Raw genomic sequence first — 72089 nt, 5'->3', positions numbered from 1 at the left:
CACTGGGTGAATTTCTGAAGATCTGTGAGCCTTATCAATGAAATTAAAGTATTAATTCTTATTTCTTGTGATATAAAAGATAACTATGAAAAATTAACAATAAGAATTAAATAATTACATATTCCAAGCACTCTCGATCCCAGGACCCTGAGATCATGACCTGAGCCGAAGGCAGCGGCTTAACCCACTGAGCCACCCAGGTGCCCCTCCAAGCACTCTCATAAGTATTTTACACATATGAATGTCCCAACAACTCTATGACTATCATGTTTTTATTATTCCCATATTATATAGAATTAGCTAGTCATGAAATTAAATGATCCATGTAAAACACTGTGTATAATTCCTGATTTATGTTGAATAAGAAGTTTAAATTACCACCTCATGATCACCATCATTATCTTCATTGTCCTAGTTATTATTCTTATTTTATTAATATTATTTTGATAATTATATAGTAGACATTTTCATCCATTTCCACACTCACACCATATCTGACCCTGGGCACTAGAGCAGAATATTGTAAATTTGGAGAGGAATTCTCCATTTACATTAAAGTTTCCACTATACCAAGTACAACACCTACTAATTATTAAATAAACCTTGGTTTAAAATTAGTCATCTCCTCAAAATTGGTCATAGATTTTTTTAATTTGTAGAGCTTATTTTATAAAACAAGGTGTTAATCAAGGTATCTCCTGATGCTTGGTTTCATATACACACACATTTTCCTTTCGCTTCAAATTATAGTTGTTTCTTACAGAGTAGGTCATATTGATGACACTGCACAAAGGAATGGCTTAATGAAGATTTGTTCTGGTTCTCTTGAGATACACATGTTCTCGGTGAACATAGGACTGTGCTGAATCCTATGTTTTCAAATCCTTTTTGCAGATCTCTTCCCTGTTAATCATCTATAATTGATCAAAGATCAAGATCTTTTGGTAGAGAAGAGGAGGAAAAATACATTAACTAGTCATTCTTATTTATTAATTTGGTATTCATTAATTAATTTATTCATTAATAAAGCAGAGAAAATTAAAAAAAATCTTTCATTCTCACTTTTCTGATAAATACAGAGACATGTACACTTCAGGCATGATAGTTGTCATTTTCTAGGGCCATTAAAAGTAGACAGAGTGATCACAACAAAAAAGAAAACATATTGATGAAATGCTTTAACTTCCAAGCAACACATCTATCTGAAATGTGAATAAAGCTGTATTTCACACATGATTTTAAATCTGCTGTTGTTAGTCTCATATTTCAATTATGCCTCATTTTCCTAAAAGGATACATTTGGCTTATAAGTCTCACAAGCTAACAGCTGTTGGATACAGTGTTTTAATTAAAACCTTTGCCTCAATACATTTTATAAGGCAATTAGAATGTTCACAAGAAATGTTTGAGAAAAGTTCATCTGACTCTATTTAAGAAATGGGACATTGTATTTAACTTTGAGCAATGTGAGGCCCTGGTAGGGACCATGGTAATTTGACCAAAATAACCCTAATTATTAGATTAAAAAATCAAGAAAAATACAAAAAAGCCATAAAGCTACATTTTGATAATTTATACTTAAAGTGGAGTAAAATCATGTTAATTACATGAAGTTATTTGTCTCTAAAAAGGAAAGGGTATCAAAACTGAAAAGGGACCTAACATTAAATTCACCCATAATATACAGGAGAAGAAACTGGAAAATCTTTCTGTGCATGCCTGGATGTGATCTTCTTAGTTCTAAAGATATGTTGAAGTAAGAAGGAAAATAGGATGCAGAAAAATAAGCCTATATTTTGGCTCTGACATTTTACAACTGTGTTAGGTTGGATTCTAAGTCTCAGTTTGCTCATCAATAAATTGGAAAAATAGCACATACCTTATAAATATTTGCAAAGCCAAAAATCCTATATATTCCATAAATTTACTGGAGACTCTGTGCAAAATAAACAGTAAACATATTGCTGCTGATTATCACTTTTGTTACAGTCATAATCATTATTAATGTTTGGGTTGTGTAACACATGGCTTGATTTAGTCAATCAAAGAAACAACGTATGTGTTCAATGATGTGGGGGATGATAAAGTCTATTGATGTATTTTTATAATATAGAGAAGTTTCAGTTTAAACCAAGGAAAGAGTAACTGATTTGGCAGACTAGTTCTTTGGAAACTTTTGTAAGACCCTGCCCCTTGTTGTGAGGGGAGGTCCTCACCCCAATACCATTTATAGCACTTTGTTGTCAGAAAGAAAAAGGAAATTCTGCCATAAACCGAACAGGCTATAACTTGATAGTCTTTTAAGATTTTGTTGGTGTTTCTTGGGTCCCCGTTGGGCTTAAGAGCCCTCAGTGCATATGGCTGGGATAACCCTCATGGATTCCTCTGCAGCCTTGGTTGTGTTTGTATTGGTTTTACTATCTTGAACTATGAAGACAGAGCAAGTTTGATTGATTAAAGCCCATGGTCGTTCTTGAGCCACAAGCAAAGGGTTGTTTGATTTTGTGTGTTTTCTCTAATCGGTACTTAAATTCCTATTTCCCCCAAGGTATCTGTAATAAAATTTGCCAGCTATTTAATAGTAACTAGGATGCCTTGTACAGATTTCTCTGTTCATTTATTTTAATCCTGGTATTAGAATTCTCAGGTCTTTTGAAACCCAAATTGCTATCTTTTGAGGCATGGTAGGTCCTTACACTATAATATTTTAGGTAATTCTAAGGAGGACAGACGAAGTCTTAAGAAAATCTTCAGCTGTCATTTCCTTAGCTAGACTTCTTGTATTATTATCAATAAGGCGAATTCATCATTATGTATACATAAGACTGACATTGTAACTTTTTAAAGAATTTACATAACATTGGAACTTATCAATATTAACACTTTACCAAGTTTTATTACACTTAATAGAATTTTTTCAAATGATCTAATAATTCTTAGACCTCCCTTAAAAAGGTCAAAGTACAATACTGCTTTGGGATTACACTTTTCATCAATAATTTACTGTTTATAAGCCTAGAATGGCCTTGATAATGGAGTTGGATGAACTTCCAAAGTTAAGAAAACACATATATGACATATACGCAAGAGAAGAAACATAAAAATAGAAAGCCCTTGCAGAGATCAAAACTCATAATTATTTCCCTACAGACAGTTTTGGATAACATGCTGCTAATAGATTAAAGAAAGAAGTTAGGTGAAAGAATTCTGAAATATCTTAAAAAGACTCCAGCCAAATATCTCAGGCTGTGAATTCATCAGATTGGAGCCAGCTAGGGAAGACTGAAATAATAAAAAAGAACCCTGAAAAAAAAAAAAAAATCTTTTGCCAAAGGTGACTTCGCATGTTTTTCCTTTCTCTAATTCAGGTATCAATAATCACCTGAAAATTCAAATATGGTCTATTTAAAGAAAAATAAAATTAAAAATAAAATAAAAATTCTAGGTTTAATTATCAAAGTGCTTTTAATAGCAATACATGGTTTGTTGCCTTCAAAATGAGCAATAATAAATGAAATGTTAGAATCTCCCTACAATATCTTTGTCAATTCTTTTTTTTAAAGATCTCATTAATTTATTTGACAGAGAGATTGAGATCACAAGTAGGGAGAAAGGTAGCCGGGCGAGGGGGAACCAGGCGCCCCACTGAGCAGAGAGCCCGATGCAGGGCTAGATCCCAGGACCCTGAGATCATGACGTGAGCCGAAGGCAGAGGTTCAACTCACTAAGCCACCCAGGTGCCCCCTTTGTCAATTCTTGATCTCAAGCATATTTTTTTGTGAGCTATTCAATAAATTGTTATGCTATAAGATGGTTAGCTTTTGATGTTTTCAGAAACATGAAAATTCACACTTGACCAAAAGCAATCTGTTGAGTCTTGGAATCCTTCAAGAAAGATATTAAATGGCAAAAGTTTTATCTCTTATTCTTGATTTGTGGTGAGTGTTTTAATATCAATATTTCGTAACACTGGATATCAAATACAAAGTCTTTAAAATGTGTTTTCCCATAATTCATCTTATAAAGTAGTGTTATTCAATTATATTTCACATTTTCATTTAATTTTCTTATTTCCCATTTTTCCATTATTATAAAATAAAACTAGGTACAAACATTTCCAGATTATTATGAAGTAATGAAACAAAGTAGAGATAAAAGAAATGAAAACTTACATTTCCCTCTCCTACCATCTATGAAATGTAATTATTTTCATCTATTTTCATTTAGTTCTCTAAATAGCTTATAATAACCAATTTTATTTTCATTTTTTCTATGTTAATAGTGGGACTCAAAGCAGGGTAAAAGTAGTTAAGGGATTGTCCATTTTTACAATATTGTAAAGTGGAGAACCTTTGAGTCAAGATCAAGATAGTGACAGGGATGCCTGGGTGGCTCAGTTGGTTAAACAGCTGCCTCTGGCTCAGGTCATGATCCCAGGGCCCTGGGATTGAGTCCCACATCAGGCTCCTTGCTCGGCAGGGAGCCTGCTTCTCCCTCTGCCTCTGCCTGCCACTCTGTCTGCCTGTGCTCCCACGTTCTCTTTCTAACAAATAAATAAATAAAATCGTAAAAACAAAAAAAAAAAAAAGAAAAGATTGCATGACAGCAAATTCTTATACATTCCAAAGCTTCACAGTCTATATTTTCTGAAATAAATTTTGGTAAATATTTGTTTGTTTGCTCCAAAACAAACAGACAAACAAAAATATAATAAAATTTCCTCTGCTACATTTCTGAGAAATAAGCATTATTTTTCCCCCCTTGGCAATAAAACAAAGAGGATGAAATTCCTGCCTAAGTGGATTGTGGTCCCTTGGAAGAAAGAAATTTAGAGAAAATATGGCAAAAAAGTTAATTTATTTTAGGATTTATTGGGGGTTAACAGAGATGAATTCACATAATCTTTTACATTTGACATTAAAAATGGAAGGGTAGAGGATGTCCATACTTAGTGTCTTGAATGCTGAGAGTATGAGGCATACGACCCATGAAGGCTGTAGGAGATGGTCAGGTAATAGAAAGAAGAAAATTTTATTTAAAAAAGAAAAAAGTAAACACTATTAGAAGCTGGTTCAGGATATTTCTGGTAGAATTTGTAACAGCTAAAGTACTGGTTTTAATTTGTCTATAACACACCATTCAACGGAATGACTGAAGACTCATTTAGTATCCAAGCATAATAGTAAGATATCAGAATTATACAGGATGACTAAATCCATCAAACCTTTAGAGACTAGGTAGGAAAACTAAGGAATAATACATGCCTAAAAAATATATAATGGATTTTAACCTGAAGGTGCAGTCACAAAGCTAATGTCCTTATAGAAAGATGGCAATCTTTTTGAGATCCAAAAATGCAAAATCTATCCAAAGAGAGAAAATCCATGAGGAATGTTGTTTTCAGAGGTGATTTTGAGAAATAAGGATGGGCAAGGGAAAATGAATAGAAGAAGAAAAGAGGCTATGGCATCCTAAGGTTTCTTCTTTACCTAGAATGCTTATATCACTGCCTGGAAAAAAAAAAAAAAAGTGATTTACCATTATCTATATTATCAATCTAGAAACAGGTTAACTTTCAGATGACCATTATAAAAATGGTATTACAAATCATGGGTACTTGTTACTATAAAGATAGTAGATAACAAGCATCTGTAATAAAAATAAGACATTGTCTTTTTTAAAAAGTCTGCTATAATTACCTATGTATTAGAGCAGAAGTGTTATCAAAGTATGCCTGAGATAAGCAAAGAAAGGAAAGACAATATAAGCCAAAAAAAAGAGAGAGAGAGAGAGAGAGAGAGAAATTTTTAGAGGAGTAGATTGAAGAAATTTAGAGCAATTATGGTACAGTTTCAGGTTTTACCAACTGACAAAAATAAATGAGCCAAACATACAATGAGAGAATGCTACATGAATGAATTGGTTGAAACTGGAATTCAGTTTCAAAGAATAACTTTTGGCAGAGTAGAAAGTGCAAGGTTGGCTTAGGAATAGGAGTATGATGGAGTGGGATGTTTGGAGAGGCTTTCTTTTATAATTTCTTATTTTCAAATATATGGGAGTAGATAAATGACATTTACATTAAAAAAAATGTCAAAATGGCATCCAGCCCTAGGATAAGAAAATAGTAATTTCTCCTCTAGCAAAGAAGCCAAAATTGACAAGAAAAGACATTTCACAGATACCAAGTGCAGCCTGGTTACACACTGGGCATATTAAGTGAACAAAATGAGACTTTTATAGGAAAGATGTAGTGTATTAGACACAGACAATTTCATTCAAATGGTTTAAATCCTTTGCTTTTGCTTAAAACAGTGTTAGATTAAACAAAAAATATCTCCTTCAAATTTTAAATATTTCATATATTACATCCCTGGAAAACCCTAGTCACAAGGAGATCATACTGAAGAGAGGAATCTTTCTTTTCTCCCCCTACCCCACTATTCTTAGAGTGTTTCCCCTTAAAAATGTGAAAGAATAAGGATATTATTGCTGCATGGAATGGATAAGAAGGTAGTAAATCTTTCTTCATACATAATGTATTTTTTTTACAAAATAATTTAAATAGTAACATGGGGATATTTGCATATTCCACTCCATAGTTATCTTAATAATTTTCTGAAAGTAAATGATTAGATGCAATTATATATATATTTCAAATTTCTTGATTTCTCCTTTTTTTTTTTTTAAACACACAGTCAAATAGAAACTACAACCAATTGGAATCCATACAAGCAGAATGACTTACAAATCTAGCTGCTCCAAATGTAAATCCCTTCCTACTCATTGCTCTTAGACCTTTCTTGTCTTTTGGCCACATGGTTTGAGATACAGAATAATTTATTAGTTAGCAAAGCAGTGCCATATTACCAATATGACTATTTGGGATTTAAAAAAATCAAACTATTTTGCATTGCCTTTAGTGCAATATGAAGTAGAAGACAGTGGTTAAGGTGTGCCTGGTTCATTGGTAACTGCCCAATGGGGTCAGAGGCAAAAGAAAGCATCCCATATGAGACTTGAAAATACAGAGTAAGAAAAAAGAAAAACCGAGTTAATTTTTTGCATGATCTAAAATAAAAGACAATTTTATCGCTGTGATAATAATCAATAGTAAAATAGCACTCATTAAACTATGTGATTTCTCAAGAGATAGAAAAGGAAAAAAAGGTTAATAAAGGTGAAAAGTGGGAATCTTATCTACCTCTTTCTAGTAATTTTAATGATCCTTTGAATGTTATATTGGTGATAACAATGATCTCTCTGTAAGAATAATTAAAACACTCACAGATGAGCAACAGTAGACTAGTTAAATACTATATTGTACCTGGCTTCTTTCACCTGTCCATGTAGTTGTAATCCATTTTTCTCATTGTTCTTTATATCAACTGTATGACTAATCATTTACCCATTCTATTATTGGGAGACTTTTGGATTGTCAAGTGACCTTCAAGAAATCAAGCAACATGGGTGTTTGGGTAAAACAAAATAAAAAGAATTAATTAAAACATTCAAAAGAGAAATTGTTCTACTAACTTCTTCTCCTGACATCTGAGATGGCCCCTCTCCCATACTGCCTATGTCGTTCATAACAAAAATCTCTACAGAGTTCTTTTGTTGATTCATTAGGGTAGATTCAGCAAAATGTTAGGAGCCAATGTTCAGAAACTCAGAAGTCTTGGGATATAAAACTCCTTTCCATGCAAGGGCACAATGACTTCATTAGACTGGTGATTTTAACTTCAGTCCTATGTATGAATTACCAAAGACACTGTTCAGAAAACATTAAATACCATATCAGAGATACAAGGTTCATAAGGATTTGCAAGCATTCTAAAGAATACATCTTTCAAAATTAATCTCATTTCTTTGGTTGAGAGATTAAAGAAATTGCCTGGAGAGTACATGATGACATCAAAGAATTGTGAAGTTCGAGTCAGGTATCACTGGAAATAAACTAAACAAAGTATGTGCGTGTGGGGTTATGTCTAAGAACTATTAAAAATTATTAACTTATTTATAAATATTAGTATCTTTAGTTACTATTAATATAACCCTTAGTAGGAACCAAATACATTTTATATGTATTGGAGTTTAGAGGGAGTAAAATTCTTATTTATGTCCACAATTAACAAAAAATGTACCACCCCAAAGAAAAAAACAAACAAAGAAGAATCTTGCTTATTGATATCATCCTGAAGAAGAATTTCTGGACATGAGATCCAAGTTTTCCCTAGCATCTTTCCAACTTAACATAACTTAGCAATATATAAAGGACATTTAATAAAGCTCTATGAGACATGATATGCATTTGATAGTAAAAAATGTATAAAGAGGGGCACCTGGGTGGCTCAGTGGGTTAAGCTGCTGCCTTCGGCTCGGGTTGTGATCCCAGGGTCCTGGGATCGAGGCCCACATCGGGCTCTCTGCTCAGCAGGGAGCCTGCTTCCCTCTCTCTCTCTGCCTGCCTCTCCATCTACTTGTGATTTCTCTCTGTCAAATAAATGAATAAAATCTTTAAAAAAAAAATGTATAAAGAACTAGGGGTACCCGAGTGGCTTAGTGGGTTATATGTCTGACTTTTGGTTTCAGCTTAGGTCAAAATCTCAGGGTCCTGAGATGGAGACCCACTTAGGCTCCAAGCTTAGTGGGGAGTCCTCTTTTTCCCTTCCCCCCTGCCCATCTCTCCTCTGCCACCCCCCTCTCGCTACATGCTTGCACACACTCTCTCTCTCTCACAAATAAATAAAATCTTTAAAGAATGTATAAAGAACTAAAACATTTTAGGGATTTAGGCTTCCAATATGATTAATTTTAATAGATATAAACATGTGAATGTGCAGTTAGTTTCAAAATTTTTTAAAAAATAATTTATTCCAGGTATGTAAGTTGGTTTAATATTTGAAAAATCAATTAATGTAACCCAGCATACCAACAGGCTAAATAGAAAAATCTTATAATCACATTAATTAGTGTGGAAAACTCATTTGACAAAATACAGATGCAATTCATGATAAAATAAACTAGAAAAAATAGGAAATTTCTCAACTTCATAAAAACATCTATAAGAGACCAACAGCTAACATAATACATAATGGTGAGAGACTGGGTTCTCCCTTCCCACACCCCAAGCCATCTTATCTCACCACTTCTATTCAACACTGCCCAGGGAAGCCCTATTTAGTTCAATCATACAAGAAAAGAAAATGTATGCAGAGGGGAATATAAAAAGAATAAAATAATAAATTTCTTTTGTCACAGATGACATGACTGTTCATGTAAAAATTTACCTAATTGTCCAGAAATACCATTTCCTAGAAAAACAAAAAATTATGTTCTTGGGTATAAATATAACAAAGTATGTATAAGATCTGTATGTAGGAAGTGAAACATGGATGCAAATCAAAGAAGATCTAAATAATGGGAAAGATAGTTTTTGTTCATAGATTGGAAGGCTCAGAATTGTGAAAATGTCACTGCTTCCCAACTTGATCTATGGATTCAATACGATTCAAATCAAAATACTAGCAAGGTGTATTATTGGTATTGATAAGCTGATTCCAAAGTTTAAATGGAAATGCAAAGAACCTTAAATTGCCAGCAAAATACTGAAGATTAGTGTTGGACTTGCACTATTAATTTTTAAACTAATTTTAAAGCTGCAATGATCAAGGTAATACTGTCCTAGCAAAAGAAGCATGTATCACTGGAACAATATAGAGAGTTCAGATGTAGACTTGCACAAAGATAATCAGCTGATTATTGACAGAGGCAGCAAGGCAATTCAACAAAGAACGGTCTTGGGGCGCCTGGGTGGCTCAGTGGGTTAAGCCGCTGCCTTCGGCTCAGGTCATGATCTCAGGATCCTGGGATCGAGTCCCGCATCGGGATCTCTGCTCAACAGGGAGCCTGCTTCTCTCTCTCTCTCTGCCTGCCTCTCTGTCTACTGTGAACTCTCTCTGTCAAATAAATAAATAAAATCTTTAAAAAAAAAAAAAAAAACAAAGAACGGTCTTTCTAGCAAACGGTTCCAGGACAATTTGATATTGACATGCAACAAGAACTAAAGTGCCTAGACATAGATCTTACATATTTCACCAAAAAACAACTTAAAATAGATCATAGATCTAAATATAAATATAAAAATATTAACAATGAAATGTATATAGCTTTATTAATAATCTGTAAGAAGTCATAGTCCGGCACAGGGAAATATTCCCTATCTCATCAGAAAGTAAACGTGTTTGGAAACCCTTTCCTAATGCTCAGAACTGTGTACTGTTGAGTTTACATCTCAGTGCTTCAAGAGCTGGGCTGCTACTCTATAGAAGGTGGTTTTACCCTCCTCCCAGCAATATTCTGTGGCTGACTGTGATTCCCTTCACAGAGCAGGAGATAAGGGGTTGAACAAAATTTCACCTGGACAGGCTTCCCTTACAGATTGGCTTCTTCCTCCCTACAAAAGGGAACTGAAAGAATTAAAATGTGAATTTCATATAATTTCACATTTCACAAAATGTCATTCTTTGAATTTTTTAAAAGCATTTAAACAGGTAAAAACAATATCCCAACTTCATAGGCTATCCAAAAACAGGAAATAGGTTAGATCTGACGGATTAGCCTTAGATTGCCAACCCATGGTCTAAGGAACAACCCTCCCTGGGCACCTGGGTGGCTCAATCAGATGAGCGACTGCCTTACGCTCAGGTCACAATCCTGGAGATCCAGTGTTCCAGTCCCCACATCCGGCTCCTAGCTCAGTGGGGAATCTGCTTCTCCCGCTCTCTCTCTGCCCTCCCCCCTCTCATGCTCTCTCTTTCTCTCTCTCACTCTCTAATAGATAAATAAAGTCTAAAAAAAAAAAAAAAGAGAGAAGAGAGAAAAGGAAAGGAAAGAAGGGAAAAGAAGAGAAAAGACCAAACGAAATAAGACAAAACATCTGTACATTCCTCCTCTCACCTGTCAAATTGTTTTCAGGTTCCTAGTCAGGGATTGCAAGAGGCAGCCAGAGTAGAGTAAGGTTTTTTTTGTTTGTTTGTTTGTTTGCTTTGTTTTCCTATAATTGATTTTAAGAAGGTATGAGAATGTCTGGGAAGGAAGGCCATGTATAGATGAGAATAGGGAGAAGGATGGGTGAAAACCACCAAGGCAGGACAGTAGTGGTCTGTGAGTTCTCTAAACATGGGGCCTATAGCCTATGCTTATACTTAGTAAGTAGCAGAGGCATTGGCTTGGAGTCTTATACGGTGAGCCTGCGGGATGCCATAGGGAATCAGGGTAAGAGGAACCTGCTCAAATATTCATTTTGTACAAATACCACGTAGAAAATAGTAATGTAATGTCATTTTTAATGTGTATACACACACACACACACACACTTTAATGTACGTGTGTGTGTCTGTATGTGTGTGTGTTTACCATATGTAAAGATATTTGTCCCTGGGAGTGTGGGGGGAGGCAATACTGTACCTATTGCAACATTCAATATGTTTGATATGTTGAAATCAAAGCACAGGTTTATCCATGAATGGGAAGAGTGTAAGAGAAATGGAAATAGAAGGTCCATATTGTATTTATTCAAACAGGAGTTGAACACCTACTTTATACTAGGTTTTGCTCTCATAGCATTACTTGAGAATTGCCTACTTACTACTTGAAAGGAAAGGAAATGCCTTGTTTATAGATTCCGTGAGTACTTTCTTGGCAATGCAACACATATCAATGTTTTCATCTAGCTAACAAATTCAGGTCTGACTTTAAATTCAAAGCTTTTGCTAAATGTCTTTAGCATTTCCCCTTAGTATCTGAAATATCTTAAAAGTTGTTTATTGCAATTCCTGAAAGCCAATTAAAAGCACTCCTGTTGGCTCTCATAGAGACCTCCTATGTACCTTAAAAATATTTCTGGTTGAGAAATAATTTAATGAGAAAAAAGCAGTGGGTTTCTAACTATTAAAATTGACATTCACTGGGCAGGGAGGAAGGGTCATTGCTTGAAGGAGTAGAGAAGAAACTCTGTTTCATCTCTTATATTTTAATATTTAGCTCATATCATGGAATGGTATTGAGCAGATTGGGAAGAAAATAAAAACTATTACAGTTTTTATAAAGTTAGAAACTAAGACTTTACAGGCACTGCACGCTAGAATGATGTTAGTCATTTTAATATATTTTATAATATTCCAAAATGTTTCCATGGGAAACGCTATGTAATTTACTCTTTCTTAAAGATCCAAATTGCATGCATATTATCACATTTACAACAATAAAGTCCTAGTTAAAGAAGGTTTATTTGCTTTTTTAAACCAAATTCCCACATATTTTTTAATACCAACCTGTGATACATTCTGTTAAGGAAATTTATAGAGATGTACATGATAAAAGGAGATCTATGGCAGCAGTACAGGAAGTGTTGGCACAGAGCTGGGTCAAGGTGCGGAATTCAATGAAGCTCAAGAGAGATTGTGCTAGACTATTCTGACAAGTGTCACTACCTTTATCTTGATGGAAAGGGCAGATGGAAGTTATTAAATATTTTTAAATGGGGGTAAGAATAATCAAAGTTGAGATTTGAAAAGTTTGCTCTGACTGAAATGCAGAGCGTACTTTAGTAACTAGAGAGGAGACAGAGCGGCTCATTAAGAAAAAAAAAAAAAGAAAAGAAAAAAAAAGAAACAAACCTCAACTATGGCTGAGAGAACTTGAGTGTGAAGAACAGGAGGAGAGGGCCTTGGGGTAAGTATTGAAAATCTACATATTTAAAGGCTAGAGAGAGAAGAACATGAAAGTTAAAATGCCTAAGAAGAAGTGTTCATAATTATCGTAGAACAACCAGGGGTGTTTGGTTTCAGTGAATCCAATGGAAGAGAGAATTTTTACCTTGTGAAATTCTGGGGTAAAATAAGATTTGGGGATATATTCATCTAATTGCACTCATGGACTATTTTAAGACTTATCCCCTATTTGCAGATTTTTCCCGAAATCCATTCCACGCTGTCTTTAATTTAGCTTTCTCCTCTGTATTTTCAGGACCACAGAATATGTCATTAAATCAGTTCACAAAAAAATTGCTGGATGCTAGCTAGCTATGCGCCAAACTAAGTTGGGCAACAACATTCTCAGACTTGAGAGTAATGTATCTCCTGACTGCAAGGTACCTACCGAGAATTGGGGATTCAAATATACATATTTAATCTATGAATATAAATTTATCTATGAATCTATTTATTTATTTATTTGACTTTATCTTTAAGAGTAGTTTTAGGTTCACAACAAAATTGAGAAGGTACAGATATTTTCTCATACATCCTTTGCCCCCTCATATGCATAGCCTCCTCAATTAGCAACATTCTCCATCAGAGTGAGACAATTGTTACAGCTAGTAAACCTATATGTACTCATAATTGTCAATCAAAGTCTGTAGTTTGCGTTAGATTTCACTCTTGGTTTCACATATTCTACAGAATCTACAAAACAGTTTTACTGCTCTAAAAATCTTCCATGTCCCACGTATTCATTCCTCCCTCCACCCTAATCCCTGGTAACCACGAATCTTTTGCCTCCACAGAGTTGCCCTTTCCACAATGTCATATAGATGGAATAAAACAGTATCTAGACTTTAAGATTGGTTTCTTTCACTTAGTAATATGCATTTAAATTTCATTCACATCTTTTCATAGCTTGATAACTCAGTTCTTTTCAGTGCTGAAAAATGTTCCATTGTTTGAATGTACCACAGTTCATTTGTCTCTTCTCCTACTGAAGGACATCTTGGTTGCTTCCAAGTTTGAGTAATGATGAATAAAGCTGTTGTATTGGTTAATTGGAGTTCTTCAGGTAAACAGAACCAGTTGGAGATTATCTATCTATCTATCCATCATCTTCATCTATTTAATCTACATATTGAAGTGAGCAATATTATGAGAAATTGGTTCACCTGATTGTATAGGCTAAGAAATGCCACAATCTGCTAACTACAAGTTGGAGTCCCCGGAAAGGTAGTAGAATAATTCAGTTCAAGTCCAAAGGCCTAAGAAACAAAAGATCTAATGATTAAATTCCAGTCCAAAGGCAGAAGATGAGGTAAGATGTATATGGGTGTATCATGGAGGCAGGAGGAATGGGGCAAATTCCTCTTTCCACTGCCTTTTGTTCTATTCAGAATCTCAGTGGATAAGACAACCCCCAACACATGGGAAGGACGATCACCTCTATGGAGTCCACCAATTCAAATGCTAAGCTTATCCTGAAACACCCTTGCATATATATCCAAAAATAAGATTTAGCTAATCTGTCCCCTCCTGAATGTCCATAGTTCATTCAATGAGATATCTCTGCACTTGTTTTCAGAAATCCAATCTCAACCTTGTACAGTATGTGGAATCTCAATTTATCATGTTGGTAATTGTACTTTGCCTAACCCTATAGTCTTGCCCCATGCATGGGTATATAGGTGTTTAACTAAAGACTTAGGGGACTCTCTGGTTGGATTTCAGGAACTTTTCTGCACAGCTCTGGTTTGTTTGCTTGCTGTTTGTTTTTTGGTATTCTGTCTCATAAATTCGAAAGTACCAACTTTTCTTCTCAGTCAGTGATACCAATATCATCTACTTAAGTTTCCTCACCAAACTATGATCTAGAAAGTGCTACCAGGTAGTATTTCAGAGCAACCACAGTGGGAGGATGACCTTTCCTTTTCCTCCGAGATGACAATCCTGTACATTCTGTTGTCGAATACCTGAAAATATTTATTTTATATGTTTTGTCCAAATTTGAAGTTAGTTAATGTTGGAGAGCTAGTCCAAGAGAAGATTTTTTTTTTCGTGGAATAATTTTTCCTTTAGACAGTATTCCTCCATACAGGACTACATTTCTATTTCCAGTTAGGATATGATCACACCCCCTTAACGAAATTAGGCCATCTATCGAAGAAATCAAATTTCTCACCTCTTCATTCTCAGAAAACTCTTTCTATACATCTCATTATAAATTATGTAGCATAATTGAAAACTCAGTGTTGGTCATCTGGGCATGACCTTACCTGCCCGTTACTTTATCTGTGAAAAGGCATTTATTTTGGTTGATTCCTATGAATAATTCCATTTTAAAATTCTAATATCCAAGTTCCTATCCCTTGATGCCATATCTGATATTTAAGATACAATGGGAAATGAGAGAATATGATAGTATTTACTCGTTCTAGTTTTGTTGAAATCTATCCCAGCACTGTCCATTAACCCACACCTTCCTTTCATTTTCCCAATATATCTGGACACACATAGCACATAGCATAGTGGTTAAGATCAAAAGTTTTCAAGTCAGATAAAGAATAGAATCAACAGTACATATTTTATCAATTGTGTGACATTGGGAAAAGATTTAACCTTTTCAAATAATAGTTACCTCTCTGTAATGTTGATAATTAATCTTAATCTTTAGGATAAAAAATTGTGAAAATATAGTTCAATTACATATATAATTTTTGTTCTTTTCCCCCCATGTAACAAAGTCTCAATTAATCATATCAGTTATGATCATTTATAGCTGTGAATTTAATAAAACTCCCCCTCAACTCAAATGCTTGGAAGAGGCTCCAATTATTTACTAATGACATTTCACTTTGCTTGGAAAAATGCCAGCAACAATGTTCTTCATATTACTAAATAGAAGGGCAATAAAATGATTTAGAAAATCAGCCTTTTCCAGACATAGCTATGACTTCTAGCATACACATATGCAAAAAAATAAATAAATTGATTTGTTCTTATTCCTAACAACTCAGTAATCTAAGGTTGTTCCATAAGGAAGGCTTGTTATGCAGAGCAATAACTGGAGGTACCTGGAAAAAGGCCAAATTGGTTCATTGGGTGCTTTTGTATGAGTTGTCAAGCCATAAAAAAGTCAGTAGAAAAACCGAAAACCTCTTTAGAATCAATAACTAACACCTCAAGTACTTGACTTCAGTCATGACCCTGACTATGGAACATATTTTCCATTGCAAAGACTGTAAAACTGTGGAGATTTCAGGCCGTTTTCTTTTTGTACTCCAAATATGATTTTCTAATCAGCGGCTGACTGTCATTTCCACCATTTGGTGGGAGAACAAACGTGTATCAGGCAGTATTTGTATTCCTAGAACACTAATGAGTATATTGTAAGGAGATTATTAGCAAGAGCGCATTTGTTTCTATGACCCTTTAGACCTTCTCAATTAAGAGTTTTAAAAGGAGATGCTGAAATTTACAATGTTAAATTTTGTTTGGCCCCATCTTTCAGTAATAATCTAATAAACATGGCAAAATAGTATGGCACTAGTAACAACACCTGCTGGCCAGCTTAGGCTGTCTGTGCTAATAAGAGTTATTTTCAAACTTGCCTGACATCCTGCCAATTTGAAAGTGTGCTTCACTTCAAACACATTGTTAAATTAGTGGATGTAGAGTACTGAGGTACAACGAGAGATGACAGGCTGCAGGAGCCCATCACAGGGAATTTGACAATGTTCTTTGAGGGGTTTCTTCTCATTTCCAAATTAAAACCATGAGAAGCTTCATCTCAAAGATAAGCGTTGTAGAAGATCATTTAGCTTTATGGATAAGATTTTATTTTTTTTTTAACTGCAATAAAAACTTTGAGAACTACATGCGGGATTCTGTCCTTGGGAGAGTATATTTTACATTTATTCTTGCTGACCCAGTCGGCAAAACGCGTTTCCATTTTTCTAACAGTTTTAAAATTTGCTTTCAATTTCCTCTGTAAATAAAATTTGCACAACTCAAATAGAATTAGATATACTTGAGGTAGTCGCTATCATTTGATGCACTCTAAAGATGCGTTAAATTGAATATAGTGTTCTGCTCCAGATAAAGGCATAATTATTGATTGCAGGCAGCTATTGGAATTAACTACGAAGATAAATTGTGTTATTATTTTTTAAAATAGTAAACTTGGAAAGTGCCTTTAATTTTAAGCAAGTCTCTCATGAGACATAAATTATAAATCCTGGAATATTTATTTTAGAAATTTTATAAAATTATTTGTTATTAAAATAATCAAGGTAAACTAAGAATTATTGTTAGTTGGACATATAGTTCACCAATAACCTCATTGTTATCTCTCTAGAAAAAGAAATTAGGATTCATTTTGTGGGAAAATATATCTAGCTTTGTTTAAAACACAGTTTAAAGAACTTTTCTCATGATCAAATAATATAAGACTGGGGGGGGAAGCTATTTTAAATTGATGTCCCATTTTTGACTCTTAGTTTGCAAAGGGCAGAATTTTACTTCAATTATCACACAGTAGGTGTTTGGGCAAAAAGTTATTTTTTTGAATAGATAAACTTGCACTAGCAAAAAAATGGAATAAAATAATTTGTAAAGTTAAATTAAATTAAAAAAATAAAATAATATAAAACCAAAAAAATGCAAAACAACACAGGGCTTCAGGAGGAATTCAAATTAAACCAAATTTCCCTTTCTTGTTTTTCCTGTCTTTTCCAGTATATAATTTACTCCTGTATACTTTTTCTATAATATAAATCTTCCAGGATTTCTTTATGGCTCAAAATAGCTTCCCTAACTTTTGAGTCTGTGATAGATCTTTACAATTAAGTGCCAACACTTTTTCCTCGTTGCAATTCTAATTCAGGAGAAGAATCCATTTGGAGCAGTCCATCACTCACTCTAGAATAAGAAATCACAGTTTTCTTACAGCCTATGAATGAAATTCTTTTCAGTCAGATTCATTCTATCCAATCACCTATAAACCAGATATGGGATCATTTGTACTGCCTCCAATATATGGAGATATACACTAAGCAGGACTACTTACAAAGGCTAATTCTCTAAGAAATAGATGTGAGTTCAATGCACATCCAGGGTGGGTTTTTTTTTGTTTTGTTTTGTTTTTAACAAAGGACAAAAATCAAGCAAATGGTCCAACAGTAAGCAATTGTTCAAAAAAAAAATGCTGCTACCAATACATGATAGAAAAATATTTAATAGCAATGAAAATTAATTATAAATACTATGAAGGAACATAGAAAATTACTTGTGGCTAGGAGCATCTAAGATCTCAGTTTGACTAGGAGAGGTACCAAGATGGCTTTAAAGTTTCCCTCAGATTGTTTTTCAGAGTCTATAGTCTCTCATGGTTCACCTCCCCTTCCAATTTCCCCCAACTCCCTTCTCCTCTCTAACTCCCCATGTCCTCCATGCTATTTGTTATGCTCCACAATCTGAGGGTTTTGAAGGGGCGGGGGTGGGAGGTCGGGGTACCAGGTGGTGGGTATTATAGAGAGCACGGATTGCATGGAGCACTGGGTGTGGTGCAAAAATAATGAATGCTGTTATGCTGAAAATAAAAAATAAATTAAAAAAAAAGTTTCTCTCGGTTTAACCAAATTTTAGGTAGGCATCTTCCTGCCTCTAGGCCCCTGATCTCCATTTCTTCAGAGCATTTACTTTAAGAAACTTGTAATTGCAAATTCTTTCTCTTCTACTTTGAGATGCAAATTAAAAAAAAAAAAAATCCTTTCACCAGTTTTACAAGGAGGACTGTTTTTCTCTAGGGCCAGAGAGCCATCCCTTTGAAATGTAATCATCAAAGAAGTTAGTCCCCCTATTTCCCCATCTCTGTGGGAGGGTAAGAACCTGACTTCAGAGTGTACCCTGATCAGTGCTGTACAACTATTTCCTTTCGTGAAGATAGGATATAGGGAACTTTACTTCTCCTTGGGGTAAGGCTGAATGGCAAACATGGCAGTCAGTGATTACACGACTCCCCATCCCAGATCTTAAAAACTCACTTTGTTTCAGTGGAGTTGAGTTCACACTCACATCTGGCCTCTCATCACTACAGCAATAGCTTTGCAAGAAATCTTCCTTGTAAGGAATTTTCTTTGTAATTCTAAATCAAAATCCGTTAGAGATCTTAAGCTTAAGTGTTAAAGGAATGGGAGTATAAAAAACTTTAGCTTTGAAGATTTAATTAAAGGGAATTCAAATAGTATGTCATTAAAATTTATCCTCACAAAGTCAATGCAGGAGGTGAAAAAATAAATTACAGAAAATTCAAATGATTATATTTTCTATTTGGAAAATTTAAAATATACATAGTTATAAGGTGTATTACTCCGGGTTTTGAGTACCAGAGAAACAGAACCAATGGGATGGGAGATTTATTATAGGCTTTGTTTGGTTCACAGTGTTATGGAGTCTAAGAAATCCCACAATCTGCTGTCTACAAACTGGAAAACCAGGAAAGTTGATGGCATAATGTAGTCTGAGTTTAAAGACCTGAGAACCAGAGGAGCCAACAGTATAACTTCTAGTCCAAGGCTTGGCAGGTGAGGGCTTGTAGTTTATGAGCTAATGAAAATATTTGTGCTAAAATATTTACACATTTCAATGTGAAAGAAAGTAAAATTTAATATATCTTCTCCTTAGCAAAATCTAATCTGTGTTTACAAAGCACCATACCAACAGTAGAGACAGTATTTTTTTCAAGCAAAAATGAGTGAATGATCTTAGTACCAATTCTCAGCAAGCCAAGAATCCTGCAGCAACTAATTGGAAGACTAGGACAAATTACAAAAGTTTTATGATTACAGATATCAAATAGCTGAGGGTTGGATGAGGATTAGCTGAAATGAAATTCAGAGAATGGAAATCATTTCAAGTCTGGCTAATGAACTGCTGGTTTTGTGTTTTTCCTGAGGACATTTTCCAAATCACTGTGGGGTAAGAATTTAGTCTTCTATATTAGAAAGACTCTCCTAGAAGGAAAACAAAAACAAAACAAACTAATGAAAAACCCAGCAAACATTTGGGGTTGGAGTGGAAGTTAGAAACTAGAGAGGCCTTAAACAATTCTAAAAGTTGTGGTGAGTTCAGGGGTTTTCAGGAGACATGGGATAGGATTTAAAATCTTCTAGAGTAGAGCTAAATCTCTCATAGATTCCTAATGCACAAGAAAAAAGATACTGCTGGGAAGTGAGTCCCCATCAACCCCACCGTGGATATCCACTTGTTTTTTTTCTTCGCTGTTCTTGAATCTGTTTGCAGTGATAGTATGGGGTGAAAGCTCTTGGTTGGGTTCCTCACAGGTTTTCAGGTGACCCACCAAACTTAAAAATTTCCTGAAAGGGGTATCACCCAGAGCAGAGAAGACTTCTACATAAATTGAATTGTACTAAGCCAGCAATTTAAAGGAGTTTCACATTAGTTTCTGATCAGAATGGCATTATTAAAGTCTCCTGATTTGCCTAAAGGAAAAGATAAGTTTAGTTGGTGCCACTATATATATATATTTTTTATATATATATATATATTTATACATATATATACATATATATTATATATATATTTATACATATATATGTATGTATATTATACATATATACATATATATTTTATATATGTATATACATATTTATATATATTTTATATATGTATATACATATATATTTTATATGTATATACATATATACATATATATGTATTTTTTATATATATACATATATACACATATATATATTTTTACACAAAGTTCAATATTCAGTTCCTATTTATACAAATATATGTATATATATGTGTATATATATATACATATATATATATTTTTTACATAAATTTCAATATTCAGTAAAAAACAATAGACACATAAAGAAGCAGACATGCATGGTTTGCAATTTATAGAAAAGGCAAAGAATGTATGATTCAGATACTGGAGAAAAAGACTTTAACTGTGAGAAACACGATAAATATAACACAAGTACAAAGGAGAATATCAATGTAAAAATACAGATATTCACTAGAGATTTTAATTTTAAAAAATAAAATGAACTTTCTAGAATTAAAAAAATGCAGTATCTGAAATTAATACTATAAGTGTTTAAATATATTGGAGAAGGGGGTGGGATTATGGACATTGGGGAGGGTATGTGCTTTGGTGAGTGCTGTGAAGTGTGTAAACCTGGTGATTCACACACCTGTACCCCTGGGGATAAAAATATATGTTTATAAAAAATAAAAAATTAAAAAAATATATTGGACACAGGTGAACTAAATTAATAAAGTTAAGTATTGATTAATAGAAAATACACAAGATGAAACATGGGTACCTGGAGAGAAAAAGAGAAAGGGATAGAAAGGCAATAAAAAGAAAAGTGTATACCAGAGTTTAAGAGATATGGGGGATGTGTTTATAGAAGTAAAGAGAAAATACCAATCCACAGATCCAATGAACATAGAAAAGCACAAACAGAATAAATCCAAACATAACCTCTTTTAACCGCATTATAGAATAAATGCTGGAAAACCAAAAACAGGGAAAAAAATTAAAAAGCCACTAGAGAAAACAAGACACAATGTTTTCAATAAGCAAAGAATAAGACTGCCAGATGACATTTCAATAGAAATGAGGGAAGATGAAAGGAAATGTAAGAACATTTTTAAATTGCTGCCAACCTAGAATTATATACCTAGAGAATATATCTTTCAAAAAGGAAGGTGAAATAAAGATGTTTTCAGATAATAAATACAGAGGCAATGTGCCACCAGTAGCTCTGTAGTAAAAGATAGAAATTGATTTCAAATAGTAATATATTTAAAGAACAAGATAAACAGTACATCAATGTATACATATAACTTGTCTGTACAACACAAGTGTCATGTCTTTTAAAATTTAAATTATGTACATAAAGTTAAAATGCATGACAAAATGATTCAAAGATGGTAGTTTATGAATCTTAAAGGTTCTAGTATTTGAGCAGACTAGAGATGGTAAACTAAATTATTTGTATTGGACAATAGTAAGTCAAGAATATATATGCTAATCTGTAGGGTAACCATTAAAGGATAGTAAAAGAATGTATCACAACAACAAAAAAGGAGGGAAATCATGGAAATGTTTGATAATATAAGAGAAGGCAAGAAAGCAAAAGCAAAGAAACATAAAACTGATAGGTCTACATAAAACAAATAAAAATATGGTGCATATTGACCAAACTTAATAGTAATCACAATTATTAAATTACAGGTAGTGTGTGAATGGAATATGTGTGTGTAGATAGATAGATGATAGATAGATAGATAGATAGATAGATAAACATTTTAGATAGATAAACATCACTACTTTTTTTTTAATCACAGTATAAAAAGGGTCATTTCTTAAATGCCCACTTCTCATAGAGCTTAAATTAAATTGAATCCATTTTTCATTCACCCTCACTCAATCTTTTGTGTTTTCAGACAGTCATTTTATTTTATTTTCATGTCTTCATTTTTACACTGCCTCAAAGGATTCTCTCTCATATTAATGGCTAGGGATTGGAGCATTTGATATTCATCCACTCCATTCCTTTGGTGATCATATTCCCTTTTAGCTTTCATCTATAAAGACTTATAAATAATGGATTCTCTTCTTCGGTTTAATCATGTAAAAGGACTTTTGATTATTTCTTTAGCTGCTCACTGCATTTTTCTCCTACTTAGGCATTAGAGAAAATACAGTCTTGAAACTGAGAAACAGAGCGTCATACAGAAGTCTGGATACATACACTGTTTTTACAAATCACCCACTCTCCAGCACTGGACGATTCTTTTTATCCATAGTAGCACACATGATCCTAAGTTCCCTGTCATGGGTTATAACTAAGTTCAGAGGGCATTATTTTGTGAATATAATTTAAATCCTTCAATAAGTATAATGGCTTTTATTTCATACACTGAATTCTAGCTGCCATTCTTCTGTCTACTTTATCACATAATGAACTGTTCTGCCCTTTTAGCCTCAAACATCTTGAAATCGCACGGTTTCATACAGAAGAACTCAGACATCTTATTAGGAACATAGTCACTAATTTGTGATATAATGAGAAGAAAATGTTACATGTTTAAATCACTGAAATTTTAAGGTTGGTATATTAAATTGATGAATACATTGTTTCAAAAAATTATAAAGGTATGCATTATTGATCCTGAAAACACATTTTCATATGATTTCACCTTCTCAATGTCATCTCAAAGAAACTTGTCTTATCCCTGCTATGCTTTTGATGATGTTGTACAACAAAACATTTAAGGATAGAAGACTACAAGGTTTTATTAATTAGGAAAGAATATAAAGAAAGTGTTATAAGTTTATGTGCTAGTTAAATAATTAATGCATTTAATATATATGCTCCATTATTCCCACAATAATTCATGGTGACAATTATTCCTACTAGCTCAGTGTTAGTAGGACAAGTAGAATCTTCAGATTGAATTTAAGGAGCTAAAAGTGGAGGAGATCAGAAATCTCTGCATGTGTGTGTCCCAGGTCTGTAAAATGGTCTCTCATTTTTCAGTGCAGCATATCATGAGCCTAATTAAAAATGGCTAAGCAATGTCTTCAGGCAGATAAGTTTGAAAATGGGGCCCATAGCAGTCCTGCTTTTCCCAACAATGATTACAAAGTAGTATAATCATTTCTTATGTGTTAAGTTGTGAAGCCCCATAAATAGCCTCACTGAGTTTCTAGTAGCCAAAGTGAAACATATAAGCCACTTGGAAAAATAAACTGGCATGGACAGACACAGAGGTAAGACAGAGAGGGATGAAGCAGTAACATTTACTGACCAAAACACAGAGGGATATTGGGACAAAGACTAGGTACCAGGAAGGAGAGACATAGACCATCAGAGACATATTTCTGCCACAACCCTACACAAAGCAGAATAGATAGAACCCAAAGATAGTAGAGAGAATGCTAATTTAATTAATATGGAAATGTTGCCACATATTGAAATGGAAACTTTATATAAAAAGTACTTCAGTTAGCTAAAATAAAAACCACCATACTAACTGAACTGAGCTGAAGGAATATGTTCTTTGAGGTTTCTCCAACCCACAGATAAATAATTGCGGGGAGATAGAATAGTTAATATATGCATCATTGATTAATAAGAAAAAGATACCACTAGAATTTCATGGTGGAAGAAAGTTATTTTTCTCGTTTTTTAAATCATTATTAAGATCAAAATATATTCTTAAGATGTAAGTATATCACATTCATTTATATGAAACATAACTTTGTCAAAAAAGATAGATTATAAGTATATAAAATTATTGTATATAGTAAAATATTTTATTTTAGAGGAACTTAAATAACTATTGCAGATATAATTGTGTTATAAAATTTAAATATACCATTTTGCTGATAGCTTTTACAATATGAGTTGTCAATTGTGACAAAAAAATAACAGCAAAAGGTTATAGATCAAATAATTTTTGTAATAAAATTAAACAGCATGGCAAACATTAAATTCATAAGTTTAGTATTTTAATAGTCCATCAAGACATACATGGTTGGTTGGTATGTATAACACAGCAATCTACGTGTTATAAAAATTATAATTAAAATATGATCATAAGGATGCAGACTTTAACTGTGGTATATTTTACAGATTTATGTTATTTGTTAGATTTTCGCCATAGCTCTATGATACTTATATATATATATATGTTTTAAAGATTTTATTTATTTATTTGACAGAGACAGATCACAAGCAGGCAGAGAGGCAGGCAGAGAAAGAGGAGGAATCAGGCTCCCTGCTGAGCAGAGAGCCAGATGCAGGACTCCATCCGAGGACCTTGAGATCATGACCTGAGCCGAAGGCAGCAGCTTAACCCACTGAGACACCCAGGTGCCCCGATACTTATATTTTTAAAAGATTTATTTATTCATTTCAGAGAGAGAGAGAGTGCTCAAGCAGGAGCACGGCAGAGGGAGAAGGAGAAAAGCAGACCATCCACTGGGCCGGGAGCCCCATGTGGGGCTTGATCCCACCACCCTCACATCATGACCTGAGCAGAAATTAAGAGTTAGACGTCCACCCAAAAGGGCCCCTCAGGCACCTGACAATTAAATATCCTAATGATTGGTTTTATTGCAAAGGTAACCATGTTCACTATAGAGAATCTGGAAATACACAGAGCAAAGAACACAAAATAAAAACAACAGTGAATTTCAATCACTTATCTACAATTGGTGTGCAAATTTTGGGGGAGGGCCTTGGGAAAACAATTCTGTCTTAAGCCCAAGATACCACTACCCAAAATGTAACAGTATAAACTTCTTATGAAATGACAGAAATAAGAGCACCTGGGTAGCTCAGTGGGTTAAAGCCTCTGCCTTCTGCTCAGGTCATGATCTCAGGATCCTGGGATCAAGCCCCGCATAGGGCTCCCTGCTCAACAAGGAGCCTGCTTCCCTTCCTCTCTCTCTGCTTACTTGTGATCTCTGTCTGTCAAATAAATAAATAAAAATTAAAAAAAAAAAAAAAGAAATGACAGAAATAGTCCTGATCCCTGTAATTCAGTGCATAATACTGCAGGTCTGCAGTCAGACCTCCTGGCTTCCATTATGCTCCCATCACTTACTCACTCTATGACTTTAGGCATATAATTTAATCTATCTATGCTTCGTTTTTCTCATTTTGAGAACAGTGGTAATAATATGCCTAACTGATAGAGTGTATGCAATCACTAGAAATTCAATATTAAAGTTTTGTAAGGATGTCAAATACCCCCTACAGTGTTCAAAGCAGGGATGAAAATCTAACAAGTAGGATGTGTGAGTATTAATTAGAAAGTATATGTTAAAGGTTTATATGAAAGCTTAGTACACAGTGTTGTGTTCCATAAATGTTTTTAAAGGTTCATAGAGTTTTATGCTAATTATCATCATTAATATTAATAATACTAAAGTTATACCATAACCAGTATACAACTACCAAAAGAGTCTGCTTTTCTTCAAAAACATCGAACATGAGATCTCTAAATATCTTGTGCTTTAGGCACATTTCTTTAGAAATTATTCATACTCTTCTTCATATTTTAATCATTTGAATATTTAAATAATTCAATATTTAATAATAGGAAGCAACCAGTCTTTCAATGTCCAAAATCGGGAAATTTAAAATTATGTTTGTAGGTTATCATGGACTCTCACGTTATTTTCTGAGAAAAGGAATAAAGAAGGCTAGATCTTTGCTTTTCGGCAACCCTGACTCTGAACATTACCATCTTGGCTTTGAACAATAAGCATGATAGCATCCTTTAATTTTTGATGTAATATAGTCTCAAAAGAGTAGGCTTAACAAACTCTAAAACATTATTTACCATGTATAAAATATGTGTTATTATATACTCTGTGTATGCATGATATGTACACAGACATATATGTTGTAAAACTGAGTATGTTTTGATATATATTTTACTTATATTTCGTCTTGATACTTAATCCAATGCACAGCAGCAAAAAATTATGAAGAGCTTGACAAACAGTACTTTCAAGTGATTATTTGTAGAGAACTTCTGAATTAAACTCATTCAAGAATAAAAGTGGTCATACAGACTTTGAAACTATGGCATGTTCCCTCCTGATAGAGGTAGAATTGAGGGCAAATTCATAAAAATATAGCATCGAGACCTTTTAACCTCATGTCTATGCTTGGGTTTCCACAGAAAGAGGAAATGAAGTCAAAGAATCACATGCCTGAAGTTTATCTGGTGGAATGACTTCAGCACAGAAGAGCGTCCCTCCCTCACTGGACAAGCACTGCCTCCCCACATTATACATTTTATATGGATTCTATATAGATTCTATATAGATTATAGGAGGTCAGCAGTTCCCAAAAGATGCCTGTCTTGGGCTGAAGCTTCAGAAACAAGCTGGGACCAGAAAAGGAGGTTCAGCTGAGGCAAGATGGGTTCACAGCTGAATGAAGCTGGTTACAATAAAAATGGCCAAGGTAAAAGACAAATACTGTAGAATCTTGTGGGGATGCACGGAGGGAGAGGGACAGGAAGCAAGAGGTGTGTGATGTATCCATAAATACATAATTCACAGTTTAATAACTCACCTTAATTCTAAAAGCAAAGGGTTGATTTTTTTATATGCTCTTTATCCTAAATGAATAATCAACACTGATGGTAATAAACACTGAGAATAAGATTAAATTTCCTCATTAATACTTTCAAGTTGTTTGAGAAAATCTGAACTGTACAGTACAATGTTATTTATTTTTGTGAGGATTTAGATATAGCATTTGTTTTTTATTAACTTCTCTTTCTAAAAGAACAAAACATAGTTGAGTCATAAAAATATAGACATTTTTATAGTTTTGTTGTGTTTGAGAAAAGAACACAAGATATAGGACTTTAAAATGCTACTGACACAACCCAAGTGTCCTTCAGTGAGTTACTTAACCTCAGTTTATTTTTCTATTCATGTAAGATTATTTGGTTCAAATGCTATATCCCATCTTAGTTAAGAGAGCAAGTGCTGATTTGGGGCTTGTTTAAAAGTTGAGTCATAGGATTAATTAACCAATAATAGGATTAATGGATAATAGGATTAATTCTACTAATTGTTTGAGCCTATTTATGTTGCTTAGACCCTCCCTGCTTCAGTTTTCTCATTTAAAATTAGGGACAATGCTAGTACCCATCAAACACATGTAATATGCTAGAGTACTCATTAAAATGCTGTTAAGAAGGTATTTACCCAGGGGACGCCTGGGCAGCCCAGTGGGTTAAAGCCTCTGCCTTCATCTCAGGTCATGATCTCAGGGTCCTGGGATCGAGCCCTACATCGGGCTCTCTGTTCAGCAGGGAGTCTGCTTCCCTCTCTCTCTCTGCCTGCCTCTCTGCCTACTTGTGATCTCTCTCTCTCTGTCAAATAAATAAAATCTTTAAAAAAAAAAAAGTATTTACCCAGAAAGATGAACTGATTTGTCCAAGGTCACACAGTGTCTGATTAAATCCAGGACTAGATGCCAAACTGTTAACTTCCAGTCCATTCTATTCTATTATATACAGTACCCAGAATGCCTCCCACAGTAGTCCAGATGCTGATTTTTGACTCTAAAACTTATTAACACTATTCTTTTTAAGGGTTTTACTTATTCATTGAGACAGAGAGAGTGAGCATGAGGGAGAGGGAGAGAGAAACTGAAGCAACTCTGTGCTGAGTACAGAGCCCATCAAAGGGCTCGATCCTATAACCCTGAGATCATGACCTGGAGCCCAAAGCAAGAGTCTGGCGCTTAACCAGCTGAGCCACCAGGTGCCCCAACACTATTTTAAAAAAAAAATAGTATTTTAAATCATACATCATACAGTAAGCTCATCAGTAATCACTAATTTAAAAACTTAGCTAATCATTATAGATAAACCTGTTTTTTCATTGCTTTTGAGGTAATTTTAAAATGTCATGTTAAGTGTAATTTTTTTAGCATTTATTTGGAAAGTATCTGTGACTGTTTGCTCTTAAGGATTGATTCTGATTCCTTCAGGAGAACTGCTACATTTTAGAAGCTCAAGCCTTATCTAGTTTGGGGAAAAAGAGAAGGCTGACAAACTGATTCTTCAAATAGATTCTCTAATACCTTTCAGTGATATTCAGCATAAAATGGGTTTATGACACAGAGCAAGACCAGAAATCAACAATCGGAAGCCAAACACCAAGTAAAAGAGAAATGCCCTGGGGGCATCACTATGGAAACCAAAGAAGCTCCAGTTGGCAGTACAGAGGATGGGAAAGTACTGCACAGAAAGAGCTGCAAACAAATTAAACCAAACCCTGTGGTCGCAGCTGAAGCTGTTATTTATAATCCCTTACAATGCATGCCTTTATTTCAAATTTTTTCTCCCAAGATGGTGCTAGGTTCTGTAAACACCCCTGGCCAGCAAGACTAGGCATTCTAACTCAGAATCACTACTTCATAACAAAACTTATTTCAAGCTACATTAGGCTTCCCCAGCTGGGCTAAACACGACTGTAATATAATGTTTGTTTCTAAAAAATAAAAAAGGACCTTTCGTTCAGTAGCCAGTGAGCTGAGACTGCTGTCTCTTAAAATCTCCAGCGAACTTCAGAGTTATAAATTAGGTCCTAGTCTTCAGAGTTATAAATTACACTCTGGTTTTCCCTCTGCCTTAGGAGAACTCAGGAGAAAAGACTGAAGTAATTTGAAGTAGTTTTAAAGAACACCCACACCTTGAGATATGTTTTGGGAAACTGCTGATATCCAGAGATCTCATAAAGGGGAAAATAAAGATTTTGGATTGCTGGCCTTGGATGCATGCAAAGTCATGTTGGATCCGTCTGTGTATCTTCCACAACGATTCTCAGCAAAGGTTGTTCCTTCTATTGTCCTAAAATCAGGAATATTATAGGACTCTATTAGTTCCTAGCTGTAAGGTATATTGATAAATACTGAACATAGAGGCTCAAATACTTCAGTAAGCACAAACACTTTAGAATACGGTAACACACCACATTTACTACTAGTGGTCTAAGATTTGACTATGGAGTATCCTTTTCTCCCTACCTGTATCTGCCTATAGAATTTCCATGTTTCTTCTGAATTAGATTAAGTCATTCTTTTAGCTTCTACGTATCACATATTTTTTTCATTCTTGGTAATTTTATGACGTCACTACTGGTCTAAATTTCCTGCTGGTATTATTGTATTAAGCAACTTAGTACTCTCAAAATTAAGTTGTTAGTTTGAGCTTCAGAAATCTTGAGATAATCAGAACATCAAGTTCTGCTTGCTAAATGTGACACAAAGAACACTGCCTGCCAGAAAAGCATGGACAGCAAATGTTTCTATTCTTCCCTGCTTGGAGAAAAGAGAGTGTCCCGTGATCTTTATAAATCTTCACAGGATTTTGCTTTCACGGTTATCCAAGAATCTCTGAGGACCTTTGATTATTCAAGTCATAACAGTCCAACCTGCAACATGCTTGGTAAAACTCTCAACTTGGAGTAAAGAAATTTGGGTTTTCAGCCTCATTTTGAAACTGAGTTATGTGATTTGAGGAATGATAGTATTGCTATTTTGGAAGCTCCCTTTTTTCTTTTTTGTGCTGGAAACTGTTAACAGATACAATAAGGCAGAAAAAAAAAAGATAAGATTAAACAGATGCACTGAGGCATATTAGAAAGTTTAAGAGCTTATTTGAGCAAAAAATTATTGAAATTGGGCAGTGCCAAACTGGAAGTGGTTAGGAGCGCTCCACCTACAAGGAGCCTGGGGAAAGACTTAATTAAAAAAAAAAAAAAATCAGAGAAAGAAAGTATTTGATGGACTATTGCTTAAAGCCTAGGTGGCTACTTATGATTGGTTATCCTTAGTGTTTTGATTTTACAACCTTAAGGCATTCAGAGGCTTACATTTTGGTCTGCTTATATAGAGGACCACCTCTGTCTAATGGATTCCTTGTTTAATTAATTTAACACAGCACTCTGTATCTCTTGCAATCAGAGATTGACTAAGAGGAGGCTTTAAAGCAACCAAAAGCATTTATTTGAGGGTGTGAGGCATGCAACCTGGAAAGTACATAGTTGACTGAAATTCAAAGGCAAAAAAAAAAAAAAAAACCCACAAGGTTACATAACTTGTTTTGAAACAATCACGAATGATGCTGACAGAGTTAAATGCTCTGATACAGGATTGGCTATTCAGCTAACAGATGTTCAGTATCTTGATTTTGGTCCAAAGTAGAAGGATATATTCAGGAGGTGCAAAAGGTGTAATTGACAAGTTACAACTGACAAAAATCCAGAGTTCATGGCGTTCTGAGAATTGAAACAGGAGATGTGCATAGGCCCTGCTTCCTCAATATCCTTTGACTCTATCTGAAGGACATTCTTAGAGATGGCTACTTTAATTTTGGAATCTCCTTTCACAGGGAATGCATAAGATTAGGTTTTAGAACTGCTCTGTTCCAGTCCTCTCATGATTTAGATAGTAAATAAATCTAACACAAGTATTCAAAACCCTTGAGCCATTTTTCAAAATCCTCTGTAATGGTATTGGATTTCTATAGCTCCTCTGTTGGAAGCTGTCCTCTTTTGGGATTTTTCAGGGAGCTTAGAGGGAAACTTATGGTAACTTGACAAAAACTACATGCAACACTTCCTGAGATTTGCATTTTCGTCTGTTTAATGAACATTAACACATTATATATGGGATACACCCAGATATATGTGACTAGACAGATATTTATAGAGGAATAGGGTATATAAGAAAAATATGAAAAACAGAGACTTTGTATACAATGTTCAATTACAATATACCTGGATAGTTGTATGTAAGTATACAACATACTTACATAATGGCTGAGATTTTATTATTCTTACAAAGCAATGAGATTTTGCCTTAGAGATTAAGCAGTCAAACTATTCACTAAGCAATTGTATGAATTTTGAGAAACATTACATGGGGTCTAAAATTGATCTTTAAGCTTTCCAACTAAATTCACACCTCAACTTCTCCACCCACCAGCCATTCAGATATCTCTAACACGGTGAACTCATTGCTCTCCTGTAGATCACCCAATCCGAAAGTAATTTGAGAGAGCATTGAGATCTGAGAAAGAATTTTATGTGTGTAGATATCTCAGGAGGAGATAAAGATTGCAAAGGAACCACTGCAATATTAAGGTAAATATAATTGTTTACATTTTTTCAGAGGACGGAACGGTTATTCAAGAATTGTTCCAAACCACACCACTAATAGAAAATGATGTGGCAGTTTATGCCCACATAGTTCGGTTCTAAGTATACGGGCCCTTTATTTTTTCAAAGAAATAATGCCTTAAGTAATCCAACACATAATTTCCCTTATACATTTTTGAAATATTACAGACAATATTAAGATGGGATTTAAATCATGTCCTCAATCCCAAATGATCTATACAACTAACTACATTTACACTTTTTTTTTTTGTCTACCCTTTCAGAATATTTTCTTCCACATTTAAACACACATACACACAAGTACATGTGCAGGTATGTCTAATAAAAATATTAAGTATTGACTTTGCATGGTCTTTTTAAACAAAGCACAGCTTATTATGTATTTTTCCTAAACTGCTGTTTTAAACAAAGTTTTTATTTTATTTTATTTTATTTTATTTTAAAGATTTCATCTATTTATTTGACAGAGATCACAGGTAGGCAGAGCAGCAGGCAAAGAGAGAGGGGGAAGCAGGCTCCCCACTGAGCAGAGAGCCCGATGCGGGGCTCGATCCCAGGACCCCGGAACCATGACCCGAGCCAAAGGCAGAGGCCCCAACCCACTGAGCCATCCAGGCGCCCCAACAAAGTTTTTATTTTAGAAGAGTTTTAGGTTTACAGAAAAGTTGTGAAGATATGTAGAGAAGGATTCCATAGATCTGTAACCCAGTTTCCTTTATTAACATCTTATAGTATTGTGTGTAATGCACTTGTCCTACTACGTGAACCAACAGTGATACATTATTATTAACGGAAGTCCTTACATTATTCATATTTCTTTAATTCTTATCTCAGTTCCTTTATTCTAGTACAGGACACCTGCTAGATTCAAATAAAAATGGTTTTATTTCTTCCATCCTAATATTTGCACCTTTCATTTGCTGTTCTTATTATATTGGCCTCCAGTATGAGGTTGAATAGGAGTAGGGAGAAAGGATATCCTCTCCTTGTTCCTACTTTTAGAAGGAAAGCATACAGTTTCTCACAATTAATTATGATGCTGTTAGGTTCTTCTTTGCTTTGTTTTGCTGTGCAAGTTCCTTATCAAGTTGAGGAACATGTTCCAACTTCCTAGTTTTCCAAGAGTTTTTATCAAAAACAGATGATGGATTTTTTTCAAGTGCTTGTGAACTTATATAATCATGATTTTTTTTTCTTTTTTGTCTTCTTTCAAACTATGAAACTATTTTCTATTAAAGATCATGGGAATAATTAAAACCAGAGATAACCTCTAACAACTCACAATTAGTAAAAAACAAACAAGAAAACAAAATTTAGTACTGTTGAAGCAGACCAACAAAAACATTTATACCCTATGGGTGGGAGTATAAATTGGCATGCACTTTGGAAAATAATTTGACATTACCCAATAAAGATGAAGGGTTAGTAATTTACTCCTCAAAGAAACCAGATGCATAATTTCCATAGCAGCTCTGTCTGTGAAAGCTGCAAACTTAATATCCATCAGAAGTAGAATGAAAACCAAGTACAGCCTTAAGAAAAATCATGATGAGTCTCATGAACATAATGCTGAATGAGAGAAATTCAAGACACAATCATCAACTTCATGTAAAACTCAAAAACACATAGAGCTGAAGAGTACACTTATCATGATGAGTGCTGAGTAACGTATAGAAGTACTGAATCACTACATTGTATACCCAAAAATAACGTAACACTGTATGTTAACTATACTAGAATTGGAATTTAAAATAAAATTAAGGTTTTTTTTAACTTTCTGATGTGGTAGATTACATGAATTGATTTTTTAAAAATTTAATTTAATTTGCGTGTGTGTGTTCCAAAATTCATTGTTTATGGACCATACCCAGTGCTCCATCCAATATGTGCCCTCCATAATACCCACCACCAGACTCACCCAATCCTCCACCCCACCCCTCCAAAACCATCAGTTTATTTCTCAGAGTCCACAGTCTCTCATGGTTTGTATCTCCCTCTGATTTCCCCCAACTCACTTCTCTCCATCTCTCAATATCCTCCGTGTTATTCCTTATGTCTCACAAGTAAGTGAAACCATATGATAATGGACTCTCTCTGCTTGACTTGTTTCGTTCAGCATAATCTCCTCCAGTCCTGTCCATGTTAGTATAAAAGTTGGGTATTCATCCTTTCTGATGGAGGCATAATACTCCATTGTATATATGGACCATATCTTCTTTATCCATTCATCCATCGAAGGACATCTTGGTTCTTTTCACAGTTTGGCAACTGTGGGCATTGCTGCTATGAACAATGGGGTACAGGTGGCCCTTCTTTTCACGACATCTGCATGTTTAAGCTAAATACCCAGCAGTGGAATTCCAGGGTCACAGGGTAGCTCTATTTTTAAATTTCTTAAAGAATCTCCACATTGTTTTCCAAAATGGCTGCATTAATGTGCTTTCCCACCAACAGTGTAAGAGGGTTCCCCTTTCTCCACATCCTCTCCAATACTTGTTGTTACTGTCTTGTTGATTTTGGCCATTCTGACTGGTGTAAGGTGGTATCTCAATGTGATTTTGATTTGAATATCCCTGATGGTCAATGACGATGAACATTTTTTCATGAGTCTGTTAGCCATTTATATGTCTTCTTTGGAGAAGTGTCTGTTCATGTCTTCTGTCCATTTTTTGATATGATTATCTGTTTTGTGTGTATTGAGTTTGAGGAGTTCCTTATAGATCTTGGGTATCAGCCCTTTGTCTGTAATATCATTTGTGAATCTCTTCTCCCATTCTGTGGGTTGCCTCTTTGTTTTGTTGACTATTTCCTTTATTATGCAGATTTTTGAATGTGAAATCTGCCTTCCAAACCTGGAATTACCAACTTAGTTCTGGTATATAATTATTTCTCTATATTATTGGATTTGATATGGTAATATTTATTGACAATTTATACAACTATGTTTATTAAAGATATTGGTCTTTAGATAGTCTCTTTTGAATTTTTTTTAAATCTGATTTTGGATTAAGGTAATGCTGGACTCATAAGAACAAAGTAAGACATATTCTTGCTGTTTCTATATTCTGGAACAAAGTTTGGACAATTAGGATGATTTCTTAATTAAATATTTAGTGGAATTTGCCAGTGAAACCATTTGTGCTTTGTACTTTCTTTATTGGAAGGTTATTAAATTTTTAATTCAATTATTATAACAGATGTAGGATATATCTGGTTGTCTATTTTCCCTTATTTGAATTTTGGTAGTTTGGGTCCTTCAAGAATTATTCCATTTCATCTAAATTACAAACATGTGTATATATATTTGTAGAAAACATTCCTTTATTATTGTCTTAATGTCTGTGAGGTCATTAATGATGACCTCTTTCCATTTGTAATAATCTGTGCTTTGTCTTGTTTTTTTCTTCTCTCTCTCTCTCTAACTTTCTTTCTCTTTTCTTTTTCCCAATTGGTTAACTTGAGTAAAGATACATCATTGTTATTGATCTTATCCAAGAACTACTTTGAGATGTTGTTGATTTTCTCTATGGTTGTCTTGCTTTAAATTTAATTGATTTCTCCTCTAATTTTAGGATCTTGTTCTTCCTACGTACTTTCAGTTTAAATTGCCCATCTTTATCTACTTTCCTGTGATGAAAACTTAGGTTATTGATTTATGTATTTCATCTTTATTTTCTTAAGTATACATTTAAAGGAACAGACTTCTTTCTAAATAATGCTTTTACTTCATTCCACAGATTCTGATAAGTTATGTATTCATTTTCATTCAGTTCAAAATATACTTTTAAAATTTCTATTGAGACTTCTTCTTTGATCCTTGGGTTATTTAGAAATGTATCATTGAATTTCCAGATATTTGTGTATATTCTGGCAGTCTTTCTCTTATTTTCTCATTTAATTTCTCTGTGGTCAGAGAACACACCTGTATTTTATCTATTTATATTTGCTTTCTAGGGCTGCTATAACAAAGTACCACAAACAGAATGGCTTTAAACAACCAAAAATTTATTCATTCACATTCTGGGGAGCTAGAAGTTCAAAGTCAGCCACGTTCCCTCTGAAGACTCAAGAACCTTCCTTACATCTCCCAGCCTCCAGTACCTTGTGGTGTCCCTTGCGCTTGTGGTAACATAACTCCCATCTCTGCCTTCATCCTCATATGGCTGTTTAGTCTCGTATGTCTCTATCTTGTTCCCTTCCTACAAAGACACCAATTACATTATATTAGGGTTCATCCTAGTGTCTTCATCTTGACTTGATTATATCTGCTATGGTCAAATTCAGAGGTTCCAGAGGTTAGAGCTTCATCATATCTTTTCAACCCTTAACATTATTCTTTTGAATGCATTGAAGTGTTGAGTGACTCATTACATAGTCTATTTTGATGGATGTTCCATATGAATATAAGAAGCATGTGTGTTTTGCTACAGTTGGAAGGAGTATTGTATAAATGACAATTAGATCAATTTAATTGATAGCTCTGTTCAGGTAATTTATATCTTTATCAATTTTCTGACTACATGATATATTAATTAATAACAGAGTGGATTTTGTGTCTCTATAATAGTAGATTTGTCTATATTTCCTTTCAGGTCTATCAGTTTTTGCCTCCTGTGGTTTGGTGCTTTCTTGTTAGGTAGATACATGGACGATTTCTGTGTTATCTTGGAGAACTGACTCCTTTATCATTACACAATGCCCCTCTTTATCCCTGACAACCTTTCCTGATCTCAAATCTGTATTGTTTGAAATTAAAAAGGCTATTCCAGATGTTATTATTATTCTTTACTATTACTACTTGTGGCATGATATGTCTTCTTCTATCTCCTTACTTTTAATCGAGGTCAGTCTATATATTTAAAAGGTGTTTCTTATAGACAAAATAGAGTTGGAAACTATTTTCTAATCTACTCTGATGATTCCTGTCTTTTAATTGGTGTTTTTAGTCAAGTCACAATTAAATTGAGTATTGATATATTTGGACGTTTATAATGTTTTATACTCATTGATTTTGTGTTTTTTATAATTTTGTTATTCCTTTTCTCCTGTCTTTATCTGTTTTTAGTTGAATATTTTGATTTCATTTTATCTCCCCCTTAAAGTACAAGTTATATTTCTTTTTGTTCAATGTTAGAAATTTCTTTATTATTATGTAATTATTAAGCACTAGCTTCAAACTGTGGAAAATTTAAAATCACACTTTGACAACCCATTCTTCCCTCCCCAACCCAAATTCCTTTTTTTTTTTAAAGATTTTTATTTATTTATTTATTTATTTTTGATTTATTTATTTTTATTTGACAGACAGAGATCACAAGTAGGCAGAGGGGCAGGCACAAAGAGAGGAAGGGAAGCAGGCTTCCCGCTGAGCAGAGAGCCCAATGTGGGTCTTGATCCCAGGACCCTGGGATCATGACCTGAGCTGAAGGCAGTGGCTTTAACCCACTGAGCCACCCAGGTGCACCCCCAACCCAAATCTTGATCAAGAATTCTTTAAGTGAAGACATGCTCTCTTCTGTACAAAACTTTATCAAATTAAGACAAATAATTGTATTCATCCTGCTATAAAATGTTGTCCATGGCTGTGGAAACATTGTCTGCACAGGCTCCTTTTACTGTCCAGGTCCTAAGGCCCTCTTGCTCATGAAATGTCTCTTCGTAAAGAAAGCCCAGCATTTTGCTAGGTTTATCACTCTCAGGGTGAAAAAATTTCTCAGAAAGTCAATCCAGTCTCTTTTCTCACCTGCTGTTAAGTAGGCCCTCATCACCTTATCTTGTTTGCAGGTTTAGTGGAAAACCAGGCTCTCCAGGAATGGGACAATTAGTGATTCCCCACATATACACATATTTCTCACTTTGCCTTCTGAAATTGTACTTTTGGAGTTTCTTTAGGCACTCAGAAATGTAGTTTTATATATCAAGGCTCTATCAGCTTCATTCTTAATCTCATAATTTTTGAAGAAGACATTGGCCTTGAAGTAATAGATGGCCTTGCCTTCAATATCTGTATCTTTTATTTCTCTAGGGCCAGGTCCTTTGAGTGGACCTGTGTTAGGCAAAAGTGCCATATTTCCAATGAGTCTGGTGTCAGGGATCATGAGAGAATAGTGGTAAGCTGGCATTTTGGCACCAGCTGGGTTTCAACCTAGTTGAGTAGATTGGGATTAGAGCATGGTACTCCTGGTCCAGAGGGAGTAAGTGTGGGGAGATAGGCAGAAGTTTAAATTACATTTCTTTAAAAATAATTTTAGTGGTAAGCCTACAATATACATTACATATTTTAACTAATTTGGCAACACTTTCCTATGTATTGCTTCAAATGTAGTACAGAAATCTTATGATAGTATTCTAAAATTTTTCTTCCCATCTCCTTTGGCAAAGCTGTCATTCATTCTCCTCATCCATGTGCTATAATCACCAATACCTTGTTTCTATTATTACATGAAACATTAAGTTTTCTTTTTGTAAAATTAAGATAATTAATGAAGATGGCTATACCAAACAACAGATTTTCAACATAGATGAAATAGCTTTCTGTTAGAAGATGCCATCCAGGACTTTCATAGCTAGAGAGGAGAAATCAGTACTTGATTTCAAAACTTGAAACAAGGGGATATGTAGCTGGTGACTTCAGATGAGTCCAGTGCTCACTGATCATTCTAGAAACTCTGGGACTCTCAAGAATTATATTACCTCTACTCTGCCCATGCTCTATAAATGGAACAACAAAGCCTGTATGGAAGCACATTGCTGTCATGGTTTGTAGTAAACAAGGTTTATGAAATATTTTAAGCCCACTGCTGAGACCTACTGCTGAGAAAACAAGCAAACAAGCAAACAAACAAAAAACAGCAAAGAAAAAAAAATTTTTTTTTCAAAATATCACTGCTCATTGACAATGCACCTGGTCAGTCAAGAGCTCTGATGGATATGTCCAATGAAATTAATGTTGATTACATGCCTACAAATACAACATCCATTCTGCAGCCCACGGATTAAAGAGCATTTTCAGCATTGACATATTATTATTTAAGAAATACATTTAGAAAGGTTATAGCTTCTGTAGATACTGATTCTTTTAAAGGATCTGAGCAAAGTAAAGTGTAAATCTGGGAAGAGTTCACCATTCTATATGCCACTAAAACTACTTGTGATTCATAAAGAGTGGTCAGAAGTGCCACATGAACAGGAGATTGGAAGAAGTTGATTGCAACCATCAAGGATAATTATGAGGGGCTGGTTCAAGACTCAGTGGAGGAAATAATTGCAGATGGGGTAGAAATGGCAAGAGAACTAGAATTTAAAGTAGTACCTGAATATGTGATACACTGTGATAAAAGTTCAACAGATGAAGATTCACTTCTTATAAATGAGCAAGAATGTGGTTTCTGGAGGTGAAATTTATTCCAGATAAAGACGTTGCGAAGAATTGTTGAAATGACAACAAAGAATTTAGAATACTACATAAACTCGTTTGATAAAAGATCAATAGAATTTGAGTACTGACTCCGATTGTGAAGAAGTTCTACTGTGTAGAATGCTATCAAACAGCACTGAATGCTACAGAGAAATCATTCAGAAAGGATGAGTCAATCAATGCAACATTCTTCAGTGTTACATTGAAAATTGCCATAACCACCTCAGCCTTCAGTAACCACATCCCGATCAGTAAACAGCCATCAACACCAAGGTGAGATCTTGTACTGGCAAAGGAAAACCAAAAAATTCATTTGACTGGCTTATTTGTATTATTGTGGTGGTCTGGAACCAAACCCACAATATCTCCAAGATACAATTACATTTTTAATACCTAAGTCTTGCCCACACCTGCAATATCTGTAACATATTACACTCAGTTTCCATTGAATGCCTCCCTTTCCTTTGATTTTAAGTACAAGTCTCATGTTTTGTTGTGTGTGGTTATAAAGTGCTGGATATTGTGGAAGATAGTTACAAGGAGCCCAAAATACATCATCTTCCTTTAAGGAGTATTGTGTTTTATTCTGGCAGGCATCTAAATTACTGCCTACACGTTTTCTTGATCTTGTCAAATTTGGCTTCACAGTGTGTTATGTAAAATTTATTCTCATAATGTTCTTATTCTAGGATGTAACCTATACTCCAAGGTTATGTCATCTCTGGATAATCAATTACAAACCCAGGGATCACAATGGGATCTTTATACTCCTTTTAAGGTAGATTACCAAAGTTCCCAAGACTTGGTAATCTATATTTCTCTTGAGGACACCTGCTCTTTACTTAGCCTTTCAGAGTCTTCCTCTGGTATATGCAACTACACACTTAGATAAGTTTTGAAGGTGACCTACACTCAGATCTCTGGCACTTTTACCCTATAGCTCATTCTTCCCTTGTATATTACCTCACAAACACTATCCACCATAGCGGCCCAAACTTCCATATGCCCCACTTTGGTTCAGCAAGAACACTCTTTCCTTTTAGACTCTACTTCCTTATGTTGTTACTTAGAAAGTACCACTAGGTGAAAGTCCAATGTAAGTATGAATTTCATTTTGCTCAAGCATCGCATTTCATTGTTAACTGTGGTTCCACCCTGAAAACAATTGCCTTACAGTTTTATAGGTGCTTACAGTAGAAGGATATATATATAATTCTCATCACCATCATAACAGGAAGCAAAAATCCTATGCCATCTACTTGCCTGGTATCTTCTGCCATAAAAATATTTATTCTAATGTAGCCAATTTTAATTCCTTTTATTTAAGGCTTTAGAGTTGGCATTATTTACAAGGAAGATCTTTCTGCCCCAAAGTGAGGCTACATTAAGGACTTGTTCTAGTTTTTAGTTTATATAGTTTTCCTTTTTGTTTCTTTTTTGTTTCATGTAAAGTTAAATGTAATACTAACTATAATGTATGTAATTTTTTCATATTGTTACAGGATGTTGGGACATGACAGGAAATTTCTGAAAGCCAAAATTCCCCAATGGCACTTTCCAAAATGCAAAATGTCCACTGTAATAACACATACCCCCAAGAGTCTTTCTGGTATTGCTTCACTCCTTGTAATGAAACTTACAATACAATACAATCCCCCAAAACTCTATACTCCTTTCTCATCTCCTTATACTTCTTTACCTTTATTCAGCCTAGAATATCACTCTCAAACCTTCCCATAACATTTCCATACACTTATTGAGTTTCTTTCAAATACACACCTCAGAATTAGGTTTCTCTCCAGTCTTCACTTCCCCAAGATTCCTACTTGGACTTTCCCTGCCCTTTCTGTGCACATTCAGAATTCTTGTTGTTGTTGTTGCTGTTTCCTATTTATTTATTTATTTTTAGAGAGAGAATGAAGGAGGATTGCAGAGGAAGAGTGAGAATCTCCAGCAGACTCCCTGCTGAGCTCAGAGCCTGGCACGGGACTCAATCTCATGACTCTGAGATCATGACCTGAGCTGAAATCAAAAGTTGTACACAACCAACTGAGGCATCCAGGCACCCCCAAAACTCTTAATTGTTGAAAATTCTTTGGGTACAGGGAATGTTTGTCTTATATATCCTCAATAACCATTCTAGCAATGAAAAATACTTCTAATTATCCTAAGCAAGCTAATTAGCAAACCCTATGGTTTATATGGATGTGCTTTTTAAAATATACAGAAGTTTACACAAAATAATTTGCAACTTTTTAAATTATACAATTCTATATATTTTGACAGTTATATACACCTAGGAAATCACTACTGCCAATACAAAATGTCTGTCAATTCTAATATTTCTGTGTCTCTTTATAATCCAGCTTTTACTCCACCCTTGCTCTTTACGCAACTATGAACCTGCTTTAAACCATGACAGTTTAAATTTGTTATAAATAAAATTATACGTTTATTCTCTGATTGTGTGCATATGCGTGTTTGGGACTATCTGATTTCTTCCACCAACTTAATGATTTTGATAATCAAATATCATGGTGCATATATTAGCAACTTTTTTTTTTTTTTGCTTATTGTCCAAACATATTTGATTATATGGATATATCATATTTTGTGTAAAACATTTACTTGTTGATGGACATCAGTATAGTTTCCAGTTTTTTGCTATCACAAATACAATTGATATTGACATTCATATAAGTTCTGTGTTTGGACAAATGTTTCTATTTCTTGAGCAAATACCTAGGATTGAAATGATTTGCTTATGGAAAGTATATCATAAATTTTTATGAAACTGGCATTTTTCCAAAGTGGTTGTTCCATTTTTCATTCCCATACATAATCAAGACAAGATCCATTTGCCCCACATGTTACCAATATTCTGTATGACCAATCTTTTAATTTTAGCCATTATAATTGGCATACAGTGGTATCTCATCTTATTTCTAATTCATTAACATTTTTTAAATTCATTGCTTAGTGAATAATGACATGCAATTTTTATATAGATTTTTATTTATAATATTTGATTTTTCTCTTAATTACCTCTATAGATTCCTGATTAAGGTATCATGTATGTTAACCAATAAATCTAGGCTTTACTCACACATACACATATATAACATATACCCCAAAATCATAACTTAAGTTATTTTTAAGGCATGTCATGTCAGATAATCATAATCATTTACCCAACAGGAGATCAGGGACTATGGATACCTATAGTAAAGTTCTTTGACTTTGCATCAGTTCTATTCAACTCAAATCCTGAAATAGTTACAGAATGCAGAGGATAAACCATGCATTTTACTAAGTAAGAATATGTCAGTAAATGTTAACACTGTGGACTGAATGTTTATGTTCCCCACCAATTCCTATGGTGAATTCTAATCCCCAGTGTAATGCTCTCTGGAGGTGGAGCCTTTGGGAGGTGATTATATCTGAAGGTGGAACACTCAAATGAAATTAGCGCCTTTATAATAGAGACTCTAAAGCGCTCCATATCGCTTTCTGCCTAGTGAGGACTCCATGATAAAACAGCTGTCCAGGAACCAGGAAACCGGATCCACCAGAAACTAAGCCGACCAGCGCCTTGATCATGTACTTCCCAGCCTCCACAATTGTGAGAAAAAAGTATTGTGTATAAGTCAGCCAGTTTATGGTATTTTGATATAGCAGTTAAAGGTGACTAAAACACATAATTTATTACAAACTCTTCTTCTTAAGAACTGAAGAGACACATCCAACTAAAGCCACCAGCAGAAGTTCGAACCAAAACCAAGACTTTCTGCATTTCCAATCTCCTTACTTTTCCTTGTGGAGATATCACCAAAAAAGGATATGATAACATCAACCATTTCTACCACTTCCTTTGCTTTTATGTCATTAATAGATACTGTATCATCTTTAGGGTGATCCACTCAGAGACAGCACTCAAAACCCTCTCAAAATATCTAGCAAACTATGGTTCATAAGCTGAAATTTTTGCTTCATAACTGATTGTATGGACATAAAGAATGGGTCTGTGAAAGGACAGTTCCCAGGACTGAGTAGCCAGATAACTGACTTGAATGAATCCATTGATGGGGCAGGGTGATTTAATAAGAGGAAAAAAATGGGGCTTAAATATAATAATGAATATATGTTGAGAAAGGAATTGTCTCATTCTTGTTTTATTGAAACCGCAAATTCTGAGCATTTAGATTGAGTAACTGAGATTATTTTAACAAGTTTGAGTTTGATAGAGATAGGTTTATGTCTCCTGCCTTCTGACAATGCAGTTAAAATAATATAAGTAGAGTTCTTTGGGCTAACCATTTAGTAATTTTACCTGAAGAAAGAAAGGTTATTTCAGAAATCTTTGCAGCTTTGCTTTAATTTTTGTATTTTCTTACCCATACACAATGGGTACGCCTTAATGGTGTACCCCTAATTCTGTCATTCCCAGGTTATGCTCAAAGATCTTCGGAGTTAAGATAGATCTTGGGTTTAACTATCTGTCAACAAAAGTTCCTGTTTTTTTTTTTTTTTAAAAGAAAGCACATTCAGAAAAAGAGAAAAATGTTTATTAATTTTTAAAAGACTTATTTATTTGAGAAAGGGAGACAGAGAGAGAGAGCATGGAAGTGGGAGGGGAAGACGGAGAGGGGAATCTTCAAGCAGATTCCTCAGAGTGCAGAGTCCCATGTAGGGCTTGATCTCATGACCCACAAGATCAAGACCTGAGCTGAAACCAATATTTAACTGACTACACTATGCAGGCACCCCTAAGCTTTGTTGTTTAATTTAAAATTAATTTTATATGATGTTTGGCTATGTTTTAAATTGGGTTAATGATCTCAACCTTAAATGACAATAACAAAACAACCTATAATGTTTCAGCATACTTGTTATCTCAGTGGATTTCCATAAATGAACTTCATGCTTGATATTAGAGAGAAACCATTAATTACCACTTCATGGGTACTTCTTATATACTGAGAGACAATATAGCACGTGTCACTCACATTTCTGTATGTCCTGTGATCACAGGCACTGACAGCCTTTTGTTTTGGCTGATCTTTTCAAGGATGTTTGCACAGCAAATAGTCTTGGAAGATAAAAATAGTGTCTCTATTTGGAAGATATATATATTCTCCATTTTTGGTAAAATTTGGACAGATGGGCAGGTTTGGCTGCAGCCAATTATAAAAGATTGTAGATTCTATGCTCAGGATTAGGAAAGAAGCCCACTTTAGAATCATGTGTGCAACCCTGGAATCCTTTGTTCCTTGAATGAGTATTGATATAAGATTTATTATCTACGGACAATATATATAAATCAGAACAGTCATTTTTTTTCTGTAGGTAAATTGCATCATTCCATTTCTTGAATTGGTAAGTTCAAATTAGTTTTTTTTTCTTGCTATTTTTAGAAGCATCAAATGTTTATTTTTACAAGTATTCAATAATTAGCAAATATTATTATAAAAAGATAAATTCCATTTATCCCATGTATTTACTCACTTCTAGGAAGATGTTAGCTTATTGCAGTTTTGAGGCTAAATGCAATTTCTTTTTCAGCTTTATTTAGAAAAAAACGAACCATTTTAAAAAACTGCTTTGTCTTGTGAATATCTTAATGCCTGAGCTATGTAACTCTCATTTAAAAGGATAATGACTTTACTTAGAATCAATTTTTATTGCCTCTAATATAATTTAGGGAAGATGAACAATCATAAAAACGTAGAAAAGTAGCTGTGATTTACTACATTAGCTTTTCAACATTCAGCAACTGATTCTGTAGGCAAATATGAGCAAGCAACTCAGTCAATGGGCCACCAATTCCCTGAAGACTATTCCTTCAGCATTCCCTGAGTGGATACTAGTTTCTTGAATGTAGCCATCCAGTTTGCGATTTTGCATGGAGGGCTAATCACAACTCCTCAAACACAAAATTAATGTGAGTGTATGCGCGTGTCTATGTGTGTTTGTATGTGACTTACCCCAAGCCTCTGTTTCTAAAGAGATTAGAAACGTACACCATATCATTATTTTCTGTTTGCTCCTAAAGAATAATATATTTAAAGATTTAGTCATATTAGGAAACTTAAATTTATATAAACTATGACTCTTGAATAGGTACACATGGCAGACATGTGGAACTTAGCACAAGAAAACCTGTTTTCATTATAGTGATATTTAAATAATTGATACCTTGTGTGCATTCTACATGCCCATGACAGTATTGCCGGGTAATTTTCCTAAACTACAAATTAGACCAGTCTACTACCCTATTGAAAATTCTTTACTGACTCCCCATTGCATTTAATCCAAATACCATTGTTAACATCATTATTGCATTCATGATTCATCCTCTCCCTTCTTTGGCCAGCTCATCTCAGCTCTATCTGCTGAGAACATCTCAAAAAACCAACCTCTCAGCAGCGAGGAGCAAAGCCAACACCTAGATGTTGGTTCCTAAATACATTTCTTTCTCAAAGGAACAAAGGGTCCAAGTGATAAAGGGTTCTAAACTACCAAGTGTTACAAATCAACACTAATAGTTCACATAATGTTTCAAAATGAAAAGAGGCTTAATGCCAAAGATCAAATGAAGCACAGGAGATGAGTCTTTGTTAAGAACCCTAAGGACTTAACGCAATGTGTTGTAGGCACGCACTCATACAGACACATACGCATGCACGTGCGCTCTCTCTCTCTCTCTTTCTTCTAAAAATCTTAAAGGAAGTCTCACAGCAGCCTATTATGCTAACATAGAGATATAAGCTTGTCTCAATAGAACTGCAGGGACAGTTTTTGTTAAAAGGGGTAAACTATTATTTGATAAGTAGAAACTCCATATTTTGAAGAGTGTCATAGCAGCAAAGCATTCGCATGGATGAGAGGGGACTGAAGCCTTTCAAATTTAAAAAATGCTACCAGGCCCCCAAATTTCCAAGAGCAGGAAGAAGATTAGATAGGAAGAATGAAACGAGAACTCATTTTCTTTTTTAACCAGAATGTCCTGTCCTTGACACTTTCAACATTCTACCTGGAAATCATCTTACTAAGGTTTACACATATATTACGTACATGGTCTATCTTCAAAACTCCTTAAGTCAAGAATTTTGACAAATATTTTTCACTCCCATGCCAGTATTTTATCATTGTTTCCCTATGTGAAGAATACCCTTTTACTCTGGTTGATTTAAAGATTTTATCACTATCTTTGTATTTCAACATTTTGACTATCATGTGTCTAGCTATCGATTTCTCTGTATGAATCCTAATTAATAATGTTCGCTGAACCTCTTCAATCTCTGGATTTAATATTTATATTTAATATTCTGTGGAATATACAGAATTATCAGGCATTGTTTCTTTAATGTTTTAATGTTGACTGTCCTTTTTTTTTTTTTTTTAATATCATCCAGTATTTCATTCAGACATATGTTAAATGGCTTAATGCCATGACCAGGTTGTTGGAGTTCTCAGTATTTCAAATCTACAATTTGTAAATCAGTTTAATTTCTATTGCCCTGTTCCTGAGTTCACAGACCTTTTATTATGCATTGTCCAATCTTCTATTAGTCCATCCATTGAAATTTTTGACTATTGTACTTTTTAGGTTTAGAATTCCTTTGAAAGAAGTTGAATTCTTTTAATCTTTTTATTTTTTAATTTTTTTTTTAAGAGAAAGAGAGCCTGAGTAGGGGGGTGGGAGGGACGAGAGGGTTGGAGGGTGAGGAAGAAAGAATCTTAAGCAGGTTCCAGGCTTAGCACTGATCCTGACTTGGGGCTCGATCTTATGACTCTGAGATCATGGCCCGAGCTCAATTCAAGAACCAGGCACTTAACTGAATGAGTTGCTCAGGTGCCCCAAGTTCATTTTTTTTTTTTTAAAGTAAACTCTATCCCCAACTTGGGGCTCAAATACATGACCCCAAGATCAAGATTCATATGTTCTACTGACTGAGCCAGTCAGGTGCCCCCAGGTTTGGAATTTTTATTTTATACATTATTTTAGAGTTTCCATTAATCTCCTAACATTTTCTTCCATGTGGAAAGTATGACCTCTCAGTCCTCAGTCCATTAAGTTTGCCACTTTTTTCTTGAGCTCTATTTCTCTTTAGACTTGTAGACGGCAGAGTTCTTCAGGGAAAAGTAAGATGAATGTTGATCTCACCTCCTGTGTTTACCTCATTTTAAGAGCTGTTTTACCTGTCGTTTTTGTCTGCTTTTGTGTGCTTTCCAGTGCCTTCAAACAATTTGTTTGTTTGATTTTTTTCCCAAAGTTCATATTTTTTACAGGGAGCAGGGTGAATCTAATATAAAGTACTTGTTGAAAGCTAGAAGTGCAGACATATATATATTTAAATTTTCCCCAATTTTTGAATTTTAATTTCTTACATTTGATAAATATAAAATAAAAAAATCTTATAGGAAGGTACTTGTCTATTTATGTGCAACGTTTTTCATAGAACACAGTCATAAAAGGGGAAATTCTGGATTAAAGATATAATTATGTAAAAGTGTATTGATACATATTGTTACCCATTGCTAATTTGTTTTCCATAAAGAGTTCATTTACATTCTCCAACAGCAATCTAATGACGGTTTACTATGTCCTCATTACATTAAATATCATAATTGCATTATTCTTTCCAAATATTATAATTAAATTATAGTTGTTAATAAAATTGGCTTTATTAAATTTCATTTATTTTATTATTAATAAGATGAGGTTGACTTTTTGCCTTTCCTCTTTTACTGATTATCATTTGGCTAGTAGGTTTTCTAAGGTAGAACTGACTGGCCAAACCAGATATTTCACTCACACATTTGCTTTAGACAAAAGTATGCTGCTTATAATCTTGTCAAAATTGTACAATTTTCATAATCAACCCAGCTGAGAGCATTTCAGCTTGGGCTTCTAATAAGGCATTTCATGATGGGAAACCATCCAGCAACTATAACCCAACAGCTGTCACTAGGTAACATGATTGAAACCGAAACAGTGAAAGAGTGAGAAAGTAAGGCCAAAGTTGCTAAAACTGTTACTCATATTTCCACACATGACTAAACAGAGTAAAACAAAATCATGTTTTTGATAGGAGATGTGCAAAAAAAGAGAACACAATAAGACTTTTTTTTTTTTTTTTTTTACAATCACAAAGGTTGAATCTACAGAGGACAATTATTTATTTCATGAATAAGGTTTGGTAAGTTGCCAGTGGGTTGCAGAATGCCTTAAATTATAGGATCCAGGCCAAGGAAATAAGTGTTCTAGGTGAAAGAAGCCAAAATACTTTTAAAGCAATACTTTTTATCTTCAGTATGTTAACATTTAATTGTACGTACATTAATTAAACATCCAGATAGTGAACACCAACAATGTGTCAAGCATTTTTGCTTCTTAGTTTTCTATATATGATTTCAGTTAATTTTCATGCTGAAGTAACTATCAACATTATCCATATTATTAGTACCTAAGTGTAGGAAAGAAACTGAGGCCCTAGATCCCTAGTCATTTACTAATGTCACACAGTGGAATTTCAGGATTCAATCTCAAATTAGTAGCTTTTAAATTAAACCTAATAGCAACTTTATTATATGATAAATAAATACATAAAGTACAGAAATACAACTTTCTAGAAATAGACTGAACCTGCTCTTCAATTATTTTATTATCTAATTGGGAAAATATTAACAGTAAAATTTCATGCCACTAATAATTATGGTATTAAGCAGGCATAAAACAGAATATGTCCTATGCATGTATAATTATATAACTATACACATATTTTTGTATATATATTATGAATATATGTTTATGTGTAATATATATTTAACATTAGATACATAACTGAAATACTTCTAAATATACAAATCTGTTGGCTCATAGAATACACATGGGATCAAATTTGGAATCATAATTTAATTTTGGATGTCTTAGAAACCTTCTGCCTTACTTCACAACAACAGACCTTTCTCCAAAAATATCTGATATCTTAAGGGGAGGACTCACTGGTCCTCATAAATGACTTTGTGTCAGCCAAGTGCTGTTCCCCTACCAACATCCCTAACTAAGCATCTTCAAGTTCTTGAGGGCACTCTGCCACATCCCCTCTCTATGATTTCTGCTTAGTATCAATCTCTTAAAGCTCACAATTCTTAAAGTAACATACAGCACTGTATTTTCTCTAATCCTTTCTACTTTACCAATTATTTAGTTTTGCACTTAATATAGCAAAACATTCTCCTCACCTTTTCCTCAGATAACTTACAATTTATGTTTTCCCTACCATGTATCCAAATATAATTACTTTTATTTTTTTTTCTCCTTTTCTAATTCCTCCCCTACCCATTTATTTAAAATATCATTATTTATCTTAGGTTTTACCTTTCTACTAATATTCAGATTTTCCTAGAGCTTTTATCTTTCAGCTTAAAATATCCTTAATTTTCAGTTATTAGAGAAGATGATTTGTGAACTATTCTACTTCCCACCATCTCTCTCTCATCTTCTTGTATTTGTAAGTTATATTATTCCTCCATTTTAGACCACATAACATTCATGTTCTATCTTGTCACCTCACAGACATTATTTGGTGCCTTAGATTTACCTTCAAATAGATCCATTGTTTATCCCTAGTACTTTTTAAAAAGGTTTTCTCTGTCATATTTTGTTAACTTGAAGTTTGTCCTCTGGTAGTTTCATTAACAATGAGTCATGAGAATGATATTCCCCAAAAGCTCTTCTATTTTAAAATTGATTTGTCAGTAGCCTTTTTACTTGAAGGTTAATTTTCTTTGATATAAAATCCCTGACTCACAATAGTCTTTTTGTTCATCTTTATGTTTCAGTCTGGTGCAAGGAGGGTGATACTAACTTGAATTATTTTAAAAAGTCAAGCTATGACACATTCTGTATTATGTCTGCTTAATACCATAATTATTAGTGGCATGAAATTTTACTGTTAATATTTTCCCAATTAGATAATAAAATAATATGACTATGCTATTCATAGGTAATTTATTTATTTTGTCAAAAGGATTTTTTTAAAAAGATTTATTTATTTGAGAGAGAGACTGAACATACTAATGGTGGGAGAGGCCAAGGGAGAGGGAGAGGGAGAATTCTTGAGTAGATTCACTCTGAGCACAGAGCTCAATGTGGAGTTCAATCCCAGAACACTGATATCATGACCTGAGCTGAAATCAAGAGTGAGACACTCAAAATATGAGACACCCATGCATCCCAGAGTTTTTCTTTCTTTCTTTTTTGACTCATATAATATTTTTCTTTTCTTTTTTTTTTTTTTTTAGAGATGATTAATACTACTACAAGGTTAATTCTTGTTGCTTACTATTCTGGGTCTTATTTAAGAAATGTTAGGCTAAGTTATGCTGCATTTTAATGTTTCATCCTATGTTTTTGTACATCTCATATTGAGTCTATTACCAAATATTTTTACACATTTGTACTTCAAATTTCATCCAATTCAAAATATACTTGTTTGTATAAACAAGTATATTGTGTATTAATTTTATGTCCTTCTGCCTCACAGAATGCCTATATTATTTACCTTACTTTTATCATTTATATTTTTGACTTTTCCAGATATACATATTTATGATAGGTAAATAGAGATAGTCTTATTTATTTTTAAATTGTTAATGTGCATCTCTATATTTTCTCTTAGATGATCACATTGATTAATAAACAATATGGTGTTAAATTATAGTGGACACCATGGAATCCTTGCCTTGTTCCTGGCTCTGTGGAACTTGGTGGTGGTTAATTTTATCAGTCAGATTAGCTAGGCCCCAGTGTCCAGATGTTTGGTCAAATACTATTCTAGATGTTGTAAAGAGTTTTTTGGATGAGATTAGTATTTTAATAGGTAGACTATGAATAAAGAAAATCACTCTCCATAATGCAATGGGCTTATACAGTCAGTGAAAGGCTTTCAAAGAAAAAAAGAAAAAGAAATAAAAGAAAAAGATGCTATTTTCAAGAGGGAATTCAGACTCCCATGTACCTTAGGACTCAGGCCTCAAAAACAGTTTTCTCCTGGGTCTCCAGCCCACTGGACTACCTGCAGATGTTGGATTCAGCAATCTCTCCACAACACTTAAATCAATTCCTTAAAATAAATCTCTCCCTTTCCTTCTCTCAACCTCTCTGCCCTCTCCTTCTTCCCTTATCTATCTATCTATCTATCTATCTATATATCTATCTATCTCTTTCTGTCTGGCTGTCTCTGATGTTACTATGGTCTGAATTGTGCCCAGAAATTCAGATGTTGAGACCCTAATCCTTAATGTGATGGTACTCTGAGGTGGGGCCACTGAGAGATGATTTGTTCCCAACCACATAAATAGTTTTCTTGTGTATAAAAAAAGAAATGTTAGATATGCATGGCCTGCTCTAGGCTTTGACACCTTTGATAATTTCCTCTCTCTCTCTTTTTTTTTTTTTTAATTCTATCACTTTATCTGTGTAAGATTTAATAAGACAATAGTCAAAGCCCAAAAATAGCAAAACAAAAATATGGGATATTACCCCATGGTTTCTATATTGCTTGTGCTATGATTTCAAATACACTTGTTTCTGACTGAAGTAAGGTTATTTTGATCTACATGAGGTTGTTTTGATTTTCTTGTATTTCACGTACAGTTATTTTGATCTAGGAGTGAATTATTTTACTCAGGAAGCTGTGTCAGGATGTTGTCACTGACATCTGTTTTTGTCAATAAGCACTTAGTTCAACTGATGACAGTCATCACTGGGAATTTATCAATAAACATAGGGAAGAATGGCTATTAAGTAATGGAAATTTAAACTTATTTTTTAATTTTTTAAAGATTTTATTTATTTATTTGAGAGGTTGGGGGCATAGGGAGAGGGAGTAGTAGACTCCTGTTGAGCTTGGAGCCCAACGCTGGGCTCTATCCCAGATCCTGAAATCATGACCTGAGCTGAAGTCAGAAGGTCAACCTCTAGAGCAACCCGGGTGCCCTTAGATATTTAAACTTTAAATATCAAGAATTTGTGAGGACTAACCAAGAGTGTTTGGTCCGTACAAGGCTACCCTTTGCTGATCTAAATACTCTCTGATGACCTTGGGCATTAACTCCTGCTGTGCAAGCCAACTGTACCAAGAGTACTGAAAACCACAGTGTGACACTACATGTAAAGGTAGGGTTCTTAGATCATCTTGCCTGCTAACAACAGCATCTCCATTCCCCTAGCACTGTGCTCTAAGAATAGGGACTTCTGCTTTGGGTTGAACACTGTGGACATCAGCTCTTGATTGGCCAAGCCAATGTTTCTGAATATGAGCTCCTAGAAATGTACACCTCAGCTAAATTTGGACTTTATTTTTTTCATTTCCACTTTGTTTGGGGAAACATTGTTTTGGCATATGCTACTTCGTTATTAGCTTATTAAGAGATATGATCCTGTATGTGATTGGTGTGTGAAATATTATTTTTATAAATTATAATTCCTGCAGTGAGCCTGTGTTAAATAAATGGTTGGCAAAGATCACCTCAGTTCCTGAGCATAACTTGCCTCAAATAAAACACAAATTCATGGCATTGGACTGTTCCTTGACAGTACGTGTTTCGCAGATGTCTCAGTCAGTCTTCATTCAGCTTGGGTTGGACCAGTTTATGTTTTCACACACAAAGAACCAAATGATTAGTAATCCCAGCACAGCCAAATGGGTTATTTGACTCAGTAATTTTAGACTGATAAGAAGATCTTCCATTGCAAACATAGCGTTTCTTAGCAGATGAGTCATGAAGAACAAGTGCCAAAGACATTACTTTCTCTTTTATGAAGAGATAGAATGATTAAGTGGAAATAATATATTTTCCAGGGTAAAACACTGGATACTGATCTATTCACTGAGGTTAAAGAAGTCCTGTGACTTCTCTGGGTCCGAATTTGCCATTCTGTAAAATTGGATGCTCAGAATATCAATGATGGGGCAGGGTGACTGGTTCATTGCTTGGCATATAACAGAAAAACAACTTTTGGAGAATTGCTGTGTTTTATGCAAAGGAGAAATTAGCAATAAATAAAATAAAGGAAGGAAAATGAACTTTAGAAATGGAGTGCTTATCTTGGATTACTTTTGACTCATTCTGGAATAGACAACAATATACCCAGTAAAGCATGGAGTAAAGGAGGGATATCTGCTCCTTATTCTTTTTACAAGTTCTTCACTAGTTAGTATCAAATGCCTAGTTTGGACCAGGAATCAGTGTCCCCTACATTTTCCTTTCCTTTCCTTTTTTTTTTTTTTTTAATTTTTTATTTATTTGTTTTTTTTTTTTTTTTTATGTCAAGCAAATTACAAAAGAAACTGGTGTTGGTGGCAAGAGGTCAAAATAATGTAATCTAATATGAGCCAGAACTTAGACTTCCACTTTCTGTGGAAGTTTAGCAATTTTTCTTTGCTAATATTTTGACAAAGAGTGCAAACCACACAAGACTGGGAGGATGGAGAAGACAGTGATGTGACTACAAAAAAGAAAAAAAAAATCTAACATTTGTAGTTGCTGAAAGGCTAGGAAATGCCTAACAATGCCAGAATAAAAATGAATTTGAGAAAAGCACATGGGCTTTGATGTTGCACTCACTTTCAAGAAAGCTATTAAATGTTGGCTTTGTCAAGGCAAAAAGATAACAAATAAATATTTTATATCAGACACCTTCAATTCCCAAAGTTAAAACCAGTATTATTACATTGGCTTATAACATAAACCAAGGAAAAGATAAAAGAAATAGTCAGAAAAACTTTATTATTATGTTTTTTTGTTCTGATTTGGGTGTGCCTCCTTAATAAATTGTGTCTGAAAGGAAGAACAATATTATAAATGTCCACCCACCTGACTCAGAAGACAGAGAATGAAACTCATTTATCTCAATTGCTCGATAAGCCAGAGATATTTTAAGCAGAAGTTATATACTGATGGGATTTTTGTTTATCTGATGTGAATAATAAGAAGAAAATCCTAGATGCCAGGTTTGCATACAGAAAGAAAACTGCACTTAACCATTGAAAAGACAGACTTTGGCGTGATGGTAGATTTTCAAATGAAGATTTAAGAAAACATGATTCTTTCTGAAAAATGAAATAAACACCACTATCGCAGGTAAATACTTTTTGAAGCAAGAGGGGTGATTTCTTTTTCATTGTGTGACAAGTACGGATGAAACAGCTTAATTCAGAGCAAGCTGCAGGGATATCACTTTTGAATGGTTTGTTAGAGTTGAGACAGTGAATATTTTATAAATCTTACTGGATCTTCAAATGTCAGGTCTAATCACACTTCACTCATGAGGTAACAATCTCTGTTAAAGAGGATGGTACTCCCAGGTGAGAAAGAACCTAGTTTGCTAGATGGTAAACAAGTGCTATCTTCTTTAAGAAACACAATTTCATTGCTCTATTCCTTTGTTTGTGAAAGAAGATCCAGAGAGTGACATTCTGCAAGATTTCTACCATAGTCAAACAATTTCAGAAATGACTACATACTATACCCTCTATCTGGGGAATCAGGAAGCCTAGTGGTATGCTGAATCTTCTAAAATGTCTTACAGTAAATGTTTCTACTTAAGAGCCTGTATAAGATATTAATCCAAAGAACATAGTTCTAAAAGTATTGGCTTTTTTTTTTTTTTAAGATTTCATTTATTTGTCAGAGAGAGAGACAGAGGGAGCACAAGCAGGGGAGCTGCAGGCATAGGGAGAAGCAGACCCCTCACTAAGCAAGGGGACCTATGCGGGACTCAGTCCCCGGACCCTGGGATCTTGACCTGAGCTGAAGGCAGATGCTTAGCCAACTGAGTGACTGAGCCACCCAGGTGCCCCTAAAAGTGTTTTCTTATGTTCAGTCCATAACACTGTTTCAGCATAAGCCCCTTTTATTTCAGAAAGTATGATTAGATAGAACACAAGAAAATGCCTAAATAAAAGTTGAATAGATTTGAACATGAAGTGAAAAATGTCTTCCTTTTCTTTAAAGCTCCAAGAATGTGTAAAGAACTGACATGTGTATGATGATATGATAAAAGATACTGGAGATCAAAATAAGGAACTGGGACGATGAAATAAATGTCTTACCAACACTTCGTATTTATCTCTCTTGTCAAAAAAGTCATGTAGTGGTTTCTATTACTTAAGGGAATATTTGTATTATAGCTAGAAAATGTGACTTTGGAATATAGTAATTTACCTAGAAGGATCATCACTGTCTCTCTAAAGGAGATTGGGATCAAAAGCACAAGAAAAAAATATTTTTAAAAAAGGGAAGCAAAAGGCTTGTATGGGCTACAAAATGTACTGGAGGGTTAAAGTGAATTAAATTTTATTTCTTTTCAGGGAATAATTAAATTTGAATTTATTTTGCAGTATAAGGTTGCCAGAGAATAAAACATCAAAGAACAGAACAATCTATTTTTTTTTAAATAGGGTTGACAGTTTTTGAAGTGGCACAGAAAATTTTAGTAAATAAAGTAGACAAATAAAAAGTATATAATGAATACTTAATCATTCAGTGTATTTTATGGTTGACAGATGATAGGTATTTGGAGCTAAAATTTTGAAAGAAAAGATTGCTTTAAAAATTTAAAAAACTGGGCGCCTGGGTGGCTCAGTGGGTTAAGCCGCTGCCTTCGGCTCACGTCATGATCTCAGGGTCCTGGGATCGAGGCCCACATCGGGCTCTCTGCTCAGCAGGGAGCCTGCTTCCCTCTCTCTCTCTGCCTGCCTCTCCATCTACTTGTGATTTCTCTGTCAAATAAATAAATAAAAAAATCTTAAAAAAAAATTAAAGAACTTACTAGGCAGAAATTAGAGTCCATTAAAGAGCAAGGACTTTTAAAATTAAACTTATATTCTCATAAAGATAACAGCATAGATTAAAATGGTATATTTAAGAACTAAATATGGCTTAGGATGAGTTCTTTATATTTATGCACTGTCCTTAATTAGCAATTGTTCTTGAATCTACACATGAACTAAATTTTCACAATAATACTTTATGCAATATACTGTAGGTATTATTTAAAATTTATCATTGATGAATTTGAGATTAAGATCTTCTTAGGTTGACCAAACTGCATGATTCATCAGTTAAAACCAGCTAACTTATGTTGAAGTAACTAAGGGTCACAAAATGTGAGTGGTGCAAAACAACTAAAGCTTATTTCCTCTTTGAGTAACACACTCCTCTTGGGTTAGCTGTAATCTACTCCATATCATCTTTAGTTGGGATCCCATCTAACACAGCAACTCCTACATGGAATATGCTGAAGAGAAGGAATGGAATGTAACAAAGCCCTTATCCAGGAACAGCACATGGCCTCTCCGACCACATTTCCCTAGTCATCTCCATCTCACAGATGATGTTGAGTTATTCAGGGTTAAACATTATAATCTTCCCTTAGGTTCACATCAAAAAAGAATCAGAGTATTTGGTATTCAAAAATAAAATCTAGCCAATGGTTAGCAGTAGAAATAGGGTTAGTAGGGCTAGTATCAAGAACATTTACAATGATTTCTGGTAACTCAAGAGTGTTTTGCTTCATTATATTTCTATTTCAATATTTTAAGCACATTATGGTATATTATTTGGTTTTATTAGATGCATTTAATATGTGTCCTATGAATTAGAAATATATTGGTAAAGTATACACCAATTTCATCTTACCAATATTTTGCATTTAAAATAAAGTGAGGGGAATTTCCATTTCTATTCATGAAAGATCATCTGTAATGATAAGTACCCTCTTGTTCTAACAAACAGAAAATTGAACAAAGTATATGAAACAGGTGTTTTGGGATACTGGACAACAGCCAATGCAAAACAATCTCAAAGGGAAATCAACAAATAAGATAAACCATACGATTTCTCTAGTTTACTGCCTGGAAGCATTTTCCAGCTTCAGCAAAACAGGAGGAAGCCAAGCAGAGACCAGAAGATTCATTAAGATAAGGTTACATAGATAGGTCAGGGAGAACAAGACAAATAGACTATTTTAGAGAGGAATCCTTGATTGAAAATCAATATATATGTGTGTCAGAACGGACACAAGTTGGATAAGAAAAAAAGTGTCAAGGAATAACAGTTGCAGAAGAGCTACAAGTTGAATAAATTTCAGTACTTATACACATCTGGGAATCAAACCCCCTGTAGCAATTATACAACTATGAAATATGGATATTAAAATTATACTACACAAGCATATTCTAAAAGATTAATAAAATGTGAACACAGTGAGGAGTTAGGTGGAATTATTAAAACAGACGCAAACAGAATATCTAGAGATGTACAATACATATTTAAGATAAAAAATAAGCCAAGTGAGATTAAACAACTGACTAGAAATAGCACAAGAAAAGATTAGTGAACTTGAATATATAGCAGGAAAAATTATTTAAAGTAAAATACAGACCGCACAAAATTAAACTGAATATCAAGGACCTGTGAGCCAATATCAATGGGACTAAAATAAATGTAATTGGAATCCCAGAAGTAAGAGAAAATAAGTATTAATTAATGGCCAAAAAAAAAAAGCTAATTAAGCACAAAAGAAGAAAAAAGAAGTAGAGCATATAGTGTAAATAAATGAATGAACTTTGGCTTAAAGTGGCAAACTTTTTCTCTTTACAATTTACAGGAGGTCCTAGCATTGTAATAATAGATAAAATGTATACAAATTGGAGGAAAATACAACCTTTTTAAATTTATAGTTGGTAACATTGTTTATGCAGAACTAACAATGAAACTACAGAAATCTTCTAAGAACTAAAATGTGTACTTACCCCTTCAGGATGCAAAGTCAACATTTAAAAAATCAATATTATTTATCTATGGTGAGCAATTGTCATGATGAAGCTGAAATAGAAAAGGAAAAGTTGATGTCCTTTACAAAAGTATCAAATATTACTTGCAATAGTACCAACATAATAAAATACAGGTAAGCTTAAGAAAATACATGGAAAGAGCCTAGATGTCCATCAACAGATGAATGGATAAAAATGTGGTATACCTATCATCTATTTATGTATCTATTTATAGATAGATATATAAATATATACATATACACAATGGAATATTATGCAGCCTTCAAAAACACAAAACCTTGCCATTTGCAACAATATGGATGAAATGAGGATATTATGCTAAGCGAAATAAGTCAATCAGAGAAAGACAATTATCATATGATCTCACTAATATGAAGAATTTGAGAAACAAGATAGAGAATCACTGGGGAAGGGAGGGGAAAAATGAAACAAGATGAAACCACAGAGGGAGACAAACCATAAGAGACTCTTCATCTCAGGAAACAAACTGAGGATTGCTGGAGGGGAGGGGATAGGAGGGAGGGGGTGGCTGGATAATGGACATTGGGGATGTGTTATGGTGAGTGCTATGAATTGTGTAAGACTGATGTATCACAGACATATACCCCTGAAACAAATAATACATATGTTAATTAAAAAATAAATAGAAATTTAAAAAGGAATGGGAAGCTACTGTATAGGCAAAGGGTAGGAGAGGAGAGAAATAATGATAAAAAATTTTAGTGGAAGAAATATAATGGAAAACTATCAGTGCAGGCTAATTCTCTCTCTTTTTAAAGAATCTTATTATTTTGTATTTATTTATTTGACAGAGAAAGAGCATGGCGGTGGGCAGAGGGAGATGGAGAAGCAGACTCCCCATTGAGCAGGGAGCCAAAAGCAGGGAGCCAAATGCGAGTGTCCATCCCAGGACACTGGGATCATGACCTGAGCCAAAGGCAGACACTTCACCCACTGAGCCATCCAGGGGCCCCTACTCTCTCTTTTTTATCAGCCTTTTGTAACAAAGGAGAAAGTGAGATGTTTTAAATAAAGTAGAACTCAGACCTACTGTAGTGTATCAGTGAGGACCTCAGTGTTCAATAGGCTAATACTAACATTACAATGTTTTGATAGAGTTTGCAGAGTTTGCAACACACTAGGGTCCATTTTAAGGCAAATTCACTTATAGTCTATTCAAATGGATGTATCTAACCCTTGTAAACTTTTTTATGTTTACATTCTACTTTATTCTTCCTCCTCCTCTGGTGAAATCTTGGATCATTCTTGGTTTCACAGACCTCGGTAAATGTCTGAAAAATAGTATGCAGAATGAATGAATGAATAAATGAATGAATGAAAAACTAAAATTCTTCACGTCAGAATCAGACTACCTAACTGGGAATATAGGAATGAATCTTCCAAATCAGAGGGGGCCTATGGTAGAGACACCAGGTAAAAATTAACACCTAAACTTCTGAGTTTAGTACTTCCCCATTTTGTGCATTTATTTTTTTTTAAGACGTTATTTATTTATTTCACAGAGAGAGATCAGAATTAGGCAGAGAATCAGGCAGGGGAGCCTGATGTGGGGCTTGACACCAGGACCTGGAGATCATGACCTGAGCAGAAGAGAGAGGGTTAATCCACTGAGCCAACCAGGCACCCCCATTTTGTGCATTTAAATCCATGTCCCTACCTGAGTTTCATAGAAAACTAGCTTCCAAAGGGATATTAATGAGTGTTTTGTTAAGAAGTGATCACAACCAAGTTCAATTGGAATATTCAGATTATTAACAATAATAATGAAAGTTAGCAAGTTTCTTTGCAGCACAAATTCTCAAACTTGTTTTTTTAAATACTATGGTATATTGTAAATTTTTCAAGTGAGACATATTTTATAGAGCAGTGCCTCTCAAAGTTTAATTTGCCTATGAATCAATGTGGACCTTTGTTAAAACATGGATTCTAATTATCCTGTAGAAAAATGTATATATTTTTACATATTGACAACACTGTGGACTTGGGCATGATTTATTAAGGTAGTAGTTTTCATAAACATTGTAATCTTTTTTTTAATAAAGATTTTTAAAAAAGATTTTATTTATTTATTTGACACACAGAGAGAGATCACAAGTAGGCAGAGACGCAGGTAGAGAGAGGGGGGAAGCTGAGCAGAGAGCCCGATGCGATGCAATGCACGGCTCAATCCCAGGACCCTGGGATCATGACCTGAGTGAGGGCAGAGGCTTAACCCACTGAGTCACCGAGGCACCCAACATTGTAATCTTTTTTACAGAAGTTCCCTGACTCATGACAGTTCAAATTAGGATTTTTGACTTTAAGATGGTGCAAAAGGGACATGCATTCACTAGAAATCATACTTCTAACTTTGAATTTTGATATTTTCCCAGGCTAGTGATACAACGTATGATCCTCTCTCCTGATGCTGGGAGTGGCAGCAGACCTCAGCTTGTAACCAGCTATGAGATCACCAGGGGAAACAACAATATAGTTACAACTATTCTGCTTTTTATTTTTAGCAGTGTTCAATAAATCACATGAGATACTTGACAGTTGATTATAAAATAGACTGTGTTAGGTGGTTTTGTCCAACTGGGGGCTAAAGTATGTGTTCCGTACACATGTATGGAGGGCAAGCCTAAGCTATAATGTTTGGTAGGTTAGGTATATTAAATTCATTTTTGACTTATAATATTTACTTAAGATATTCTGACTTATAATACTTTCAATTTATGATGGGATTATTGGGGAGGTAACCTCACTGTAAATCCAGATCTGTATTCCCGAATTCATACCTTGTTTATTGCCTCTTCTTTTCACCATAGAGAATTAAACCATGTGGCAGAGGCACCAATAAGCTCACCACATCTTTGACACTGGATACAGAGCTAGACCTAATTTCCTAGCCTTTCTTCCAGTTACAAGTGTCCTGGTGACTGAGCTGTCATCAGTGGAATGTGAGCCGAAGTGATATATATTTCACCTCTAGATCATGCATCTAAAAGTTCCTCAGCTCCTTTATGCTGCCTTGTTCCCACTGGCTGTCCAAATGCAGAAAATCCAGCAGAGGACTCCAAAAACAAAGGAGATGATGGAGCCAGGAGCTAGGAAGATGCAGGGCTCTGGAATCACTAATGGAACCACCCAGGAGATCCAGTGGAATGGGCATACCACATCACCATATTGTTTGATTGTTCTGTGTTAAAACACTGAATTTTGGGCACATTTATTGCAGCTCCCTACACACCTGGTCAATAAAAATGATTTGAAGTTAGGCAATATATTTTCCTTTGTTTTGGGTGCACAGCAGAACACTTCTATATGAATTGGCTTTCTATGACAATGATCCAGATTCCTGGTTTTTGTTTGTTTGTTTGTTTGTTGTGACATCAGACAGTTAAGCTGCCTTCTGTTCTTGATTACATCTGTTTGATGACTTATTTGAGGAATATTGCCATCAGACTTTTCCATTTCTTTGCCTAACTGTATAGCGGCAACTTAACAGAAAACTAAAATGATACACTACCATAAACTAAGTTTCTTCCACAATGTGGGACAGAACAACGGATTTTTCTTTCTAAATAGTTTTCCAACTTTATATTCACACAGTGAATTATGTTCTCTTATATTGTTCACCTAGTTGATTAGACCATCAATACTGCATGTCCAGTCACATTATAGGAGGAAAGAGAAATAAGGAAAAAATACTCCTTCTTACTGATGAATTAATTCATTAACCCTTTTTATAATGTAATTTAATATAGCCTAGTAGGCTTTATAAATAAATTCAACTCAAAAGAAGTCACTTCCATGTAGGGTTACTATATCGTTATTAAATCCAAATATAATGTTACAAAACTCCAGTGTAACTGAAAATGATCCTGAGCTATTGTTCATACTTACATATTTACAAACTACCAAATAGCAAGTTTCATTCTAGTCTGTTGGATTAAATTTGACTCTAAATTTAAAACATCATCACAAAACCTCTGCCCTTGAATTAAAACAACACTGTAGGATCTGAAAATAAATTTACAAATGTGATCAAGGTAAACAAGAGCCTTTTAAAAATTTTTTGAAAGGCTATGATATTTTCAATATTTTATTTGGACAAATTTTCTTCTTTTTAATTAAAGATTTCTTTGTTTATTTGACAGAGAGAGAGAGAGAGAGAGATCACAAGTAGGCAGAGCAGCAAGCAGAGAGAGAGGGAGAAGCAGGCTCCCCACTGAGCAGAGAGCCTGATGCGGGGCTCCATCCCAGGACCCCGAGACCATGACCTAAGCCAAAGGCAGAGGCATAACCCTCTGAGCCCCTCAGGAGCCCCTATTTGGACAAATTTTCTTTGAGTATGTGCTACTCATAGATCATAGAAAATATTATATGGCTGAGGAAAGTTAATAATTGGGATCAAACATAATACTAATATGCTAGATTACTGATATATTCCCATTTTTTTCTCTGATTTGTTTGTTGTTGTTGTTGTTGTTCTCTACTGTTAGGTCTGAAATGGAAGATGATGTATGTGCTAGCAACTCATATACAATAATTTACAAGATCAAATACTTGCATTTTGATGTATTCACATGTGTATACATACATATAAAACTCATAAGTAATGTAAAAAGCATTTTTTCAGAACATTAGCAGGCTGATTCAAAGAATTTTTTTTCATATGCTCCCTATAATGCACTTTTCATTAAAAATAATATTTATGTATAATGCTTGAAAATAAATTTTTCAAAAAATTCCAACAAGTAATTTAGAATTTTTCTGAGATATCTTAGATATCTCAGATATTAGATATCTACTAATCTTTCTCTAAATTTTCTCCATATAAATTAATGAAATAAATGACATTTTGGAAGTTGTAAATAATTTTAAGATATAAATTTGAACAATTATTTTAATTGGAAACCAACAGGGCACCTGGGTAGCTCAGTTGGTTAGCATCTGCCTTTGGCTTAGGTCATGATCCCAGGGTCCTGGGATGAAGCCTTACAACAGGCTCTGTTCAGTGGGAGCCTCCTTCTCCCTCTCCTTCTGCCTACTGCTCTCCCTGTTTGTGCTCTCTATCAAATAAATAAGTAAAACATTTAAAATTAAAAGAGGAAGCCAAACATTAGTTTATTTTCTCCTACTAGAGTTTAGATAATTACTATTTTAGATTTAGAAGTCTTTGATTTATTTTTTTTTCTTAATATAGTCCTAATAACCTAATTCATTGTTTGTTTGATCTACTAGCTAAACTAAATTACATTTTATGGAGGTTGGTAAAATTTTATGTCTTCAGATCCATTTTATTTCTTTATCACCATAAAGATTCTGTAAGGGCACACCTCTACTGCTTTATAGAAGCAGAACAAGTCAAGGTAAGGAAATTGCCCAGTGACAGATAACTAGGGTGTCTGAAAGTCTACAGCAGACTGGAAAATTTTTTTCCAGCTTTTTAGATGAAAAAATTGTATCATATTATTTTTATAAAGCTAAGGGGAAACTCTTCCTTATCATGACAATACACACACACACACACACACAAATTCAGAACACATGTGACCACATGTACTCCTACTTCTCTGGTTCTTGCCCATAGTTTCTTTTTTTTTTTATAAATTAATTTATTTATTTTCAGAAAAACAGTATTCATTATTTTTTCACCACACCCAGTGCTCCATGCAATCCGTGCCCTCCATAATACCCACCACCCGGTACCCCAACCTCCCACCCCCCTGCCACTTCAAACCCCTCAGATTGTTTTTCAGAGTCCATAGTCTCTCATGGTTCACCTCCCCTTCCAATTTCTCCCAACTCCATTCTCCTCTCTAACACCCCTTGTCCTCCATGCTATTTGTTATGCTCCACAAATAAGTGAAACCATATGATAATTGACTCTCTCTGCTTGACTTATTTCACTCAGCATAATCTCTTCCAGTCCTGTCCATGTTGCTACAAAAGTGGGGTATTCGTCCTTTCTGATGGAAGCATAATACTCCATAGTGTATATGGACCACATCTTCCTTATCCATTCATCCGTTGAAGGGCATCTTGGTTCTTTCCATAGTTTGGCAACCGTGGCCATTGCTGCTATAAACATTGGGGTACAGATGGCCCTTCTTCTCACCACATCTGTATCTTTGGGGTAAATACCCAGGAGTGCAATAGCAGGGTCATAGGGAAGTTCTATTTTTAATTTCTTGAGGAATCTCCACACTGTTCTCCAAAGAGGCTGCACCAACTTGCATTCCCACCAACAGTGTAAGAGGGTTCCCCTTTCTCCACATCCTCTCCAACACATGTTATTTCCTGTTTTGTTAATTTTTGCCATTCTAACTGGTGTAAGGTGATATCTCAATGTGGTTTTAATTTGAATCTCCCTGATGGCTAGTGATGATGAACATTTTTTCATGTGTCTGATACCTGATTTCAAGCTTTATTACAAAGCTGTGATCACCAAGACAGCATGGTACTGGCATAAAAACTGACACATAGACCAGCGGAACAGAGTAGAGAGCCCAGATATGGACCCTCAACTCTATGGTCAATTAATCTTCGACAAAACAGGAAAAAAATATACAGTGGAAAAAAGACAGTCTCTTCAATAAATGGTGCTGGGAAAACTGGACAGCTATAAGTCGAAGAATGAAACTCGACCATTCTCTTACACAATACACAAAGATAAACTCAAAATGGATAAAAGACCTCAATGTGAGACAGGAATCCATCAGAATCCTAGAGGAGAACATAGGCAGTAATCTCTTCGATATCAGCTACAGCAACTTCATTCAAGATATGTCTCCAAAGGCAAAGGAAACAAAAGCGAAAATAAACTTTTGGGACTTTGTCAAATTCAAAAGCTTCTGCACAGCAAAGGAAACAGTCAAGAAAACAAAGAGGCAACCCTTGGAATGGGAGAAGATATTTGCAAATGACAGTACAGACAAAAGGTTGATATCCAGGATCTATAATGAACTCCTCAAACTCAACACACATGAAACAGGCAAACATATCAAAAAATGGGCAGAAGATATGAACAGACACTACTCCAATCAAGACATACAATTGGCCCATAGTTTCTCTTAATAAGATCACTATAGGAGCCTCCTTCCTGAGCAATCTGCTTCAACTGTGTCCACCCTTGTCCTCCTGTAATAATTACCTACAAAGTAGCCATGAAGATCATTTAAAACTATAAGTGAATATCTCACTCTTATGCTCAAAATCTTCCATTTTCTCTCATTTCATTCAAGGTGAAATCAGATTCTGTACAGTGGCCTAGAAAGCCTTGTCCATTCTGTGTGCCACCCTTTATCTCTCTAACTTCTTTTCACCAGCTCAACTCATTCACCTTCTCTCACAAGTGCTCCATTGCTATCTATGCAACATACCATCTATCCTCCTGCATCAGAGATATTTCACTGGTTTACAAGGTTTTGTTTCAGGCTTGAACCCATGTCCCCCACATGTCTGCACTTTGATCACTTCCATATAGTCTTTGACCAAATATCTTCTTCTTAGTGAGACCCAATCATGCTGAACACCTTAATGAAAATTATAGCTGCACCCAGGTGACCCTCCAGATCACCATTACCTTTCCACTTGTTTTTTTATTGTTTTAATTAACAGGTCTATGGAGATGTAATGAAAAACCATAAAATTTTTCCACTACAGTTTATAATTCAGAATTTTTAGTATATTTACAGATGTGTGCATAACCACAATTTAATTTTAAAACATTATCATAACCCAAAAAAGAAGTCCTGGGTCCACTTCCAGTCATCTCCTATTCCCAAGTCCAGCCCTATACAATATATTTTAAAAAAATTGTTTAAATTTTGTATCCTTTTGAATGTGGGTGAGAGAGAGTGGGGGGAGGGGCAGTGGGAGAGGGAGAAAGGAGAATCTCAAGTTGGCTCCACACTCAGTGCAGAGCCTGACATGGGGCTGGATCTCACCACCCTGAGATCATGACCTGAGTCCAAATCAAGAGTCAGATGCATAGCCAACTGAGCCACCCAGAAGTCCCTATACATTTTTTTTAATCCATTCACCAATTGATGGAATTTGGGTTGTTTCAACTTGTTAGCTATCACAATGATGTAATAAACATTAATATATAAGTTTTTGTGTGGACATATACATTCATTTTTCTCATACTCCAACATCATCTATCACCTTTTTACATGGCATTAATGTACTATCATCTTCTATTTACTTATTTATTTATCTATTTATTTATTTATTTTTATTTATATTTTATCCATTTTGAGTCTATTTTTGTGTGTGGTGTAAGGAAATGGTCCAATTTCATTTTTCTGCATGCTGCATGCTGTCCAATTTTCCCAGCATTATATATATATATATATATATATATATTTATCTTCTATTTATTTATTCTATTTATTTATTATATAAGTCAATTATCTGTTGACTTTCACCAACTGCTAGAATCTAAATTCAAGAATTTCTGTTGCTTCTGCTCAGAGTGCCTAGAATACATCTCAGAATATGGCAACAACCCAAAATGTTTGTTGAATGAATAAAGCAATGTTCACGTGTACTCATGTAGTTGTATATTTCTGTTTCTAGGTAAGACATTTAAGTAGCATATTTCTTCATGCTTCCACATTTTCATCAAATATGTATTTGACCTCTTCTGCACTGTAGGAACCATTTTAGGGTTGATGTATATAAAAATGAGTAGGCTAGAACATTATGTTCAAAAAGTTCACAAATTGGATAATGAAGACACATGTAAGGAAGTAATGGCCAAGTGATAAAAAGGAGCTGTCGTAGGTGGAACAGACCTTCAGAGATGTCCACACACTAATCCCCAGCAAAATGGGCCAAATCCCCATTTTGTGAGTTAAGGTTACATGTGGAGTTAAGGTTGTTATCCAGCTGAGGTTAAAATAAGGAGAGTATCCTGAGTTATATAGGTCAACCAATGTAATTACAATGGTTCTTTGTAAGTAAGAGAGGCAGAAGAGTCTGAGTGAGAATGGAAGACAGCTGATGGAAACAGAGCATCAGAATGGTGTGATCTATAAGGATTCAATCTGCCATTGCTGGCTTGAAGATGGAAGAACAAAAGATCATGGGCAGCCTCTAGAAGCTGGTAAAGAAAAGAATAGGATTCTCCTCTAGAGCCTCCAGAGAGGAATGTAGTCATGCTGGTCCCTTCGTTTAAGCCTGGGATGATCCATTTCAGACTTCTGACCTACAGAGCTGTCAAATAATATGTTTGAACTGCTTTGAGTTATTAAGTTTGTGGTACAGCAGCAATAGGAAACTAATAGAAGAATCCTATGTCCTAGCTAGATAGAAAGAGAAGGGGAAGGGCCAAATCCCCATTTTGTTTATCAAGCTCTTGCTCTTGTGTGTACTATACCCAGCCCAAAATAAATTTTCAAAGAAGTAGGAGTCATGCATGGTCTCTGCTCTTGAGGAAAAAAGTTTACAAACTAGTCAGATTTTCCAATGGGAAAACACGACCATATGGCAGAGATGTTAGAAGCACAAAATTGTGCCAAAAGGATAATCAACCATCATTTACATGGCCAGCCATCCCAGAGAACTGGCAAGCAAGGAGCGTCAGTGTAGCAGCTGTTGCCATGGCCCCAAATCCTATGATAGTGACTGAAAAAAGAAACAAAACAAATGAGCAAATAGAAACCCTCTGAGATCCTGAACTTGTAAAATTGAGAGGCAGCATGGTGTAATCAAAGGGAGCATGGAGCTACCTTAGACCATCTGGATACTGATCTCAACTCTACTCCACAATAGGCTTGTGACCTTGGGCAAGTTACCCAAGCATCATCTTTTTCCTTATCTCTAAAATGAAGTTGAACCCTTCTAGCTATTCTCTGGGAATTGGCTAAGATCACTTTCGAAGGAAGCCAAATATGCTTTCTTTACTAATTTTTTTTTTATATAGAAGATGTAATCAAGGACAATTTTAGTATCAAAGAAATGTTTATGTGTACAATTTACTTAACAATATTCAAAAATATTTATTGCCTACCTACTTTATACCAGGCTGTTTCGCCAACTTATAAATATATGTATTTATACCTACCCATATATACACATCAGCATAACATACAATTTATCTAGAGAATATGTACATCTATATTAAAAATATATAGAAAGAATATATATGGAGAGAATATATTTAACAAAGTGCCATAAGAGTTTTATAACTAAGCCAATGCATTTTGAAGATTCACAGAACTGGAGGAATGAAATAAATTTTGACATGGCCACAGTATTGGTTAAGGTTCCTGAGAGAAACAGTACCAATAAAAGACTATGCATATATGTGTATATGTATGTATGTGTGTGTGTTGTGTATAAATATGACGTGTGTGTATATATATGTATGTATGTTTGTGTATATATGTACGTATACATATACATTATATATACACATATATGTATATTACTATGATATATATGTATATTGTGATATTCTTGTGATATGTATGTATACATATACATAATATCATAATAATTTGAGATGAAATGTATACACACAACAAATATCATATATACACATTATATATATGTAGATATATACACATTATATATATGTATATATAATATACATATACATACATATATAATATACATATACATATACTATACATATATGTATATATACATATATATATACACATTATATATATATATATACACATTATTATATATCTTTATATAATGTGTGTTTTGTGTATACATTTCATCTCAAATGATTATGGACAGTGAGAAGTCCCAAGATCCATAGTGAGCCAGGTAGACATCCAGGAAAACCAATGATGTAAACCCAGTCTGAGTTCAAAAGCCTGAGAACCAGGAGAGCTAATGATATTAAGTTCGAATCCAAAAGCAGTCAGGCTAAAGATCCAATAAAAAGTTATGTTTTAATTTGAGTCCAAAATCAGGAAAAGACCAATGTCTAAGTTCAAGGCAGTTCAGGCAAGAAAATTCTCTTATTTGGAAGTCCATTAGTGACCAAAAGCTCTTAATTTCATGGAACTATCTAGTGATCTCAAGAATACATAGGCAAGATCTATTCATGGTACAAAAATCCTCTTCCATATTGACCCAAACTCTGGTGGCCAGTTATCCATAATGGTGAGAAACATTTTTTTTATCAGGTGGACCATATGAGGGGGCTGGGGAAGAGTGGATAGAGATATAGTACCTGAACAGTCTTTGCCAAAACCACAAGTAGCTTTATGAATGGACATTTTTCCAAAGAAGACATAGAAATGGCCAACAGACACATAAAAAGATGTCTAACATCTCTCACCAGCAAGGAAATGCAAATCAAAACTACAATGAGATATCTGCTCACAGCAGTCAGAATGGCTAAAATTAACAACACAGGAAACAACAGGTGTTGGCAAAGAGGCAGAGAAAGGGGAAGCCTCTTACACTGTTGGTGGAAATGTAAACTGATGCATCCACTCTGGAAAACAGTATGGAGGTTCCTCACAGAGTTAAAAATAGAACTACCTATGATCCAGCAACTGTACTATTAGGTATTTACCCAAAGGATACAAAAATCGTGATTTGAAGGGATACATACACCCTAATGCTTATAGCAGCTTTATCAACAATAGTCAAATTACGGAAAGAGCCCAAATGCCCATCAACAGATGAATGGATAAAGAAGATGTGCTGTGTGTATATTTGAGTAATTTATGGAATATTAATCAGCCAACAATAAGAGTGAAATGTTGCCATTTGCAATGAAGTGGATGGAGCTAGAGAATATTAGGGTGAGAGAAGTCAGTCAAAGAAAGACAAATACCATATGATTTTACTCATATGTGGAATTTAAGAAACAAGCCAGATGAACATGGAGGGGAAAAAAAGAACACATGACAGAGTGTTTAATAATGCCATTCTTTAAAGAATAATGATCCTTATCCTTCCAATCAGAATAAAACACAAGTACGGAGGAGCCTTTGAGATATGAATATTTTAAGTACTTGTTATTATTTTACTTAGTTCCTACTTTTTGCTCTAGCCAAAGTACACAAATAGCTATGGAGTTACATTTTAAATTTTTTATTCAGAAGACAAGGGAACATATGCTATTATTGAGTGATACTTTAAGCCTTATTAAATTCTATTTAAATTCCACTAAAAGGAAAGCAATAAGGACTAACCTATTTTTATTCATTCATGTTGTCAACAATGACTGTCACAATTTCAAAAAAAAAATTTTACCAGAAAAGTACTAAAAAAGCACACTAGGCACATATCTGTGCAGAGATACAGTAAGTTCTTATTTATTTTAAAGGGTATTTATTTTTTTCCTAAAGAAAATTTTGGCCCTTGTAAGAGTTGTTAAAGTTTTTGATGACCTGCAGTTCTCATTTGTTCTTTAGAAGGACATCATTTACAACTTATAACGTTTTTAAAGCTACACGTGGGGGGTTTTATGTCTAATGTGTCCTTTTCCCCCCAAGTTTTTATTTAAATTCCAGTTAGCTAACGTACAATGTAATAGTAGTTTCAGGTGTAGAATTTAGTCATTCATCACTTGTATACAACAAGCAGTGCTCATCACAAGTGCCCTCCTTAAGCCCCATTACCTATGTAACCCATCCCACAACCCACCCATCCAGTAACCCTGTTTGTTCTCTTTGAAGTTTGCCCTTTAAAAAAATATATTATTTTATTTAATAATCACAAAAGTGCTACTGATTAAATATATTGCCATATTGTAAAGTAATAGACTTAAATGAGTTTAAGTACCTGGTGATGGAAAAAGGAATGCAAACTCAGATCTGCCTTATAAATCTATAGCCTTAAAAATTCACTGTAAGTTTTTAAGCAATGTAACTTTTGAAAGTCTTTGTTTCTCATCATAAAAACTGAAATAATAATGGACTTGTAGGTGTGTATCTGTGTATGTATGTGTGGGAGTCTAAAAATACACAATTAGATAAAGTAGTTTATGAAACCCCACAGTACAGTTTCAGGCACAGACTAGGTACCCACCTGCACTGGCATCTCCTCGGAGAATCTTGGACACACACTACCCATCTGGGTCGTATATTTTTATCTCCAGAAACACAGCATTTTGCTGTGCTGAAATGAGGAGTACTTGCCATAATGTATATGGAATTCCTGATGATACATAATGTGTGTGTGTGTGTGCGTGCGCACATGCGTGTGTGTACACATATGTACTATATATATATGTATAATCCATGTGACAGCCTTTATTAAAATCCTTTATGGTTTTCAGTTTCAAAGCACTTTGAAAGTGTTTAGTAGTAGTATAATTAATTGTTTTGTACTTTTTTTTTCTAAATAAGCATTAAATATTGAGCTGATAGATTCTAAGCTAGCTTTCCTGCTTCTTTAAAAATGGCACTTCAGGGATGTAGTTTTTTTAATGAAAAGAAATGATGATGCTGATGATGATGGTACCTCCATTCCTTTCTAGAAGTAAAGGGCTGCACCAGTGACTCCAGTACATGTGATTCACAAGTAGTGTTTCCAACTTTGTTCAGGAGAAGTTGAGTTGGGGGAAATCAGAAGGGGAGACAAACTGTGAGAGAATCTGGACTCTGAGAAACAAACTGAGGGTTTTGGAGGGGATGGGGGTGGGGGTTGGGTGAACCCAGTGGTAGGTGTTAAGGAGGGCACCTATTGCATGGAGCACTGGGTGTGGTGCATAAACAATGAATTCTGGAACACTGAAATAAAATTTTTAAAAAGAAGTGTATTAAAGGGGATGCCTGGGTGGCTCAGTGGGTTAAAGCCTCTGCCTTTGGCTCAGGTCATGATCCCAGGGTCCTGGGATCTAGCCCCTCATCGGGCTCTCTGCTCGGCAGGGAGCCTGCTTCCCCCCTCTCTCTGCCTGCCTCTCTGCTTACTTGTGATCTCTGTCAAATAAATAAATAAAATCTTAAAAAAAGAAGTATATTAAAAAAAGAAAAATAGCATCCTTGTTGCTATAAAAATATTAAAGCAGAATTGTCAGTCACAGTAAAATGGAGGCATTTTTTGCTTTGGTTTTTAAGTTAGTGGTAGGGATTTTTAAATCTTTATTATCAAAGACAATAACTTCAGAGTTATAAGATATTATCAACCTGATTCCAATCCAGACACCATTCAACATTGAGTCTTTTAAAAAATAAGGTTTTTTGTTTTTTTCTTATGAATATGGGGTACTATGTTGACACAGACAAATCAGGCTTACCTAATAACAAGTGGGAGCTCAAATATTGGAGTCAATGATT

The 72089-nt window shown here is 34.6% G+C and overlaps 1 long non-coding RNA gene across 1 annotated transcript; it reads left to right on the top strand.

Annotated features, from left to right (window-relative positions):
* Positions 1-42477: 42477 nt before the first annotated feature.
* Positions 42478-60299, top strand: LOC309841381. The gene is made up of 3 exons (XR_014299099.1): positions 42478-42575; positions 44300-44329; positions 60216-60299. It is a non-coding gene; the product is annotated as an uncharacterized lncRNA (long non-coding RNA).
* Positions 60300-72089: the final 11790 nt, after the last annotated feature.

The sequence above is a fragment of the Mustela nivalis genome (genome assembly GCF_964662115.1).
Source record: "Mustela nivalis genome assembly, chromosome: 9".
NCBI classification, from domain to species: domain Eukaryota; kingdom Metazoa; phylum Chordata; class Mammalia; order Carnivora; family Mustelidae; genus Mustela; species Mustela nivalis.
Note: the sequence above shows the minus strand (reverse complement) of the source record. Positions and strands in the feature narration are given on the sequence as shown.